Raw genomic sequence first — 72,089 nt, forward strand, 5'->3', positions numbered from 1 at the left:
TAAACGCCGATTCGGAAAGTGCAAAGCTTGAAACCCAATCGTATATACGCAGAAAGCAGTAAGCTTTTGAGGAGGTTTGCAGTAAAGATAATATGCTCAAAGTAAATGCAAACCAAGATTTAGAGTGGTTCGGTCAATCTTGACCTACATCCACTTTTGGCTTCCTCCATCGACGAGGTCACCGATGTCCACTAGAGGCCTTCCTTCAATAGGCGAAGGCCAACCACCCTTTTACAGTTTCACTCCTTTTGACGGGCTTAGGAGACAACCCTTACAGAATTTTCTCTCCTCTCTTTAAAGATCAGAACATGGAAGAAAAGAGGGAGAAGAACTTTTGGCTTTTACAACAATTTTGAGCTCTAAAAATCACATAAAAAGATCAGGATTTCGGTGTGTTTGAGTGCCCTTTCAGTGCTGAAAGGGTGGGGTATTTATAGGCCCTAACCCAGTTTGAATTCCGAGCTCAAAACTATCAATTCTCGAAATTCCGGGATCTGGCGGTTGCACCGCCTAGCAGAGCTCGAAGACTGAGCCTCTGGGCGGGGCCACCTCCTATTAGGGGTAGTTGCACCTCCTGCCAGAACTCGAAGACCGAGCTCAAGCGGTGCCACCGCCTGACAGAGGCGGTTGCACCTCCTGCCAGAGCTCGAAGACCGAGCTCAAGCGGTGCCACCTCCTGTCAGGGGCGGTTGCACCGCCCAGTCTCGCTCGGAGACTGAGCCCAGGCGGTGCCACCGCCTGGCTGGGGCGGTTCAACCGCCTGGCAGAAATCAGGTTCCGAATGGGTTGATCCATTCGGCCCAATTTGGGTTTTTTAGGGGCCCAATTGCCCCAAGATTAAGTTAATGGGATCACCTCCTATTTCCAACCTAATCATTGTGCTAACTACGATATTTCCTAAGACATTTAATGTAACTTGCTCCGGTGCGTCAATCGCTTCTTCCGGCGAGCTTCCGTCGATCATCCGATGAACCCTCGGTGATGGTCCTGCGGACTTCCGGCAAACTCCTGGACTTGCGACGATCCACTTGGCGAGTTCCGACGAGCTTCTTTGGCAAGCTCATGGACTTCTCGGATTTGTTCCCGTAGAACCTCCGACGATTGTCCGAACTTCCTTCGAACTCTAGAACTCCCAACGTGATCATTGTCTTGACTCCGGCGTAACTCCTGCTGCATATCTTACTTCCATCGTAGTTAATCCTGCACACTTATCTCAACATATAGATTAGATAACAAATGATAATTGACTTCATTATCAAAATTCGAGATTCAACAATCTCCCCCTTTTTGATGATGACAATCAATTGATAATGGAATTAACCTTAACTCCCCCTGTCTATATGCCATACTTAGGATAAGTCATTCTTGAATTCAAAACCTTTGAATTCAAGAGACATATTGATAAGTTAAAATCATTTAAACTTATCAATACTCCCATCATGATTCCCATCATGATGTATCTCTCTGAAGATGATGTCAAGGCTTGACATTCATTTTCAAATTTTATATTACAAGTTTGAATGATGGTAATAGTAGCAATTCATCATATTGTAAGATATCAACATGTAAAACTGCGAAGTAAGATTTTTTGTTTAATATCTTGACATGATACAAACAAGGCATAATGCAAATTATAGCAATCATAGCATAGCAATTCATATATCTCTTGGTGATACAAGCATGGCATTAATATATCTCTTGGTGATGCAAGCATGGCATCAATACTCATATATTTCTCCCCCTTTGTCATCAACAAAAAGCATGGTAATTGTGATACCAGGAGAACAATATAAGCGAATTTTGAGCATAAGTGTGATGCCTTTACTAGGTTCATATCATTTTCAATAGTGAGTCAATTATGCAACCATGACATGGAGATATCAATTCTGTTTTTACCCCGCATCTCCACCATATATTTGTGAGTTTACTTTAAATGAAGTTAAAATTGATGAGAGATTAAATCTTGCTTCATTTTCATAAGGATCAAGATATGTATTAGAAACGAATCCTTGTTAGTAAAAACACTATCATTCATATAATCAGGAATCATTTTATTAAATCCATTTCTTTAAAGAATATTCTTCACATAGGTGTATGAGAGATGTATTTCATATGTCAACAATGATGAGAATTAAACTCGTTATGACACATGCTTTATTAAGTCCGGAAGAGGATAATGTATCGAGAAACTCCGATTTTTAAGAGAATCCGAAAACGAAATTAAGACTTTCATGCATTCGGACGAGACTATGCTATTGATTTTCAAATATGATCATGAAGACAAAACATGCTTATCATCATGGAAATTTTTATATTCATACACAATTTCTAACATGTAATTGTGTAAAATCATCATAGCAATTAAGTGAAATTGATCAATCAATCAATAAAGTCCGAAAAATAATTTCAACAAGTTTATGTATTCGGACACATCAACATTCCTAATTCTCTTCTTATGAAATCAAATTGTTCTTCACTTAGAGGTTTTGTAAAAATATCAACTAGTTGATGTTTAGTGTTATGGCAATAATAATATCATGACAATGTCATGACTCATCAACTGCATTGGTATATCATTTTCTCAAATCATATTTATCATGAAAATCAAGGCACAAGGTTTTCAAAGTCGTTATAAAAACATTTAGTTTCAATGTAAAATCCGACAATGAATAACGAGATTAAACAATGAGAGATGTTTGTAACTCTGCATATGCTCACAAATAAATACATCAGGTAACCATATCAAGGATCAAGGCAAAGGGCATCATGGTGAGTAACATAAAGAGTTTACAATAACAATAGGTGATTGTGTTCACATACAAGCTCATTCAAGAGGTGGAAAATTAAAGTGCCTAAATAAAGAGTCAAATTATCGATGAATTTGCTGCAGCTCAGATAGGATTTGATATTGTCGATGTTCAAGCTGTTCTTGTCTTTGTTCAAATCGGTCCATCCGAATCCCAATATCTTCGATAGATGATGCAGTAGCTTGCTCAAATGAATGTGTTTCCTCAAAGGGACAGATCGGAGGAGATTGAGTACCCCTAAAGACTGGTGTTTCCGGTTCCGGTTCAGGTTGGGGGGGATCGGTTCTTCTAGGCATTCTAACCCAGTTACCATTTCTATAAACACATCTTAATCGGTGAAGTAGATTTTTATTTATTATGCTAAACCTATCTACTTTTATTACTTCTTCTTCCGGTGGTATTGGAATATCGTATGCTTTCAGTATTCTAGTGATTATACCACCATATGGAAGCATAGGTCTTTCTTAGATAGTTCTAATATGTTTTGCTGGATAAGATAACCAAGACAGATGTCATGTCCTTTCATGATCCAATACATAGTTCCTAATTCTATTTGGCTTACTTCATCATGACGGTATTGTTTAGGGAGAATGATGCTAGTTAGGATATGATGAAGTACCTTAGTGTTTAGTGGTAGTAGATGTTCACAACTTTTAGGAACAAATGCTAAGTTGGGATTGGCAAAAATTGTTCCTAAGGCTTCAACATATGTTGTCCCAATAGTTTCATCATCCCATGATCCTCTAAAATAAAGTCCTCTATTTTTTAGGGGAATGCCTATCATGTCGCAAATGAATTTATCCGTAATGGAGATGTGTTGTCCTAAGAGATAGGTAGACATTCATTCTTCTTCATCTACTTGTATATTGTTGCAAAATAGTCTAACAAGTCTTGGATAGATGGGTTCACTAATTTATAAAATAGGGAGTAGATCTAAGTTTGCAAACCATTGGATTATCTCTAGTCTCGTAGTTCATTTAAATCTACATGTTTTCCCTTATTGACACTCCTAAGTTCGAAAGAGGAAAACTTTTCAGCATGATATTTTGAATCGAAAAGGGTAAAATCAAAATCTTCCACTAATCTCCTCTTCCCTTTGTCCCTTAAGGATCTTCTAGACCCCATAACTACTGCTTAGTGAGATCTTCAATAGAAGGAGAGATTGTTGATCTTTTGCTTCAAAATGAGGAGTATTTGGGATGGTATGAGGGGTGAAATGGAGGTGGCGAAGCTTTGGAAGAGTAAAGAGGGGAAGGGAGTGAGTTGGGGTCGGTTCCACCGCCGGCCCTAGCTCGGGTTAAAAAGAGGCAGAATTGCGGGCGGTGCAACCACTTGCAACACGTGATAGCCGGAGGTGCTACCTCCAATTGGGGCGGTGCCACCACTTGCAGGCGGTGAGCACTTGTTCTGACTGTAGTGTGATCTGATTTGAATGTTTTTGACTTAAGAAGAATTTTCATTTAGAGCAATCAACTTTACTTACGTAATTACGTAAGAATTTTCATTGTAAGATAAGAAATTTTGCATGATCAAGATAGATCTTATGATGTGCATACTCTAAATGTCGTGCACATGTTTGTGATAGATTGTTCAAGTTAATAAGCCTTGCAAGTTCATGATATAGTTGGATTCGAAAGTAACGAACGGATGACATCAATGGGTTCGAAAATCCAGAGGATATGTGAAGTGAGAATCATGGGTTTCCAATTCTGAGGGATCAAATAGGATTGTATCTATATCGCATTTGTAATTTTAATTTTCTAATCCTCTTTTGTTATTTAGGCTAGAGAGCATCGCGAGTTCTTTTTGGATCTCAGGTCATGAATATCGAGAATCCAAATAGCAGGATATTATTTCTTGCTCCCAGCTTATGATGTTTTATGTCTTTACAAGAAAGGATGATCTTTAGGTACCCATTTTCTTTTGGGTGCCTCAAAAATAGATCTACATTTTTTATCATGTTGCATAGAATTTATCATGGTTCCTTTAGGAACCCAAATTAATCTGTTCGGACTAATTTTCTTGAATGGACAATAATACGTTTTGTGTCCAAGTTTGCAACAAAAGTTGCATTTGCTTTGGTGTCGAACATGTAAGATGGGGCCTTTTATGAAGGTGGTTGGATTTTGGTGATGACTTCTCACAAATCCGATTCCACTTCTTTTGGGAACGTGACCCTTGTTTGCAAGGATCATGTTCAAAGACTTGCTACCAACCTCGAATTTCTTCAAGGTGTCTTTAAGTAGCGAGTTTTCCTTTTGGAGAGTTTCTAGATCATGGCATTTTATGCATGAACCTAAACTATCATGATATTCAGTTTTTAACTTATCGAAATTACAAGTAAGACTATCATGCTCCTTTTTTAGCAATTTGTATTTTCTGCTAATAATCTTGCATTCATCAAATAAGTCATGGAAGGCATTTAATAATTCATCAAATGATAAATCTGCATCTATTAAATTCGTTACCTCCTCTCCGATGGCCATTAAGGCGTAATGAGCAACTTGCTCGGTGTTGGACTCCTCTTCTTCGAACGCGCTCGAGTCATCCCACGTTGCTTTGAGCGCCTTCTTCTTTGATGTTCTCTTTTTGACTTGGGGATAATCACTTTTGTAGTGTCCCGGCTTTTTGCACTCGTAGCAAATAACTTGGTCCTTCTTGGGTTCAAGTTTATTTTTTGTGTCATTCTTAAACTTGTTTCTTTTAATGAATTTTTTAAATTTTCTTGTTAGAAGTGCCACGTCATCGTCATAGTCCTCATCACTTGAGTTTTTGCTCAAGTGGTCTTCTAAAGTTCTGAGTGTCATATCCTTCCTGTTCTTTGGAAGGATGTCTTCTTGCTCTTCATGAGCTTTGCAAGTCATCTCGTAGGTCATTAATGACCCGATTAGTTCTTCAAGAGGGAAGTTGTTTAGATCTTTCGCCTCTTGAATAGCAGTGACTTTAGGATCCCAACTTTTAGGAAGGGATCTTAGAATCTTATTTACGAGCTCAAAATCCGAAAAACTTTTTTCGAGTCCTTTTAGACCGTTGACGACATCCGTGAAACGGGTAAACATGTCGCCAATAGTCTCACTCGGTTTCATCCGGAAAAGTTCGAAAGAATGTATCAAAAGATTGATTTTTTACTCTTTCACTCTACTTGTGCCTTCGTGAGTCACTTCGAGTGTGTGCCAAATATCAAATGCGGTTTCACAAACCGAAACACGGTTGAACTCATTTTTATCAAGTGCACAAAATAATGCATTCATAGCCTTTGCATTAAGAGCGAAAACCTTCTTCTCCAATTCATTCCAATCGATCATTGGAAGAGAAGACTTCGAAAATCCATTTTCGATAAGATTCCAAAGTTCAAAATCCATAGAAATAAGAAAGATCCTCATTCGGGTCTTCCAATAGGTGTAGTCCGTCCCATTGAACATGGGTGGACGTGTAATAGAATGGCCCTCTTGGTTTCCGGCGTATGCCATCTCTCTTGGGTTTTAATCCGTTTGAGAGTTAAACTCGCTCTAATACCAATTGTTAGGATCAAGAGCACTAAGAGGGGGGGGGGGGTGAATTAGTGCAGCGGAAAACCTTCTACGATTAAAAAAAAAACTGCGTTCGTTCAATAAAAGTGATTTTAGTAAGAAAGTCGATTCGTAAATCACTTTAACTTTTGATTAAGCGAGATGTAGCAAAGATATAAATGCGGTTTGCAGTTATGGTTCAAATCAGATAGTAGGCGCAAACTGAAATATGATATTCATACGAAAAAAACTGATTTACGTCTAAATGCTGATTCGTAAATCACTTGATTAAGCGAGATGTAGTTAAAGCAAGGATATAAAGGTAGTTTGCAATTATGATAGAAATCAAAACGTAAACGCAAACTGAAATATGATGATCGTACGATAAAACTGATTTACGTCTAAACGCCGATTCGGAAAGTGCAAAGCTTGAAACCCAATCGTATATGCGCAGAAAGCAGTAAGCTTTTGAGGAGGTTTGCAGTAAAGATAATATGCTCAAAGATGCAAACCGAGATTTAGAGTGGTTCGGTCAATCTTGACCTACATCCACTTTTGGCTTCCTCCACCGATGAGGTCACCGACGTCCACTAGAGGCCTTCCTTCAATAGGCGAAGGCCAACCACCCTTTTACAGTTTCACTCCTTTTGACGGGCTTAGGAGACAACCCTTACAGAATTTTCTCTCCTCTCTTTAAAGATCAGAACTTGGAAGAAAAGAGGGAGAATAACTTTTGGCTTTTACAATAATTTTGAGCTCTAAAAATCACAGAATAAGATCAGGATTTCGGTGTGTTTGAGTGCCCTTTTAGTGCTGAAAGGGTGGGGTATTTATAGGCCCCAACCCAGTTTGAATTCCGAGCTCAAAACTGTCAATTCCCGGAATTTCGGGATCTGGCGGTTGCACCGCCTAACTAAGGCGGTTGCACTGCCTGGCAGAGCTCGAAGACTGAGCCTCTGGGTGGTGCCACCTCCTATCAGGGGCGGTTGCACCTCCTGCCAGAACTCGAAGACCGAGCTCAGGCGGTGCCACCGCCTGACTGAGGCGGTTACACCTCCTACCAGAGCTCGAAGACCGAGCTCCGGTGGTGCCACCTCCTGTCAGGGGCGGTTGCACCGCCCAGTCTCGCTCGGAGACTGAGCCCAAGCGGTGCCACCGCCTGGCTAGGGCGGTTCAACCGCCTGGCAGAAATCAGGGTCTGAATGGGTTGATCCATTCGACCCAATTTGGGTGTTTCAGGGGCCCAATTGCCCCAAGATTAAGTTAATGGGATCACCTCCCATTTCCAACTTAATCATTGTGCTAACTACGATGTTTCCTAAGATATTTACTGCAACTTGCTCCGGTGCATCAATCGCTTCTTCCGGCGAGCTTCCGGCGAACTTCCGTCGATCATCCGATGAACCCTCGGTGATGCTCCTGCGGACTTCCTGCAAACTCCTGGACTTGCGACGATCCACTTAGCGAGTTCCGACGAGCTTCTTTGGCAAGCTCATGGACTTCTCGGATTTGTTCCCGCAGAACCTCCGACGACTGTCTGAACTTCCGTCGAACTCTCGAATTCCCAACGTGATCATTGTCTTGACTCCGGCGCAACTCCTACTGCATATCTTACTTTCATCGTAGTTAATCCTGCACACTTATCTCAACATATAGATTAGTTAACAAATGACAATTGACTTCATCATCAAAATCCGAGATTCAACAGTAGCTCCTGAAGTCCCCTGACTTCGCTGTAATTAGTGCACCATTGTCTGGATCCTGGGCCTTTGCCCCTACCAACACAATTTCTGCTGCACACCGCTTCCTTCATGGCAACTTGAATGGCAACACTGTGGCATATTCTTCAAGAGTACTCGCCTCCGCATCCTCTTGCCTCTTGCCAAGGCCTTCTAAACCCAACTTTGCCTCTGTAAATTGAGTCACCTTAGTTCCTCCATCAAATGCTTTTCCGAGATAAGGTGTATGTGCCCAGAAGCTCCCTTCGTCTTTGGCACTATGCAAGATGACTCTGCTCTGTCAGAATGAAGGACCTATAGAACAACATGATCCTGCTCTTGCCTCTGCAAGAGTTCATGTCCTTGACCTCTGTCCAAGGAAAGCACTGTGCCTCTTCTCCATGTTCCATCTTCTATGCTGGCTTCCTTCATACGGCTTGGGTACTTCGCCAAGTTACACCCAAGTTGCTCCGCTCCTCGTTTTTTGCATTGAGTTGATGGTGGCCCTCGCGCCCACCATTCCATGGGTCAACCCTCCCTTGAGTCTGATCTCCATATCAACTCTAAGTGTGCCTTTATATGTGTTGCTTTGGGTCGCTCCCCCACTTGATCTCGCGATGCATCCACCAATGTATTCTCTCGAGCGAGATCATGCGATGACTCTTCGCCGCTTGCTCAATCTATTGAACTTCGTGGAGTTGTTGTTTGTTGAGGTACTCCTCCTCAACATGTGAGGTCCGTCCCACATGATTCTCCCTTTGGAGAGCCAGGACTTATCCCTCCTGGATAATTATCCCATTGGAGCAATATCTCTCTTCGTTTTGGAGACCACCATCCCCTTAGACTACTCTGATTTGCTGAACAAACTGTGCATTGTTCTGCCTCCTGCAAACGCACTTGCTAGATTGCGACTCCACGTCAATATAGCCCCTGCTGTACCACTCAAGGCCTAGTAACATGCTGAACTCATTGCACACTTCAGCCTCCTACGGATGTATCCTTCATATGTCGAAGAGAAAGTTTTAATGCTCCATGGCACCGAGTTTTGGTTGCCTTGGGATGGCCGTGAACATTCCATTGTCCGCATACAAGCCCATGTATGAGTACCGAATTCTTTGAGTTAGCAATTCCCCTCATCTCTGTGAGCTTTGCATAACTCTTTCGGTCACTGAGCAACTCATTTCACCTTACATGGTCTCATCCTTTACCAAGCGTCTCGCTTGCCTTGAGCACCATCAAGTATAGTTGTCAACGTTGAGCCGTAGCTCAAACTCAACCATGCCAACTTTTGTGCGCTCCGCACTCTTCCAAGCTTGCCTGTTCTCATGATGCCTCTTGTGTGAAGGGTTGGCCATTCCTCTGAATGCCAATCTCAGATACTTGCTCCTCCAAGCGACTCATTTTTCCTACATCTCCATGCCCGTTTTCCCCCAAACGGCCACATGTGTGCTAATTGCCCTCAACGCAGCCCCGTTAGGTTCCCCACGTTTGCATGCTAAGTGTTTCTATGAGTGCTTATCCCACTCCGATACCATCTGTCACAGACTTAGCTGGTTTTGCCTAAGTCGTGCGGCACCCTTGCGTGTCCGTCTGCAAAGGTCAGCCTCCCCGAAGCCTCCCATGGTCCCTTAGAACCCACAAAAGAGAGAACGGGATAGAGAAAACGCCTCACTCGAGATCCACAAGCAAACATTCCAGGAAATACTTCATAGACAATGCAAATTATAAACATACTTTACAAGCTCTGAACAGTTGCACAACAAAGGGTCAAAATGATCCACTACATACCGAAAATCTCTCACAAGTGTCCACATGACACAACCTTTATTTACAAGCCTAAAGCTGCCACCAAACCCAACTAAAATGGGATTATTAAGCCATCGGTCGTCTCTCTACATGCTGTGCAAAACATGAACATACCAAAAGACATGAACATACATAAGCATTACATCAAACATCCTGTTTCAAAGTTTGTCCGTGACAAAATGCAGGAAACTTCCCGCCAAAACGTAGAAACTTCCCGCTAAATGCAAAGACTGCTCGTCAAGGTAGGAGCCATCGAAGGACGATGATTTCTCGCACAAACTGACGTGGCAAGTCACGCCACTCAGCCGCATCAGTAATATAGTTCCCGAGTCATGCAACTTAGCCGCATCAGTCATGCTATGCTCGAGTTGTGCCACTCGACCGCATCAATCATGCTACGCTCGAGTCGTGCCACTCGGCCGCATCAGTCATACAGTGCTCGAGTCACGTCGCTCGGCCGCATCAGTCATGTTGCGCCCGAGTCACACCGCTCGGTCGCATCAGTCATGTTGTGCCTGAGTCGTGCGGCCGCATTAGTCATGCTGTGCTCGAATCGTGCCACTCGGCTACATCAGTCTTATAGTGCCCAAGTCACGCCACTTGGCCGCATGTTAGGACTCTAGCTTGGAGAGTCCTAATTGAGAGGGACAATCATGTAAAAATGTTAGGACTCTAGCTAGGAGAGTCCTAATTGAGAGGGGCATTCTGTTAGGACTCTAGCTAGGAGAGTCCTAATTGTGAGGGGCATTCATGTATGAGGTTTTTTCTTGGAGAAGAATTAGGAGTTGTAAGGGAATAGGAGTCTTGAGTAGGAGTCCTATTAGGAGTTGGCTAGAAGTAAGAGTCTTAAGTAGGAGTCCTATTAGGAGTTAGGGTTTAGAAGCCCTATAAATAGCCATGTATTCCTTCTCTTTTAATAAGCAATAGATGAATCTTTTCTGCAGCCTTTGAGCAGCAACTTGGAGGGAGGAACCCCTATAGAGTTCCAAGGAGGCCGATCCCCTAAAGAGATCAACCCCAAGTTTAGAATCTGCAAGGGTTCTAACACCTGGTATCAGAGCAGCGTTCTTGGCATCTCGCTGCCCTTTCACAGCCATCCATCAACCCTCCACAACCATCCAAAGCAATTCCCACAATTGCTTAAAAGATCGTCACCGAATTCCGCCATCATCTCCACCACCACGGATCATCCTTTGATCTCCCCGTGAATTGCAACAGGTTCTGGTTTCCTACCTTACTGCTGCTGCAATTTAGTTATCCTTATTCGAAAATCCAAAAAAAAAAAAATCGTTCCTATATTGCTGCATAAACTTTTCGTCACAAAGTTTTCATCTCTACGACGAAAGATATATTGCAGAATTCCAGCCGCATAGCACTATCTGTTTGATCTTGCTACTGTGCTTTTTCTATCCAAATTTCTACGAAATTTTTATGACATCTTTGACACTTCTTAACAGTGGATTTCCCTTTGGTTTCATCAAAAAATTCTCAATATAAACTACTGATCTTTTATGTCCAATCTGCTGCACTTGAATTGCAGAATTCAAGCCGCATAGCACCATCTGTTTGATCTTGCTACTGTGCTTTTTCTATCCAATTTTCTACGAAATTTTTATGACATCTTTGACACTTCCTAACAGTAGATTTTCCTTTGGTTTCATCGAAAAATTCTCAATATAAACTACTGATCTTTTATGTCCAATCTGCTACACTTGAAAATCTATGCTGCAGAAAATTTCAACTGCATATCGTTGCCTTAACCCATCTATTTGCAATCTTTTTTGAATGAAATTTCTTATAGACTTCATATATCATCTTGGCTTCCATCTAAGATTGATCTATTAAGAAATTCATCTCTAAAAACGATTTTATGTTGCTGCAAATTTTCATCGTAACCCGCTGAAATTTTTCGACGATAATTCTGCAATTGCAACTTGCACCAATTTCTTTGCTGTTATACTGCCGAAATTTTCTTGATTAAATTAGATATCCTTGCTGTCATATAAACTGTGATTTTGCTATCAATTCCCTCCTCAATTCTCTTAAGTTTTTGGTGGAAATTACGTCGAGAAACCGTTGTTTCTTCGACGACAATTCTACTCTTACAAGACAGCACATACTTGCTGCAACTTCCACGGATTTCTGTCAAACCTTTGCTACCATCTACCACAGATCCAAAACTTTCATCCAGAGCCCTAAAACTCTACCAAACCACACCCTCAAACTGCACCCAAAACAGCCACAAAACAAGCCTAAACCGTAGCCTACATCCACCAATCCACCAACACTTTCGACCATCACTTCTCTCAACCTATACATGCCTTTAACCCAACAGCAAAAGAGAGATCTTAACATCATTGATTTGGGGCCATATACTATGGCATCTAAGGAGGCAATCAATGCTAAATTCGAAGCCTTGGAGGCGCGAATGGAGGATAAGATTCGGACGCTCTTTACCGAACTCAGATTGGGCCGACCACTAAGCCCGAAGAAATCATATCAAGGAGAGAGCTTTGCCCAATCACACCAAGCCCGAAGAGATGACTTCCAAGAGAGGGGAAGCTCTATGACCAACCCCAACTATCCATGCATGAGAGTGGACTTCCCAAGATGGGAAGAAGGAGACCCGATTGGTTGGATTTCGCATGCGGAGCGATATTTTCGGTACCACAAAACCGCGGATGTATCTATGGTAAAAATTGCAGCTATACATCTTAAAGGGGATGCTATTCAATGGTTTGACTGGTTTGAACATACTTATGGAGTCCTTTCATGGCGACAATTCAAAGAAGAACTGCTGATTCGCTTCAGACCAACCGATTACGAGAATATTGACAAACAACTAGCAAAGATCCGACAAACCTCCACCATTCAGGAGTACCAAACCAGGTTTGAAAGGTTATCTAATCAAAATCATGATTGGTCTCAAAAACAGCTATTGAGGACCTTCATTGAGGGCTTGAAGCCGGAGATCCGAGGAGAAGTTAAAGCGCGACAACCGTATACGCTTATGGCAGCCATCTCTTTCGCACGACATCAAGAGGAGCAATTGAACCATGAAGCTCGGAGGACTAGGGTCACTCCTCAACCAGTAATATTGAAGCCCTCAGCCCCCCCTACTGTCGACCAAGTCCCTGCACCAAAGAGGTTAACAGGAGAAGAGCTTCGGGAGCGATATGCGAAGGGGTTATGTTGGCATTGTGACGAGCCGTGGAGCCGTGAGCATCGCTGCAGTAAAGGTGGACTTCTTATGATTGAACCGATAGAAGAAGAGGTCATTGAACATCCAAAAGAGAGCTTTGAATATGAAGAAGAAGATGCAGAAGAAGAGCCACAACCGACCGAAGTTACGGTACATACACTAGCTAGCTACTCAAACCCGCAAACGATGAAAATTGGAGGCCTTCTCAAACAACAACCAATCACTGTTCTCATCGACACGGGCAGTACTACTAACTTCCTAAATAGTAAGCTTTCTGTTCGGATATCATTACCTATCGAGAATCGCTGCAGGTTTGATGTTAAGGTCATCGACGGACGGATTTTGAATTGTGATCATAGGCGCTTGCAGGAGAAACTATTGCTGCAGGACCAAGAGATAATTGCAGATTTCTTCCTTCTCCCTCTTAACAATCATGAGGCCATGCTCAGAATTAAATGGTTGACGACATTAGGTGATATTTCTTGGAATTTTATGAAACTAATTATGAAATTTTACAGTAAGGAGAAACATGTGACATTGCACGGGAAACGTGGGGGCGACATAACAACGATTTGCACACAACAAATGGAGAATGTTTTGCATAAAGCATGCAGCGGCTTTTTAGTACAACTTGAGCAGCAAACTAAGGGAGAGCCAACAGAATTTGAAGATCCAAATCTACTTCCTTTGCTTGCTGAATTTTCAAATATATTTGACGAACCGCGCAACCTACCTCTTACCTATCGGCATGATCATTGTATAATGATTCTTCCAAGCAAATCTTCAGCAAATGCTCAGCCATATCAGTATCCATATCTCCAGAAGGATGAAATAGAAAAGATTATAAAAGAAATGCTCGAAACAGGAGTTATTCGGCCAAGTTGCAACCTCTACTCTTCGCCGGTGCTACTTGTACGCAAGAAGGACGGAACAAGGCGAATATGTGTTGATTACCGAGCTCTCAATGGCATAATCATCAAGGACAAATACTTTATTCCAATAGTAGATGAATTACTAGATGAAAGGGAGCACAAATCTTTACAAAGCTGGACCTTTGATCCGGGTATCATCAAATACGAGCATGCGAAGAAGACATACGGAAAACCACCTTTTGAACACACAACAACCACGAATTTTTGCTTTCTTCAACAAAAGGTGGAATATCTTGGGCATATCATATCAGAGGAAGGTGTGGCAGTGGACCCCTTCAAAATTGGAGCAATGCAAATCTGGCCGACCTCGAGAAACATAAAATTGCTACATGGCTTTCTGGGTTTAACAAGCTACTACCGCAAGTTCGTGAAAAATTATGGAAAGATTAGTGCACCACTTACTTCCTCACTAGAAAAAGATGTCTTCCAATGGTTGGACAGAGCCTCCGCTGCCTTCGACAAACTTAAGGCAGCCATGACGACGACGCCGGTGCTAACACTACCAGATTTCAACCGACCCTTCATTATTGAGGCCGACACATCTGGAGTTAGAATTGGAGCCATTCTCATGCAAGATGGTCGACCGCTCGCATACACTAGCAAGGCATTATCTCCCTTCGATCAAAATATGTCAACATATGATAAGGAGATGCTCGCCATTGTGCGCGCAGCAACGAGGTGGAGATTGTACTTGATCAGGCGATACTTTCAAATCAAGACCGACCATAAAAGCCTAAAATATCTCTTGGAGCAGAAGATATCTTCCCCCGAGCAGCAAAAATGGGTAACAAAACTTCTTGAATTTGATTTTGAAATAACTTACAAAAAGGGGAAAGAGAATGTTCTTGCAGATGCGCTTTCGCAGCTACCCGAGCAAGTTGAAGTTTCGACCGTTTCACTTCCGACCAGCGACTTCCTTGAGGATATTAAGATGGAATGGCAGGAAGATTCAGATACTAGTAAGATTATAAAAAAATTGGAGGAAGCACCAAGCCCCATGGCTCATTACAATTGGGACTCAAAAGAATTACACTATAAGGGACGCATTGTGCTTGTGACAAATTCTACTTGCATCTTCAATAGCAGATTTTGGACAAAGTTATTCTATATGCAGGGTACTAAATTGAAAAGGAGTATGACATATCACCCACAAACCAACAGCCAACCGGAAGTTTTAAATAGGTACTTGGAGACAGCCCAAAGCCACCCACCAAATATGACTACCCAAAGAGAACTCCAGACCCAGCCAAGTGCCATTATTGATCGACGGATCGTGACTCGACGACGACGACCCACTAATGAAGTGCTAATACGGTGGGCGAACCTACCAAAAGAAGATACCACTTGGAAGAACTTTGACGACTTGAAGATCAAATTCCCAGAATTCATGAATCATCAGCCTCGAGGACAAGGCTGATTTGAAGAGGGCGGGTCTGTTAGGACTCTAGCTTGGAGAGTCCTAATTGAGAGGGACAATCATGTAAAAATGTTAGGACTCTAGCTAGGAGAGTCCTAATTGAGAGGGGCATTCTGTTAGGACTCTAGCTAGGAGAGTCCTAATTGTGAGGGGCATTCATGTATGAGGTTTTTTCTTGGAGAAGAATTAGGAGTTGTAAGGGAATAGGAGTCTTGAGTAGGAGTCCTATTAGGAGTTGGCTAGAAGTAAGAGTCTTAAGTAGGAGTCCTATTAGGAGTTAGGGTTTAGAAGCCCTATAAATAGCCATGTATTCCTTCTCTTTTAATAAGCAATAGATGAATCTTTTCTGCAGCCTTTGAGCAGCAACTTGGAGGGAGGAACCCCTATAGAGTTCCAAGGAGGCCGATCCCCTAAAGAGATCAACCCCAAGTTTAGAATCTGCAAGGGTTCTAACACCGCATCAGTCATGCTACGCCTGAATCATGTCACTTGGCCGCATCAGTCATATAGTGCCCGAGTCACACCGCTCGGCCGCATCAGTCATACAATCCCTGAGTCCTACCAGCCGCATTAGTCCTATAGTGCCTGAGTCATGCCACTCGGCCGCATCAGTCATGTTGCGCCCGAATCGTGCCACTCGGCCGCATCGATCATTGTAACATCCCCCATTTTTAAAAATTTAGTAAATGCTTGTTGGTAAATATGAGGATTATTTAATAATTTTTTTTATATTAAATGATATTATATTAGAAGTTTATGGCTAGGGACCTAAATGTGAATATTAAAATTTTGATATGATTTATGAAAGATTCAGATTTAAGTTAAAGAAAAGAAAATAGTGGATGTGTACTAGCTAACCTAATGGTGCCACCTATGTTTATTCTATGGATTATGGAATATATGGAAATGACTTGAACATTTTTTCAATGACACATCTTAGGAACCTACCATTATTCATGACCACATTAGCACCCTAGGACAGCACGCCTCAGTCAACACAAATCCTGCAAAGGTCGGGCAGCGCTGACTAAGCATAGCGTCGTCCCGAAGAGGTCGGGACGGCACCGAGTGAGTACCGCGCCGACCCGCAAAGGCCGAGTTGGCACAGCGCCGTCCCACAAAGGCCGGGACGACATCGACCGTGCATAGCACCATCTCGCAAAAGCCGGGACGACGCCGATCGAGTACAATGCCGCCCAACAAAAGGCCGAGATGGCACCGACTGTGCACAACGTCGTCCCGCAAAAGTCGGGACGACGTCGATTGAATACAGCGCCGCCCAACAAGAGGCCGGGATGGTGCCCGCCAAATACCACGCCGTCCCGCAAAGGCCAGGACGGCGTCGGCCACTCCCAATGCCATTCCGAAATGTTGGAACGACACCCGCAGAGTGCCCCCCGACCCGCAAAGACCGGGACGACGCTAAACCGAGTACAACATCGACGGTAATAAACAACCCAAGTATGATCGATCCCCTTAAGGGGAAGATTAAAACCCCTAGAGGGGTCAGACAACAGAGGTTCATCTCTGGTCATCATAGAGACACCTTTTAGAGCTCACATGCTCCGAAAGGGCAAAACCATATGGGTATGCCCATCGCCCAAAGCGAATAATTCCTCACGAGCCTATGAGCTACACCAATGACCGACCGACCAAATGGTCCCTTATCAAATGTCAAGATATATTAGAAAGAAATACAATGGTGAATAATATAAATTGTCTTGGTATGTGTTCCAACATCACAGCTGTTTTTTCCCGACAATTGGAGCAATTAATTTCCAAATAAATATATAAGAGCTATTTTTTCAACAATTCAAAATATCGATCTCGAGAAAATGCAGAAAATTTAGGGGGAAAAAGTTCATACAGAAGTGAAAACCTCGAATGAATACAAATTTAATTATTACTATTCAACATCTCAGAGCAACAAGCATGGCTGGAACAATTACACTTTGCCAACACAAGTCCGAAAGAAGATCGATCAATTATTTACGTGGACTAGTAGTTTTATCTTTTGCATCCAACAGTTTTAAATAACACCAAAAGAAATAATTCCAATTAAAATGATATGTTACATGAGAATTCACATGTCCCCAATTTTCCTCAGAAGAACAAAAAAAAAAACACTATTAACTTAATTCGAGCAGAATTAAGTTATGATTAGAAACGTGGCCCATCCGGTTCCCAAAATCAAGTCAACGCCTCGTAACATTATTCTACTATTGAATCCGAAAAAAAATGTGGCAATTTGATCGAGATTTGTTAGCTGTCACCACTACTGCCCGTTTCGATCGACAGGAAGAGGGAAGAGACAAAAAGAGACGCAAGGGAGGGAGGGAGAGAGAGAGAGAGAGAGTCAACAACCAAGAAAGCTGTGGAATCGACCCGAAGGCGTCGGTGGGGGCGGTGATGTCTTCATCTGCGATTCCGCAGCAAACCAAGCAGTAGATCCGGAGGCAGCTACGCCTGCAGGAGGGAGAAGGCAAGCAAGCGGCAGCGCCGTACGTCACGCCCCTCCCAGATCTCGGGATCCGCTTCGTTGTGTGGGTGCCACGACAAACTTGCTTCGGATCCAAGTTGTCGTCATCCTGCTCCAAGGCAAGCTTGCTTCGGATCCAAGTCGCCGCTGCCATGGCACCACTGCCATGACCCCTGCTCGGATCTCGCCAGCGGATCCCTGCTCCCGGTTCCCCGATGGACGCTGCTTCCCGGCCCGCGGTGGTCATCGACAACGGCACCGGGTACGCGTTTGACGTGCTGGTGTTAGATTTCTTTCCGGTGCTTTGTGATTCCACGGTTGTGATTTTGTGAACTCAAGAGTTGAAAACATTGAAAGCTATAATCAATTATGTCAAATGTAGATGCATCATTGGGTCAGAGTAAAGATAAAGAATCTGCAAAGTGATTTCTTTCGTCTCTGATAAATCGATTGCAATAGAAGCACAAAGCTACAACAAGACATACCAATGTTCTTCACGATGACAATATGAATCATGTGCTCATGGTTCTTTTTTTTCCTTCAATTATACAGAAAAGCTGCGAAATTGATTTGAAGGTTTGTTGGGAAGTTCAGCTTAGAGTTAGAAGTTTTGTGTCAAACGTAGATGCATTTTAGGGCTAGAAAGAGATGTAGAGTTCGCTATGTGATCACTTTCTTCCCTGATGAATCAATTGCAGTAGAAGAAGCTACATAAGACATTTCCTTGTTATTGTTATGCTAGAGTGGGATGTTAAATTGACTCCTAGAGTTTGGCCTGAAACCCTATCAGCAGCAATATTGAAGCCTAAAGTTGAAACTACTTAATCCAGCAACCTAAGAATTTAGTCAGAATCTCAAGCTAAATATCAGACCTGTTTGACTAGTAGACCAGTGAATATGTAGCTTTCTATTTTTTTACCTGTGACCCTGACTGTTAACTAGCTGCAAGCATGGTGAATATGTTATCATGAGATTAGCACCTTATAGGGATTGACATTATGGATGTTTAAAGGTCTGCTAACTTGATTATTCAATGTCTTGATGGATAAGGTATTCTTGCGACACAGTACTGCTCTTCTAAGTACTTTGGTATCATATTGATAAGTTGTTTGTGATTAGTAAGGGTTTGTGCATTTAACACAAGGCCAACAAAATCATATGCTTTAGATGCTCATATGTTTTGAGCAAAGTTAAGAGTACAACAAAGACTCAGAACACTGCAACAGAAACTATCTTCTTACTGCCTTCTAATGGTTCGACGAGCCGGCTAACACTGTAGAAATAGGAGACAAATTCATATTCAAGTTGATCAGACTAAATAAAATATCATCTTTCTTTAAGCCTCAATGATTTGAACATACTTGTGTCCCAGAGCGGACTTTTGGCTCTCATCATCTCTTTGAACAATGAAAAACCAACTCTAAAAGCTTTGAAATTCTAGCTTTCAAGGTGTTTCTTTCTTTCTATCCTTCTATTGTTTAGCTGGGTTGCAGGTGGCTTGACCTAATACCGAACTAAACCATATGGTAAACGGTGTTCTTGTGCGTCAGTGTAAACCCACTATGATTGATGTGTGTGATATTCTAAAATGTGAACAGACAAACTAAAATTTTGCTGATTAAAATCTCACTAGATGGATCTTCACGTGAAATATTTTTGACTCTGAGGGGATTGCCATCTTCATGCTCATCTACTCAGACTTACTGTTAGTAGTTATATTTTTATGAGGTGAGCTACCTATTATTGTTATTTTACTTTCTTCACTGGCCCAAATGTTTTATGCTTAGGTATACCAAGATGGGATATGCTGGCAATGTTGAACCTTGCTTCATCATACCTACTGTAGTTGCTGTCAACGAGTCTTTTTCAAATCAATCAAGGAGCTCTGCTAAGGGAAATTGGCTAGCACAGCATAATGCAAGTGTAATGGCCGATCTTGATTTTTTAATTGGGGAAGAAGCTTTAATGCGTTCTCGGTTTAGTACGGCATACAATCTTAGTTACCCAATTCGGAATGGTCAGGTAAACACATCATTGAGAAGTAGCAGTCATGTTTATGTACTCCCATAGTTGCCTTAGGTTTATAATGCCCTTTTACAGGTGGAGAATTGGGATGCAATGGAAAGATTTTGGCAACAATGTATCTTCAATTACTTGCGCTGTGACCCAGAAGATCATTATTTTCTTCTAACTGAGAGCCCACTTACTGCCCCTGAGAACCGTGAATATACTGGAGAAATCATGTTTGAGACATTTAATGTTCCTGGATTGTATATAGCTGTTCAACCTGTCCTTGCCCTTGCTGCTGGATACACTACTTCAAAGGTTATATCTAATCTACATGTCATGCTTGATTGTTGAAAATTATATATATTATCTTATTAATGCTCTTGAAGTGCTCATTGTACAAGGTACCATTCAAATTCAGTTTCTCATCTCCAATTTAGGAACTAATGATATCAAAATTTGCTAATATGTATATAGTTTTCTGGTTGTCAATAACTTCATGAAGCAAGTTTTCATGTTGCAGTTCTCAGTGCACATCGTATAAGTAGTTTTCTGAAATCAGGGCATGATACATAGACATGAGGAACATGCACTTGTTTATGCTTGTATGTGCTATTCAGGTTCATTGGACGTGTGTCCACAGGCACAGAGTACATCATACTCTGCAGTTCACACCCGTTTCCTTTTCTTTTATTAGCCTGCGTTTGGTCAACGAAATATAAGTGCTAGTTAGCATGGACTATTGGCACTTGTCATATAGATGTTCTAACTCCTAAGAACAGTTGCTTGCCTTTTGAGCTGATATTGTGTTAATAAGATATATGCAGAGTTGCATGGTTGCATACACTTAATTCTCTGAAAATCCTGAACATTAAGAGCCTCATGCATTGTGTTGCACTTTGTTACTGTTCATGGTATATTTGTGCATTTTGTTAGTTCAAAACATGTCTGGTTAGTGATATGGTGGTTCGTTTATTTATTTTCCAAATTTTGCAAATTCTTGCCTTAAAGATGAACTTGTCCACTGTAAAAACTATTATTCTTCCATTTTCAAGAACCTTCTCAATTGTTTAGGCATACGCAAATGCTGCTTTATTAGTTGGATGAATTAAAATTTGACTATAAATCTTCCTTTGTTGTCATGTGTTTCGTGTCCGCCTAACTTTCAAAGAAATTAGTAGTGAAGATAGAGAACATTGTAGCACCACTAATGAGTGTTGTTGTGACACGGGAATGCCTAATTTGCTACAATCTACTCATATGGACCTTGCTGATGCTATGGTATATTTTTCAGTCCACAATGTTGCCTCATAATTTTCAACTCAACCCACTCAATTATGACAGCTCATGAGTATATTCTCTACACAAAGTTAAAGTTGTTTCAAGATATTTTTCTTCATGGCTAAGGAACGCATTAAAGAAGTTAGTTACCAGTTGTAAGACACTTAAATCTCGTAATTCCCTATGCATGAAGGGTTGTTTCATGCACTAGTATTTATTTTGGTGTTCTAGGGTTAGAAAGGTTTTAGAAACAGATGATATTGGCATAAGCTCTCTTAGAGTGCTCTCTTAAACTCTGTATCTCTTGGATGCGTCATTGAGTGGTGAGTCTTTTGCTTTTAGTTCTATATTCTTGTTTATTATCCTTGGGGTGATGATTTTTTTGTATCCCTTTGTGATTTTAAACTTGGTGGTGAGCTATTTTTCGTTTTTATCGAAGTTTTTTCGTGAGTTCGCTCTTTTTCTATCCGAAAAGCTCATTCCAGCAAATATAATTGTGCTATCAACTTTTCTTCGTGAGTTCGTTAATTTTCTATCTGAAAAACTCATTCCAGCAAGTACAATTGTACTGTCGATTTTTTCTTTCGAAATCCATTCTGCATTTTACCCCCCCCCCCCATATCAATTTGGTGTTCGAGCTAAAAGCTAGAGATCATGACAAACCAGAATGGAAAAGATATAGTTGACGAAGGTAGTTGTCATGAAGATGATACTGAGTCATTAAGGCTGCAGCTATGAAGATTGTTGCGTAGTCTACAAGAAAAAAATGAAATAATTGAAGAACTTCGAAGTAGAAACAACCTGCATGAAAGTGATGTCCAAGAGTTTACTTCTGATGACGATACACCTCCTCTTCCAAGGGAGTCGAGAAGATTTCGGACAAGACATAGAGTTCAAGACGAGTGGCAGAATAAATATAACCCAAGATTGGAGATTCCAGAGTTTGAAGGTAAAATAAATGTTGATGACTTTATCGATTGGCTTAATACAGTAGAAAGAATTTTCGATTTTCACGAACTACCAAAACAAAAGAAGGTAAAATGTAACACCCCTGATTAGTCCCACATCGGAAGTGAGCAAGATTAAGATTGACTTATAAGGGTCTGATGAGTGTACTACTATAAACTTCAGCTTATGTATTTTGGTTAGTGGTTTAGACTAAACGAAGTTGATAGGCCAATTAACCCATCAGGCTCGGGTCATGACATTTGGTATCAGAGCCGACCTATTATTTGGGTATGGTGAGGGGGCTTGACATAAAACTTGTGTCACTCAAAATCAGATGGAATGCATTTTTTTGGTGGGAAAATCTGAAGAAACAAAGAGAACACGAGGGGAAGAGTAAAATTGTGACATAGGAGAAAATGAAAAGGGAGCTAAAGTTGTTCAACCGCAGCCATATTGGTCTTTAAATGATGTGAGCAAGTTGGTATTAAAAGTTGAAAAGCAACAGAAGTTTGAAAAGAGTTCTCAGTACGATTCAAAAGAAGGCTATATAAAAGGAGGAAGTTCCAAGCCTACTGTCCAAAGCAAGGTGATATCGAAGGTGCAAGGCAAGGGTGAAGGACCTGCTGGCAGCAAACAAACACATAATTCTTCTATGCTAAGTGGTCGAAAATGCTTCAAATGTCATGGTTTTCGGCATATTGCTTCAGATTGTCCAAATAGGAGGATTGTAACTTTGGTTGAAGTATTAGTGATGGAGGAGAAGATGAAGCCGACGACGAACCAAAATACGATGATGATGAGGAAGAGATTACTTATGCTGATCATGGTTTGTCTATGGTGTTGCAACGTAGCTTACAAGTGTCCTATGTGGTCGAGGATGAAAGTTGGGTTAGAAAGAACGTGTTTCACACTAAATGCACTTCTTTTGGCAAGGTGTGCTTGGTGATTATCGATAGTGGCAGCTTTGAGAATGTGGTATCTTTGGAGATAGTGCAGAAGCTAAAGTTGGATACAATCCCTCATCCACGTCCTTATCAATTATGTTGGCTGCAAAAAGGAAATGATATCAAGGTAACTGAAATATGTTTAGTTTCATTTTCTATTGGCAAGTATTATAAAGACAAAGTATAGTATGGTGTTGCTCCTATGGATGCTTGTCATTTGCTGTTGGGAAGACCATGACATTATAATAGAAGGGTGTTGTATGATGACTATAAACATATTTATTTTTTAAGGTGAACGAAAAGAAGATTATTTTGGCTCCTTTACAACATTCAGAAATCAATGCACCAAAAAAGGAGGTTAGTGCTTTTATGTCTTATGGTGAATTCAAGGGTGAATTAGACAAGGGTGGTCATGTTATGGCTCTAGTAGTAGTAGAGGCGAATGAACAACACAAGGAGACACCAGTAATCATGAAACTAATCCTGGTGTACTGGAAGAAATTCCACATGACCTTTCACCTTTGAGTGACATCCAATATCACATTGATCTTATTCCGAGGGCGATTCTACCTAATAAGGCAGCATACAGAATGAGTCCCAAGGAGCATGAAGAACTTCAAAGGCAAGTGGATGAGTTGGTGAAAAAGGGGTTAATTCGCGAGAGCATGAGTCATTGTGTGGTTCCAGCTTTGTTGGTGCCTAAGAAAGATGGTTCTTGGAGAATGTGTATGGACAGCTGCATCATCAACAAAATCACAATGGATTATTGTTTTCTCATTCCAAGGTTAGATGATTTACTTGATCAATTGTGTGATGCTTATATTTTCTCTAAAATTGATTTGAGGAATGACTATCACCAAATAAGAATGAGGCCTGGAGATGGGTGGAAAACAACATTTAAAACTAGAGAAGGCTTATATAAATGGTTGGTTATGTCATTTAGACTATCTAATGCTCCTAGCACTTTCATGAGATTAATGAATCACATACTTAAACCATGTATTGGAACTTTTGTTGTGGTTTACTTTGATGATATATTGGTGTACAACAAGACCGAAGAGGAGCATATGATTCATCTTAAAGAGATACTTTTTATTTTGAGATAGCAAAAGCTTTATGCTAATATGAAAAAGTATGATTTTTTTACTCATAGTGTAGTGTTTTTGGGATATGTTGTTTCGAAAAATTGAATCATGATGGATCAAAGCAAAATGGTTTTCTTTTTCGAGCTAATGTCTTGTGTGTTCCATCTTGTTCTTTGAGACAAGTAATTCTAGCTGAAGCTCATGGTGGTGTTTTGGGAGGACATTTCGATAGGGATAAGACTCTAGCTCTTGTTTAATCAAATTTCTATTGGCCTAAGATATTCAGAGATGTGAAGAGACGTGTAAAGCAATACTGAGTATGTCATTTGGCAAAAATAAGAAGTCAAAATTCTAGTTTGTACACTCCATTGCCAGTACCAAATGCTCCATGGGAGGAAGTGAGTCTTGATTTTGTTTTAGGACTGCCAAGAACTTAAAGGAACAAGGATTCTATCATGGTTGTTGTTGATAAATTTTCAAAAATGTCTCACTTTGTTCCTTGCAATAAATCAAATGATACATCTCTTATTGCTGATTTGTATTTTAAGGAGACTGTTAATGTATGGTATTCTAAGAATTATGGTGTCTGAACGAGACTCTAAATTTCTTAGTCATTTTTGAAGAAATCTTTAGAGGAAGCTGGATACTTCTTTGAATTTCAACAGCTCGCATCATCCACAAACCGATGGGCAAACTGAAGTAATGAACAAAAGCTTGAGAAACTTACTTAGAAGCTATGTTGTCTAGAACATTAAGCAATGAGGTTTCATTCTTCCACAAATTGAATTTGCCTATAATCGTTCCATGTATCATAGCATTGGCAAGAGTCCTTTTGAGATTGTTTATGATGCTAATCCTACTGGTCCTTTAGACTTGGTCCCTCATTCAACAACTAAGCAATTTAGTGGAGATGTTAATGAAAGAGCTAAGCAGATAAAGAAGCTACATGAGGATGTTAAAGCAACCATTAAGAAGCAAAATGAGAGGTACATATAAGCTGCCAACAAACACAGAAAACATGTGGAGTTTGATGCAGGTGATTTGGTTTGGATTCATCTAAGAAAGGAAAGGTTTCCACCAGGCAAATTTGGAAAATTGAAACCGAAGGCTGATGGTCCATTCAAGGTGCTTAAGAGAATTGGCAGAAATGCTTATGAGATTGAGCTACATGAAGATTACGGTGTGTCCCCAACATTTAATGTGGCTGATTTAAGTCCTTTTCAACCAGGGGAGATTAACATGAGAGTGTCTAATTTGCTATAATCTGCTCATATGGACCTTCCTGATGCTATGGTATATTTTTCAGCCTATAATGTTGCCTCATAGTTTTCAACTCAGCCCACTCAATTATGATAGCTCATAAGCATATTCCCTACACAAAGTTAAAACTGTTTCAATATGCTTTTCTTTATAGCTAAGGAACGCATTAAATGAGTTAGTTATCAGCTGTAAGACACTTAAATCTCGTAATTCCTTATGCATGAAGGGTTATTTTATGCACTAGTATTTATTTTAGTGTTCTAGGGTTAGAAAGGTTTTAGAAACTGATGATATTGGCAGAAGCTCTCTTGGAGTGCTCTCTTAAACTCCGTATCTCTTGGATGCATCCTTGAGTAGTGAGTCTTTTGCTTTTAGTCCTGTATCATTGTTTATTATCCTTGGGGTGGTGATTTTTCTGTATCCTTTTGTGATTTTAAACTTGGTGGTGAGCTATTTTTTGTTTTTATCAAAGTTTTTTCATGAGTGCGCTCCTTTTTTATCCGGAAAACTCATTCCAACAAATACAATTGTACTGTCGACTTTTCTTCGTGAGTTCGTTCATTTTCTATCCGAAAAACTCATTTCAACAAGTACACCTGTATTGTCGGTTTTTTCTTTCGAAATCCATTCTGCATTTTACCCCCTCCCCCGGTTTCATGTTATGAGGGATATGATTGAATGTTTACAGTTGGATAAGATTACTGCAACTATGGGTGCCATGCTGGGAGAAACACCAACAAAGATCGAAGAAGAAGACTATACATAATAAATCTAGCATATCAATTAGCCTGCTTCTTGAGCATTACAATAAAAGGATATTTTATATATTACTGGATTAGAAGCATGAAGTTTCTTCTGGAACTCAACCGTTCCATCTTTCTAAATGAACCAATTATTAACTCAACCAAGATATAGGTGATTACTCTAGCATCTTTCTTTGTAGATTCTTAATGAAGCTTATGATAAATGTAGCTGGTCATCTGTATCTGGACCATTTTTCAACATCTTATCCTTTTTCTAACTTTCGTTTTGACTAGTGATGGATCTAATAAGTTTGTTTGTGGTACGATGCCAGTTTTTCTCACAGAACTCACTTGTCTTGTAGCAAATTTTGGGTTGACCAATACAGCATTACTCTTATTTGTTTTAAGTTGACCTGCGATTTTTCAGTGTGAAATGACAGGGGTTGTTGTTGATGTTGGAGATGGTGCTACTCATGTAGTTCCAGTTGCTGATGGTTATGTGATAGGAAGTAGCATCAAATCAATTCCTATTGCAGGCAAGGATGTTACTCAATTTATTCAGCAGCTTATGAAGGTAGAAGGCTCCCAGTTAAAACTTTTCTTTCCCTTTATATTACATCGATTTTGGTTGTTCAAACAAATGAAACCTACTTCCAGTCATCACATGCAACTAATTCCATCAAAATCTTTTTATCATCCTTAAAATATCGAAGAAAATATTTGATTTGATTTATTCTCATCCTAGTCATATATTGAAATCAAGTGAAACGCTCTCATTCTCGTCAATTCATATGTTTTGAGAAAAAATGTTGAAGTTACATGCCCTAATTTGTTTACTACCTGGCTGTAATATGTCAATGCTTGGTTTACATTGCCATTCCTTTTATTTTAAGCTAGATAGAAAATATTTACGGAGTTACTTCCTTGGTTGACATTACATCCATTCTATTTTAAGCTAGATAGAAAATTTTGACAGAGTTACTTCTACACAAAATAGCCAATTATGTCAAAATGATTTTAATCTGAATGCTCACTACCTAGTCTAGGTGAAAATGGTTTACAATAGAAAGAGGAAAATAAGGTTATTGAGAAACAGTTTCGAGAAGTACCTCAATCTCAATGTTAAGAGTCAGTATCGTTTTGGTGACCACACCACAGAAGGCATAAAATATGATACAATTATGAGCATCAGGGAAGTGAACAGTATAAACTGCAATGTCTCTTAAAAAATTAGAACTCTGGTACATGAATCAATCCCATATGCTGACTTTAGAATAAGTGACTGAGGTATGTCCAGTGAAGTTAAATGATATCTGGAGGTGAAATAATAGAACAATGATAGGTAATACAAATGGAGTAACAATGATTAATTGTTCTAATCTTAACAATATCCATTCTGTTGTTCTTGATGATACTATAATCATGTTTGGTTGGTTAACTTACCTTGGAATTGGGTTTATATTTCTTTCAACATGCCACGATCTCACCAACATTTATTTATCTAATTTATTGTTGAAATAAACATCACAGAAAAGTAAAATTGTTTTGTCAGCATATTCTTGTTTCTTCCCGATGTTGCTTTGTCAAAGATGCTCTTGCTGGTCTTCAAATCTTATCACACCCTCCTCTTCTAAAGCAGGCTTCTTTTATGCAATGTTATACCCCATGACAACTTAGATGCCAATTTCTTCTGATGGTTTTTCAGGGTATTCTGTGCTTTATAGTTTTATTTTGTTCATATTTACTAATCTCTCTGCTGTGAGACTTAATCAATTTCTTTCATTGACAAGTTTCACATTCAACTGACTTTGTCGATTTTAATCCAAATTTTCTTGTTAATAGCCTTGGGAATTGCTTAGTAAGATTGTGAAGTGAAATGCATGTGTGAAGATGATGTCAAAAACAATGCCTAAGCATTATTTTCTTGAGTTATCTTCAGCCATTAATTACCGGAGAGGAGATGAGAGAATGAGGGGTGCCTACTGACCTTGTAAGCTTATGAGACATTTCACGGTTCTTATTCCCTGGTTATCTTCCTTCTCAAGGCTTGAAAATGTATCTATTATGAGCACAGGAACTAGTTTATCATTTAATGTGAATTGTTATAGGAAGGAGAGTGGATGAGAATCTTAAAGGGATGATAAAATTAAAATTTTTTTAATATGCAGCATCCTCTCAAATATAAAAAAGGAAGTAGGTTGATCATTGCTTTTTCCCTGATTCATTTTCATTTTCTCTGTAAATATTATACGAAGTTATATGCCAGTTTGTAGCTGGCCTGCACCAGTCTGGCCAACGACCAGTACAAGTTTGGTACCTGAAATTATAATCCTTGATACTAAAATTTTTGCCAAGCATTTAATCTAGTTCAAGATGCTCTGTCATTTTAGGCAGCTAAAACCCTTAATGTATCTTATTCCAGCAATTTGGTTAGTTTATAGTCTAGAGCTTTTTCTCCTTTATACATAAAAAATGTTAGCATTCACGCTCTGGTTCTGTTGATTCGGCATCTGAATTTATATTCTTTTTTACATATCAATGCATGATATGTCAATGTTTCCTTTTTAGCAAGCTATTTTTAGAATGAACTATCTTGGTTGTAATTAATTTTTTAGGATCTGATAATCATGTCGTTTCTTGTTTCAGTGAATTGCATTGGTATTTAATCTTCTATTATATATTTGTTATAAATATTTCTACCATTCACACAGGAAAGAGGAGAACATGTACCACCTGAAGACTCTTTGGAAGTAGCAAGAAAGGTCAAAGAAATGTATTGCTACACATGCTCAGACATTGTAAAGGTAATTAATGTTGTGACATGTTTCTGTGGAAACATAGATAACATATTTCGATCGTCTCATTTCTCTTCCTGGATGGTGCATGATTTTAACTTTTCTGTATATGGTTTTAGTTACTGCACCAGCATTGGTTCAAGGTATTACATTAAATTTCACCAAATACTTTTTGTGTCTTAATGTTATTACCGAAATTTAACTTGTGACATATGTATATAGCTCTTGGAGATCAGTATGTCAGTGTCATTATAATGATGTCTGGAAACATGTATATTGGTGGCAGAGCTTAAAGCATGACAGGTGTTAAGCCTTTAAATTGACATCAAACGAAACCGTGAAACCTATCGTCACAACTGCCAGCGAACCACTGATCATTCTTATACTTGGAAGTTTTTAGTTTTGTACTTTTCCACTTAAAATTAAACATTGCAAGCAGTTACATCTTAAGCTTGTTTCCAACTAATAATTGCAAATCCTGTTCCATCTATGTTATATATGATAACAGAGCTGAAATTCATTTATTGGTCTTGTATAATAACTAGATTACCCCCAGTGGCAAATGGCTGATACTGTCTTACATTCATATGTGTAGGATTCTTTGGTTATATGCAACTGATAAAGATGTTCTATACTTCTTATATTAACATTATATATGGTGCTGCAGCAGGCCGTTTGAGGATTGTAACAGAAAGATAAGGAAATGGAAAGAAAAAAATTGAGATGAAGGTTTTTCATGTGGCAACCCTAGATGAACCCATTGGGTATTAGTTCTTGCGAATAGGTCAATTCACCTAATATCTTGGATAGAAGGGCTCAAAATGTTTGATCCCAAATTACTAATAGCGAAGCCTGTCAAGCATTATCAAACAATCCAACCATGTGAGACTATTTGGGTCATTACAAACACAAGTGACTAACAACAGCTAGGGTTATTATGTCTTCATTTTAATATAAGATAGGATACTGCAGTCAAAATTCTGTAGTGTGTACTTTGCATAAAATGACGATGAAAGTTCTTTGATAAATATTTGGTCCCATAACATGGCACCTATTCTGTAAGCTATCTTGTTGCATACATCTGAAAACCATAATGCATTTGTTGGGAAATAACGAAAATTTGCTGACATGTGCTAAATTTTCGTGATATATATATTAGTCGTATTTTTTCATGAAACTGTTGCATACCTTATTTGTTAGCCTTTGTATATCTGTGTCTCAGTCTCATAGTTTTTGAGTTGCTGTCTCCTTAACTTTTGACTAAATGATCTATAAACTAAGTCCAAACATCTTGTTTAACTTTATGGTTTTACTAATAATTGGATTATAAAATATTTATATCAGGTAGATATTTGTCATCTATGTCCAGGTATTCTGTCAATTTTATATAATTTTAATATTAGAAAAAATTTGTGAGTTTTTTAATCATTTAAGATGAAATATACTCATGAAGCATGACAAAATAATTGTTGCTGTGTGAAAAATCTCAACTGGTATGGTAGAGCCTGAAACGATTGCTTTGAGTAGTAAGGATTTTGTATAAAGAAAAACATCATCAAAACAGTTTCTACATGGAGATTCCTATTCAATAGTAACACATATGTTGCGAAAAAACTACATAATAATCTTTAGTGATAAGAATTATTATTATTATTAGCTTTTTTCTTGTTATTAGCTGATAATTATGTTGTATTTTCTCAGGAGTTCAATAAACATGACAGGTTGCCTGGCAAGTACACTAAGCAATGGACTGGAGTTAAACCAAAGACTGGGGCATCATATACCTGTGACATTGGATATGAGCGCTTTCTTGGTCCTGAGGTACGCATTTCAATTTAACTATTTTAATTAGTCCAAGATTGTACTTCTTTTATGAAGTAATTTCTGTCACATACAAGTGTCAATCTTTTCAAGAATGCAAGGTACCATTTTATTTTTTTGAAAATAAATAAATCAGTATGGTTCATCTTGCAAACACATTTGTTTTTAGGCTGGTGTAGGTTAGTCTTCTGTGTGTGTGTGTGTGTACTTTAGAAAGGAAACATGATGAAATTCAAGGAGAAAAGATCACTAATGGCTATTGTTCAATATATATCTTTGTAAGACTAGTTGTGTCAGATTGTTGCATGCAATTTATAGTTTACAAAATGATTGTGGTCCTGCATGTGTCTGCACTGTTTGTGTATTAATGAATAGCTATCTTACTTGTATGATAGCCTTTTACATCCTATAATTCTTCCTCTTTTGTTGGAATCAGAAAGAGTTTTGAGCAAGTACTCTTGACCAAAAATAGAATATGAGAATAGGGGGATGCATTTTAGCAGCTTCTCAAACACCAGTATCAGGGACAAATGATAGTGGACATTTACACTTAAGTATGATGAATAAGAAAATAATTAGGAACTTTGAAATTTGATCAGCATCAGTTTGGCAATCATGACAAAGCACCTTCTCAAACACCAGAATCAATTTTGCAACAAATGATAGTGGAGTACCATTTACCATGTTTTCTTGACAGCTTAGCTACCGTATGATTGTAATATAGCATCTGTTTTGGCTTCCGTTGGAAGTTATTATGTCCAAGAATTGGAGGCTATGCCATTGATATTGATCAAATCTCTCTTCATCAAATTATTCTCTATTTCCATAAATTATACCCTATTACCGTTTCTACCATGATTGCCTGCTACTTGTTTTCGTCAGCCTTTCCATTGTTAAAGTGCAGGTATGAGATTGTTGATGTGCAAATTCCAAATTGATGACATTCTTTCAAATGATGATTTAATGAGAAAATCTTCACCACTACAAATTGACCATAAAAAATTATGCTTATTAGCTATTTTCCTTTTATTACCCTGTTCTGAATATTTATGACACGCTGTTTAGCAGAAACATGGATCTTCCATGATATCTATATAAGAGTTAGGAGAAAACTGTTAAAGCATTATGGTTTTCAGATCTGCTCTCAGTTTGAAGAAATTGGCAGCATAGAAAATCATTCAAATTTCAGTCGAGGAATTCCAAATGGACAAAGAAATTGTGTTTTCAGCATAGCTTATGCTTTTAAGCTAATTAGCGATGACATTATGTCATAATGCTTGACACTTAGTTCTTGCAGTATAACCGGATGTCGGGTCCTTAGCACAAGCTCATAACAGAGTCCTAGTAATTGGACCTACCTTAAATTTTCTCTCGTGAAGTCAGATTGCTTTGTGTTATAGTGTTTATTCTGGTAATTATTGCTTCGTAGGGTATTCTTTGACTTCTGTTATGATGAGGCTTTCCAAAGTTAGGACAGTTTCAGATTTATCACACTTTTGTAGAACAATATACGACTAGAAAAAAAATCTGAAGCTTTGATAAAACGTTACAACATACTGTACATCAGTTATATTACTCTCCCTTCCATTCTGCAGTGGGAAATCAGTAACTATGGGTATAAATATCTATAAGAAGTCAGTATCTTTTTGGGGGGTTGATGTATGCTGCCATAAAATGTTTGGTTGCTCTGATTTGTTCCTGGTTAGTTATGATACAGGAGCACCTTAAATACTTGCAATCACTGTATCCAATAACATTATTTAGCTTGGATAGATGTACAATTCTTCGTTTAGCTTCTACTTTAAAAATATAAAAATGATTCTGATTATTGTTATTTCTCCAGCACTGCTAGTTTTCTTTTGTTAATCGATAAGCCAGCTCATGGATAACCATGTGCACAATGAATGTTTTACAGTTAGATGCTGACGCTAATTTATGGTCATTTAGATCATGATTGATTATTGAGTAATTATGTCTTTTTTTCCATTTTTAATGGATTTCCACTTGTTTTCACATTTTTTATATTAATTTGTGGAAAAATTAGTAAATTTCTTGATGAGAATGTTAAGAACGCAATTTTGCCAGTTCGTTACAAGCTTATCATTCTTGTTTAACAGATAGATACTTTTTCAAGTTATTATTTTTGTTTATTCTTTTTATCGTTTTAGTACTGTTTATCCTACAGCATTGTTGTCCAATGTTTTCCTTTATTTTGCAGATCTTTTTCCATCCTGAGATTTATGGTAGTGATTTTATTACTCCTTTACCTGTTGTCATTGACAAATGCATTCAGTCATCACCAATTGACACCAGGAGAGCTTTGTATAAGGTTGGATTGATCTTATTGCTGCTAAAAGCTTAAAATTTCACTTCCCATAATTCAAAGTTTATTATTTGCCTCAGAATATAGTACTATCTGGAGGATCAACTATGTTTAAGGACTTCCACAGGAGATTGCGACGAGATTTAAAGAAGATTGTGGATGCAAGGATTGTGGCATCTGCTGCTCGACTTGATGGAGATGTAAAAGTAAGTTCTCTTTAGATTCTCATTCAAATACATATGCTCGGCACTTACTGCTTTATCTTTCTGGCTTCAGTCACAACCTATTCAAGTTAATGTCGTCAGTCATCCTATCCAGAGATTTGCAGTTTGGTTTGGAGGTTCTATACTGGCCTCTACTCCTGAATTTTATAGGGTACTACTCTATCCATTTTATAAATATATATATTTTTTAAAATTCCAGCTAGCTAAAATAAGTTAAAAGTATTTTTCTCTTATTTAATATGACATACTCTTTTTTGTTACACTTGTCAAATATATCAAAAGATCGCTGTTCAAATGTTGCTTATGTGTCATTTGTTGGTATACGTGGGACAAATCAATCAATTCTAGCATAAGTCATGAAAAATTTTGAAGTTTGTAATGTTCCTGCATGGTAACTATTTTTAATAGATGCCTAGTATGTCATTTGTTATAACTATTTTTAACTATTAGTGACTTAATAGGCACTAATCATCAACAGAACCTTACGAGCCACTCGACTAGAAGTTTTATTACTCAATGATAGAACTTTAAAAAATCAGACAATTACCATGCCTGGTATTTTTCTTATTTATCTTATTTGCTTATATATATATATATATATTATTTTCGTAAGATTTTATATGAAATCTTGTTTGGTTGTGCAGGCTTGCCACACAAAAGCAGAGTATGATGAGTATGGAGCAAGCATATGCAGAACCAATCCTGTCTTCAAAGGCATGCATTGAAATGCAAAGACAAAGTGCCTACACAATCAAAGCTGATTCTCCTCATGCAAAGTTCTACAACAGCATTGTTACAACGATCAAGGGAACCCTTTGTTTGCTACATACATGGTATGTTGTATGAATAGTCAACCTAATTCCGATGTTGTCAATTCATTACATAGTCATTTGTACGAGTTTCCCCAGACTAGATGCAACAAAAAGTGACAAGAAATCTGTTTGTTCTACATATATGAACTAGTCTGAGCTGAATGACCTTGTAGCTAAAGCTAAATTAAGTCAGCATGCCATTTTTTGTGTATAAATTTGCGAGGAACTGTAAGCAACAATGTTGACTGTCTATATTGTTGTAAACCGGTGTTTGTCTCGGCATGTACTGCTGTTACTTTAACTGCAATTTAGTCTTTTATATTGTCATAAAAGCATGTATTCCACAAGACAAAACTAGTCTTTGAGATGTTCTTAGAGATAAAAATCTGAGACATTCTCATACGAGAGCAAAATCTTGGGTGGATATATCAGTGAAAGTGTAGCGTAGTGGTCTTTTTGCCATTGTGCTTTCTTCAATAGAATTAAGCCACAAACCAAGAATTGGTTGCACGAGCATGCTTAAGGTGTGTACAGGCTTATTATTGGCAATTCTCCACTAGTCCACCTTGGAATAAGTGTTTTTTTCTTTCGTCAATCTTCTCTCTACATCCATTCAACTTGGTGAGATTTGACATAATTTGTCAACCAATTAGTAATTTGATTATCTTTCTGAAGTGCATAAATTCCACAAAATTGTGAATTTTCCTATTAAGAACATCAAGGACTTTGAATCCGACTTCATATGAATTATCGACAACCCCTTTCTTTAAAGCAAATTCACATCTTGTATGTATATCAAGGGTGAGCTTGCTGATTAGGTTTTGTGTAAATGTGCATTTAAGGATTCCATGTGAATCAACTAAATCAGTAACATCCATTTGATAAGAACAAAAAAACGGTGTACTCCGTGACTCCCAGGTCGATGTCCACAGCCTTGAGACTGTTTTCTCGACTCGATTAAAGATTAAAGATGATATGAAATATCATATGTATGTTGGTTCTTCTTTCAGACACCACCTGTAAACTGGGCAGGAACAAATAGACAAGAAACAAAATCAATTTTTCTGCCATAAAATGACCATTTATAAAGGAACATGTCTAACTCCACCTTCAGCTATGTATTTACACCTAAGATTCAGGGTACCTAAAGAGATTAGATTATTTTTTAAATTAGGAACATGTCTAATATTAGTGAGCGTCCTCACAATACCATCATGCATTTTAATTCGGATTGTGCCTCTACCAACAACATCACATGCGGCATTATTGCCCATTAAAATAATTCCACTATTATAAGATTCATACGTGGAAAACAAATCTCTATTGGGACATATGTGATAAGAACAACTCGAATCTAGAATCCATTCATTTTTAGACCTCGTCTTGTTATCAGTAGCAAAGAAAATATTTCCAATATTCTCATCAGTTGCTACACTAATTTCAGCGGACTCAGTAGTTTTCTCAATAATTTTTCCTTTCGCTTTAATTTATTTTTTAATTTAAAGCAATCAGCCTTAATGTGCCCCATTTTATGATAATATCTACACTCCAAATTTCTATGTCTGGATTTAGATCTAGATTTAGATCTACTATTGTCAAATTCCCTTTTATTCGTTCTACCCCTAACAACCAGACCCTCAGTCTGATTCCCTCTACTTTCCCTAGTGATATCCTTGTCTATCTACTCCTTAGATTTTAGTGTAGATTTAATTTCCTGATACAAAATTATTTCTTTTCCATAAATCATAGTATCACAGAAATACTTAAAAGATTGGAGAAGAGAATACAAAAGTAACAGGATCTTATCATCGTCATAAATTTTCACATTTATATTCTCCAAATCTATAACTAAGGAATCAAACTTATCAAGATGTGAGAGTATAGATGTACCTTCAGTCATTCGAAGCATATACAAACTCTGCTTCAAGTAGAGACGATTCTCTACTGTCCTCTTCATATACAAGGCTTTAAGCTTGTCTCACATGCTCTTAGCCGTAGTCTCCATAGCTACCTCCCGTAAAACCTCGTTAGAGAGATTTAGAATAATACTTGATCGGGCCTTCTTATCCATATCCGCAAGATCTTCCTTCCTTCTTATCCATACCCGCAAGATCTTCCTTTGACATGGAATGTTCTCAGCTCCCTATAGTGCCAAATCAGCTGGCCCCAAGAAATTTACCAAAGGGTAATTTGACAACCCAATAAAAATAATAAAGTAAAAAAAAATAAAAGAGACAAGAACACCAGATTTATGTGGTTCGATCAATTGACCTACATCCACGAACGAAGCAAGAGCAAAACTCTACTATAAAAGGGACAATTATAAATGCCTTAAGAAAATGTTCATATGTCATAAAACACCTGAAACTACTAAACAAGAAAAGCCCAAAGCAAATAATTAGGTTTTTCTTGTGGTGCATTAAACTTCAAAGCCCAGGCCCTTATTTATAGCTGCAATAGGAGATAACAAGCTTGATTTTCCTAATGTGGGACTATGTGGGACTTGCCAAACTAACAACTACTTTACGAAGTGGGTTGAAGCCGAACCCTTGGCCTCCATCATCGAGAAACAAATCCAAAGCTTCACATGGAAGAACATTATCACCCGGTTCGGGATCCTGAGGGCTATCATCACCGACAATGGAGCTTAATTCAACAACGCTAAGTTCAAGGCCTATTGCTAGTCATATGAGATACAATTGAGGTTCAGCTCGGTTGCGCACCCCCAAACTAACGACCAGACTGAAGTAATGAATCGGGCAATTCTGGAGGGCCTCAAAAGGAGGATCTCGGGCGCGCATGGAGCCTGGGTGGATGAGCTCCCTAGCGTCTTGTGGGCAATGCAAACAACTCCCAAAACTGCCTCAGGGGAGCCTCCGTTTAGCCTGGCGTTTAGGACTCAAGCAGTCCTCCCACCCGAGATGGTGTTCCTGACCCTACGCACCTCCAATTACGAACAAGAAGGCTCCGAGGAAGGCCTACAAGCAAACTTATACCTCCTCGAAGAAAGAAGAGCCAAGGCACACCTGCGTACCCTGGCGTATAAGAAGGCAATGGCTCGAATATACAATCATAAAGTTCGTCCACGACCGATCAAGGTCAGGGACCTCATCCTCCGAAAGGCAGAGGTGAGAGACTCGACCTGAGCGAGAGGAAAACTCATGCCTAATTGGGAAGGCCCCTATCGAGTCTATGACATGGTCTGAGAAGGGACCTACCGACTCGAGACTATGGAGGGAAACCCCCTGCCAAGAACGTGGAGCGCGGCAAATCTAAAAAAGTTCTACCCATAAAAGAAGTGAGTCGGGGTGCAGGGAAGACATATGTTGTACGAAGCATGCACATCCACAACCGGAAAAGACAAGTCAGAATTCCCAAAATAAGAGTTTTTTTTTCGGATGAAAAAGAAAACATATTGTGGTCGGGCGATATAGTTCCAAAACTCGACCCGACCAAAGCAAAAGAAAAAAAGGGAAAGCCCTTAGTTCGGAGGAGGGGTCTCGGGCCTGTCATCAAAGGGGACGCTTGCCGACATATCAACGCCCTGATCCTCCAGGTGCTCGGCAAATGGGTTCGACTCTAGTTTCAGGTCTAGGTACCTCGCTCGAAAGCGAGCATAGGCCACCCAGTACTCGAACTCATATATGGCCCGCCCCGACCTCACCAGTGTTAGGATCGAGAGCACTAAGAGGGGGGGGGGGGTGAATTAGTGCAGCGGAAAACTTTCTGCGATTAAAACTGAAAGCTGCGTTCGAACGATAAAAATAATTTCTGTGTGAAAGTCGATTCTAAGCAAGATTAAAGTCAATCTATGCAGGCAGTTTGCAGATATGATGAAAACTAGAATATAGGCGCAAACTGAAATCCGACGTTCGTACGAAGAAACTGATTTACGTCTAAATGCTGATTCGTAAATCATTTGATTAGGCAAAACGCAGTTTAAGCAAGAGTATAAAGGCAGTTTGCAGTTATGGTAAAGCTCAAAACGTAAACGCAATCTGCAATATGATGATCGTACGAAAAAGCAGATTTACGTCTAATCGCTGATTCGGAAAGTAAAAGGCTTGAAACCCGATCGTAAAAGCGCAGAAGGCAGTAAGCTTCAGAGGAGGTTTGCAGTAAAGATAAAATGCTCAAAGTAAATGCAAACCGAGATTTAGAGTGGTTCGGTCAATCTTGACCTACTCCACTTTTGGCTTCCTCCACCGACGAGGTCACCGACGTCAACTAGAGGCCTTCCTTCAATAGGCGAAGGCCAACCACCCTTTTACAGTTTCACTCCTTTTGACGGGCTTAGAAGACAACCCTTACAGAATTTTCTCTCATCTCTTTACAACTCAAAACTTGGAAGAAAAGAGGGGGAAGAACTTTTGGCCTTTACAACAATTTTGAGCTCTAAGAATCACAGAAAGAGATCAAGATTTCGGTGTATGTCTGTGTGCTTTCTGTGCTGAATGGGTGGGGTATTTATAGGCCCAAACCCAGTTCAAATTTGGAGCTCAAAACTGTCAATTCCCGAAATTTCGGGATCAGGCGGTTGCACCTCCTGATTGGGGCGGTTGCACCGCTTGGCAGAGCTCGAAGACTGAGCCTCTGGGCGGTGCCACCTCTGTCAGGGGCGATTGCACCTCTCTACCAGAGCTCGAAGACCGAGCTCAGGCGGTTGCACCTCCTGACTGGGGCGGTTGCACCGCCTAGCAGAGCTCGAAACTTGAGCTCAGGCGGTGCCACCTCTTGTCAGGAGAGGTTGCACCGCCCAGTCTCGCTCGGAGACTGAGCCCAGGCGGTTGCACCTCCTGGCTGGGGCGGTTGCACCGCCCAGTCTCCCTAGGAGACTTAGCCCAAGCGGTGCTACCTCCTGGCTTGGGCGGTTGCACCTCCCACAACAACCAGGGTCCGAATGGGTTGATCCATTCGGCCCAATTTGGGTTTTTCAGGGGCCCAATTGCCCCAAGATTAAGCTAATTGGATCACCTCCCATTTTCAACTTAATCATCAGTGCTAACTACGATAAATCCTAAGACAATTTCTGCATCTTGCTCCGGTGCGTCAATCGCTTCTTCCGGCGAGTTTCCGGTGAACTTCCGTCGATCATCCGATGAACCCTCGGTGATACTCCTGCGGACTTCCGGCAAACTCCTGGACTTGCGACGATCCACTTGGCAAGTTCCGACGAGCTTCTTTGGCAAGCTTATGGACTTCTCGGATTTGTTCCCGTAGAACCTCCGACGACTGTCCGAACTTCCGTCGAGCTCTCGAACTCCCAACATGATCATTGTCATGACTCCGGCGTAACTCCTGCTGCATGTCTTTCTTCCATCGTAGTTAATCCTGCACACTCAAAACAAAAACTTCGATCGAGACAATTAATCCTAAGCAATTAACCAAGTTGTCCGGCATGTCATTGGTCCCTCGACGCTTCGTCCGATTCTTCGGCGCATCGTCCTTTTCTGCAGCCTATTGCCCAATTGGCCAGTTGACTCCGCAACTCCGATATCCTTGGCACAATACCCGCTCTTCTTGGCCCGATGCCTGAGTCCACGGCCCGAAGCCTTCTGTCGATACGTCGACCGATCCACCGGCCCGACGTCCAATCTTCTGACATGTTCCTCCGGCACAACATGATTTTCCTGCTTTAATTGTCTCATCCTGATCGAAGCATCCTGCGTCACTCAAAACGCAGATTAAATCATAAACATATATCAAGTAGTTTCATCATCAAAATACGAGATTCAACAATCTCCCCCTTTTTTATAATGACAACTACTTGATGATGGAGTTAACCTTAACTCTCGGAGTTTAAACAAACTCCCCCTATCAATATGCCATATTGATAGAATCTTGAATTCAAACTGAATTCAAGTCATTGCAATATTCATCATGAATACTTGCAACACGTCATTATGAACTTATGCATAAACTTATGCATAACATGTCATGTCATCAACATACTTCTCCCCCTTTGTCATCAACAAAAAGGAGAAGTACCACAATCAAGTGTTTGTGATATTGGTTCAACTCATTGCATGAAAAACATAATATCAAGTTTTATCATCATGCAGTTTTGAAGCCAGAAAATTTAGCAAATGTTACATCATGCTTAGAACATTCAAGCTATCAAGTTTTAGATATGCAAGTTTTACAGCATACAAGATAACACTTTTATAACATGCAAGCTAGCAATGTTGCAACATTTTAGAACTTGCAAGCTAGCAATTTAGAGATGTTCAAGAAGGCAACTCTTGCTTCTTAAAATATGCAAGTTGCAAGCTAGCAAATTTTTACGATATGCAAGTTTTGCTTCTTGAGATAGGCAAGATAGCACTTTTGCAATTTTTGTTTGGCAAGCTTGTGATGTTCAAGATAACAAGCTCTTTCTTCTCTTTTGAGAAGTGTCATTTTTGCTTTCTTTGCAAAGTGCAAGCTAGCAAAATGCCAAACTAGCAAGAGATAATGTTTTACATGAGGCAAGCAAACAATTTGGCAAGTGTTACATTTGCATCTTCTCTTTAGATGTGCAAGAAAATAAACAAGTTTTTGCATTTTCTTGACATTTCAAGCTAGCAATTATCGGTGATGTTCAAGATAGTAATTTATTCTCTTTTATAATTTTTGCCTTTTTCTTGAATTGTGCTAGCAATCTATCTCCCCCTTTGTCATTGTCAAAAAGAAGGAAAAAACCCTTTACATCAATTTCTAAATCATGACAAAGGTAAGTAATCATTCTTATTTGTGCATCATTATAGTTTCAATGCACAAATTCATTACATTTCTTTTTTTTTTTTTATGCATGATACCGAAAAATCAATCATCATCATGAGCATATCAAACATGATATTCAAGCATTCATGATATATCATTTTGGCAACATGATCATAGATATTCAAACGATGGTATCTAAATGTCAGAATTCATTACATCCTATTATGCATGATCATTAACTCCTCATTTGTATTTCATGCATTATTTCATTTCATCTCATAAGGAATATCAAGAAGAGTTATTGGATGATGAGATAAATATTTTATGAATACACGGAATATCATAAGTGTTTCATGTATTCATATTATCACATGAAGCATATTATCATTTTTAAGATTCATAACATGAATAACGTTATTACGATTTCATCAAAGTCAATTTCGAGATTCACACAATATCATGAAATCATTAATCTCGATAAGATGGGAAAAGCATTTTCTTTTTACGTGATTCTTTTAACACATCATAAAAAACTCATTCATAATTCAAGTGATTTACAAGATATCATAAATGAATTTATCACTTGTATTTCATCAAAATCGAGAACTCTAGAGATAGAAAATGATTGAAGCATTTAATCTAATTGAAGCATGATTCATATTTAAAGTGTATCTTATGTCGTAAATACGAATCAAGCATTTGTCAAATCTGAAATCATCTTTAAAATTACATTCAATAAATTCATATATGACAAGCATAAATTTATTGAAAAATCAATAAGATAGAGGATTACATTTCAAGTGTTCATCAATTGTAGCATTTCATCACATGGTAAGATATCAATGCGTAAAATTACGATACAAGTTCTTGATATCTTAACGCATGATTCTAACATGGCATAATGCAAATTTGGCAATCATAGCATCAATTCATATAAACATTGCAAATATGGCAATCATATCAATTCATATATCTCTTGATGATACAAGCATGAGATAATCATAGCATAGTGTTTATAGCATCAATTCATATATTTCTCCCCTTTTTCAAGTGTTTCATCTTAAGTGATCGATTTCATGTTAGCATGCCTTTTCATTTATGTCAAATGAAAACATGCATCAACGTTTAGGATCGTAAAATGAATTTCATCATAAAACCATCAATCACAAAAATCATCATGTATAACTTTAAAATCTCATGCATAAAATCGTCAAATCATAGTATCAAAACTTTAATATTTTCATTGCAACATTAAGCAAGGTTTCATTGAACATCATTTTGAATGATTCTTATAAATGCCTAAAACTTCTTTAGTTTTAATTTATATGATTGACTTTATAATAGCATGCTCAAATCTTTATTCTTATGTCAAAATCATACATCATATTTAACAAACAAAGACAATGAAAAATATCAAGCCTTCTAGACAAAAGCCATGTATCGTCATTGAAAAGCAATATGAAAATCATCAAAATATACATTCTTGCTTCTCAAGCACATAAATAAGATTAATCTCACTAGGTGTACAATCATTAGATTTCTATCTTGCATTAACATAAGACATGCAATTTTCATTATCATTTTTAAAATTACAAGCATGATCATATTTTTGTATTTTCATTATTAAATTATTAAAAATGTAATTTTCAAGAAAATTTAAAGAAAAAGAAAAATGCATCATGAAAAGCATCATGTAATTTCGAAGTAAATTAAAGGCATTTTGATTACCTCAGTGTCGAAAGGCGTAAAGGCGTAGTTTGTCACCTCGCCTTTGTTTATTTTCTCCTCATCTTTAGAGGAGCTCGATTCATCCCAATTTTTGTTCTTCTTCTTGCGTTTAAAGCAAGTAGTTCCGTTCTTCTTACTTTTTAATTTTTGTTTCATTTGTAGTTTGAGTTCACCATTACTTGAGCTTATGCTCGAGTGGTCTTCAAATGTTCTATGTCCCAAATCCTTCCTGTTTTTTGGAAGGTGGTTCTCAAGTTCTTCACGTGCATTGCACGTCATTTCATATGTGATCAAGAAACCAATTAGTTCTTCCAGTGGAAATTGGTTCAAGTTTTTCGATTCTTGAATAGCAGTTACTTTTGAATCCCAAAGTTTAGAAAGTGAGCGCAAAATCTTGTTTACGAGTTCAAAATCCGAAAAACATTTTCCAAGAGCTCTTAAACTATTGACGACATCCGTGAAACGGGTGTACATGTCGCCTATAGTCTCGCTTGGTTGCATTCGAAAAAGCTCAAAATCATGCAATAAAATGTTAACTTTCGAGTCTTTGACTCTACTAGTTCCCTCGTGCGTGATTTCAAGTGTTCGCCAAATGTCAAAAGCCGTTTCGCACGTAGAAATCCGATTGAACTCATTTTTGTCCAAAGCGCAAAATAAGACATTCATAGCCTTTGCGTTTAAAGAAAAATACTTCTTCTCCAAATCCGACCATTCGTTCATCGGTTTAGAGGGAAGTTGAAAATCGTTTTCAACGATATTCCATAAATCCAAATTCATAGAAATCAAGAAAACTCTCATTTGAGTTTTCCAATAAGTGTAGTCCAATCCGTTAAACAACGGTGGACGAACAACCGATAAGCCCTCTTGAAGAGTCATTTCTCTCGGGTGTAAATCCGAAATGAGAAATACCGGGCTCTAATACCAATTGTTAGGATCGAGAGCACTAAGAGGGGGGGGGTGAATTAGTGCAGCGAAAAACTTTCTGCGATTAAAACCGAAAGCTGCGTTCGAACGATAAAAACAATTTCTGTGTAAAAGTCGATTCTAAGTAAGATTAAAGTCAATCTATGCAGGCAGTTTGCAGATATGATGAAAACCAGAATATAGGCGCAAACTGAAATCCGACATTCGTACGAAGAAACTGATTTACGTCTAAATCCTGATTCGTAAATCACTTGATTAGGCAAGACGCAGTTTAAGCAAGAGTATAAAGGCAGTTTGCAGTTATGGTAAAGCTCAAAACGTAAACGCAATCTGCAATATGATGATCGTACGAAAAAGCAGATTTACATCAAATCGCTGATTCAGAAAGTAAAAGGCTTGAAACCCGATCGTAAAAGCGCAGAAGGCAGTAAGCTTCAGAGGAGGTTTGCAGTAAAGATAAAATGCTCAAAGTAAATGCAAACCGAGATTTAGAGTGGTTCGGTCAATCTTGACCTACTCCACTTTTGGCTTCCTCCACCGACGAGGTCACCGACGTCAACTAGAGGCCTTCCTTCAATAGGCGAAGGCCAACCACCCTTTTACAGTTTCACTCCTTTTGACGGGCTTAGGAGACAACCCTTACAGAATTTTCTCTCCTATCTTTACAACTCAAAACTTGGAAGAAAAGAGGGAGAAGAACTTTTGGCCTTTACAACAATTTTGAGCTCTAAGAATCACAGAAAAAGATCAAGATTTCGGTGTATGTCTGTGTGCTTTCTGTGCTGAATGGGTGGGGTATTTATAGGCCCCAACCCAGTTCAAATTTGGAGCTCAAAACTGTCAATTCCCGGAATTCCGGGATCAGGCGGTTGCACCGCCTGGCAAAGCTCGAAGACTGAGCCTCTAGGCGGTGCCACCTCTGTCAGGGGCGGTTGCACCTCTCTACCAGAGCTTGAAGACCGAGCTCAGGCGGTTGCACCTCCTGACTGGGGCGGTTGCACCGCCTAGCAGAGCTCGAAACTTGAGCTCAGGCGGTGCCACCTCTTGTCAGGAGAGGTTGCACCGCCCAGTCTCGCTCGGAGACTGAGCCCAGGCGGTTGCACCTCCTGGCTGGGGCGGTTGCACTGCCCAGTCTCCCTGGGAGACTTAGCCCAGGCGGTGCTACCTCCTGGCTTGGGCGGTTGCACCTCCCACAACAACCAGGGTCCGAATGGGTTAATCCATTCGGCCCAATTTGAGTTTTTCAATGGCCCAATTGCCCCAAGATTAAGCTAATGGGATCACCTCCCATTTTCAACTTAATCATTAGTGCTAACTACGATAAATCCTAAGACAATTTCTACAGCTTGCTCCGGTGCGTCAATCGCTTCTTCCGACGAGTTTCCGGCGAACTTCCGTCGATCATCCGATGAACCCTCGGTGATACTCCTGCGGACTTCCGGCAAACTCCTGGACTTGCGACAATCCACTTGGCAAGTTCCGACGAGCTTCTTTGGCAAGCTTCTGGACTTCTCGGATTTGTTCCCGCAGAACCTCCGACGACTGTCCGAACTTCCGTCGAGCTCTCGAACTCCCAACGTGATCATTGTCATGACTCCAGCGCAACTCCTGCTGCATGTCTTTCTTCCATCGTAGTTAATCCTGCACACTCAAAACAAAAACTTCGATCGAGACAATTAATCCTAAGCAATTAACCAAGTTGTCTGGCATGTCATTGGTCCCTCAACGCTTCGTCCGATTCTTCGGTGCATCGTCGTTTCCTACAGCCTATTGCCCAATCGGCCAGTTGACTCCGCAACTCCGATATCCTTGGCACAATACCCGTTCTTCTTGGCCCGATGCCCGAGTCCACGGCCCGAAGCCTTCTGTCGATACGTTGACCGATCCACCAGCCCGACGTCCAATCTTCTGACATGTTCCTCCGGCACAACATGATTTTCCTGCTTTAATTGTCTCATCCTGATCGAAGCATCCTATGTCACTCAAAACGCAGATTAAATCATAAACATATATCAAGTAGTTTCATCATCAAAATACGAGATTCAACAACTAGGCCGCGTTTGAACCCTGCAGATGCCTTGTACTCAGTGATCACCCCCCTGATCTTCTGGGATAGTGCCGGCCGCTCCTCCTTTAGGACCTCATCAGCAGCCCAAGCCGAAGACCTAGCGGTCTCGACATCGTGGGAGAGGGTCAACAGCTCATCATCCAACATTCAGATGCGTGATCGGCTTTCCTCCAGCACGGTCTTCAAACGGCTCACCTCCTCATCTAGAGTCAGCGCGCTCTTCGACCGTGGCAACGGCCTCTGGCCCCCCCCCCCGGCCTTCAGCTCCAGGTTCTCCAGGCCAAGGGCAGCGTAGATGTCCGATTGATGCTCGATCACCCGCCCGGCATGGAGGACCCGATCGATCAGTGCCATGGTGTAGTGTTGGCCCTACACAAAGATCGGCATTAGGACCCACACAAGGAAGGATCAAGCAATGAAAGAAAATTGCCACCTACCCAAGCAAGCGACTTGGCCGCCCGTTTCGCCAGCACTTCTGAGGGGGAGCAGTAAAGATCCTTCGCCATGGCCGGGTGAAGTGCCCCTCAGATGAACTCTTCGGCAGTTGGCCCATCACCCCAGATGCGATTGTCGGCCTTGAGAGTCACCCATCGAGAGGCGTAGCGGGTTCCCGACTCCCCAACCGGAAGGTTGGCCATGTTCAGGGCCTGTTACTGCTCACCTTCGGCCTGCAAACGGACATGGAATAAACCCCGCATCGATGCCGGGCGCGTCGGCGCCCTCCTGGAAGGGTCACCATCGGACGACTCGACCGCCCCCTTCCCCCTCGCGCTCCCCGAACCCTCGCCTTGGGGAGCAGCCCCATGTGATTCTGGGATGGTGCTCGCGTAAGCAGCCGAGTCTGCAGGCGTCCTCCGGACCAAGGTCTTCATCTTCTTTGGAGGGTGACTCACTGCTGGAGACCTCGGCGTCCTCTTTGGTGTGCCCTCCTATGGGGCATCCCCAGCTCTGGAACCCTCCCCGTCCCGAGGTGGTGGCACAGGGGCCTTGGCGCTAGGAGTCTTCTTCACCGATCGAAGATCCACCATCTCTGCAAAAAATATCGGTCGGTCAGATAGTTCGGGACAAGCGGACGATCCATCATATGCGAATGGCCATACCCCCAGTGGCGAGGCTCAGTTCTACTTCGACCATCCACTCCTCGATCATCTCCTTGATTGCCCGAGAAGAGGACAAGATACCCCTCAACTGATCCACATCCGCTTTTTCTCTGGCAAAGAGCAATGGGGAGGTATTATCAATGGTCCGGAAGGCCCACCCAGTGCTAAAATCCCACTCCCGACTACAACTGATGAAGCGGCTCTTCCAACCTTTATTGTTGGAAGGTGCACCGCTGATCTTAAAACTGCTGTAGGCGGTTAGGTAATACCCGCCTTGCCCCTTACACAGGCGGAAGTAGGCCAAGAAGAGGGTCCTAAATGGCTTGATCCCAACCCCCCAACACTCCCAAATAAAGGCCACCAGATAGCACCAAGAGTTTGGTGACACTTGGGACAACGATATTTCCCAATGACGGAGGCAATCCCCGATGACAGGGTGCAGCGGGAGCCGCAGCCCCGCCTCAAGGGCCCCCATGGTCAGCTCGAACCCATCGGGAAATTGATCATACAACCGCTGCCCAAGCTGAGGGACGTGAAGGCCATAACACTCTGGGATGCGATAACGATCCTGGAGTACCCTCAAAAGATCCTCGTCACCACCAAGTCCATATCATGCCACGACTTGAGAGCCTCATGCGCAACAGAGCTCCCTGAGGCCTCTGAGGGAGCGCAACCGGAGGACACACTAACGACTTTAGCTCACGGGCCCCTAGAGGAAGAAAATGAAGAAGATGGAGAAGATGAAGACGAAGATGAAGATGGAGACATCTCGACCTCAAGGTTGCAAGAAAGAAGCCAGGACGATGATTGGGCAAAGGTGATGGCAACCATTCTGGAAGGGATTTATAAAGGGCAGGCTACTCCGCTGTGAGACGATGATTGGGCTTCTCAAGGAGAGAGATAGTCGCAATATTTAAAACCCATCATAACCCCTTGGATCCGCCCGATTCGCCGGCCTCAGAGCTCCCGCCAGAGGTGTCTCGTCAACCAAAAGCTCCCGCCGGAGGCCATTCGAAATAAAAAGTTTCCCACCAGGTCCCGTGTCGCTCCACTTGGCTCACCACATGGCATGATGGCGTCCGGGCAAAACTCGGTGTGCCACCCAAAGATGACACCCGGCCTTCAGTTTCGGCTCCTGCCTAGGTCCCTCCAGATCGGTTCTCGACTTGTAACCCGCTGGCACCAAAACCTAAGCCCGAGTTTAGCCACTCAGCCCACAGGTCTAGCTCCTGCCAGGGTCGCTCCAGATCAGTTCCTGACTTGTGACTCACCGGCAACAAAACCTGAGCCCGAGTTCAGCCACTCGACCCATAGGTCCAGCTCCTACCCGGGTCACTCCAGATTGGTTCACGACTTGTAACCCGCCGGCACCAAAACCTGAGCCCGAGTTCAGCCACTCGGCCCACAGGTCCAGCTCCTGCCCGGGTCACTCCAGCTTGATCCTCGACTTGTGACCCGTCGGCATAAAAACCTAAGCCCGAGTTCAGCCACTCGGCCCACAGGTCCAACTCCTACCCGAGTCGCTCCAAATCGGTTCCCAACTTGCGACCTGCCAGCACCAAAACTTGAGCCTGAGTTCAGCCACTAGTCCCACAAGTCCATCTCCTGCCCTGGTCGCTCCAGATTGGTTCCCGACTTACGACCCGTTGGTACCAAAACCTGAGCCCGAGTTCAGCCACTCGGCCTACAGGTCTAGCTCTTGCCCGAGTCGCTCTAGCTCGATTCTCGACTTATGACCCGTCGGCACTAAAACCTGAGCCCGAGTTCAGCCACTTGGCCCATAGGTCCAGCTCCTACCCGGGTCGCTCCAAATCGGTTCCCGACTTACAACCCGTCGACACCAAAACCTGAGCCCGAGTTTAGCCACTTGTCCCACAGGTCCAGCTCTTGCTCGGGTCGCTCCAGATCGATTCCTGACTTGCGACCCGCCGGCACCAAAACCTGAGCTCGAGTTCAGCCACTCGGCCCACAAGTCCAACTCCTGCCCGAGTCACTCTAGATCGGTTCTCGACTTGCGACCCACTGGCACCAAAACCTGAGCTCGAGTTCAGCCACTCGACCCATAGGTCCAGCTCCTGCCTGGGTCGCTCCAGATCGATTCCCGACTTACGACTAGCCGGCACCAAAACATGAGACCGAGTTCAGCCACTTGGCCCACAGGTCCAGCTCCTGCCCGGGTCGCTCTAGATCGGTTCCCGACTTGCGACCCACCGACACCAAAACCCGAGCCTGAGCTCAATCACTCGGCCCACAGGCCCAGTCTTCAACCGAGTCGCTCCAGCTCGATCCTCGACTCACAACTCACCAATCCTCTACCAGGTCGCTTCAACTCGATCTCCGACTTGCGACTCGTCAGATCTCTTATCGAGTCGCTCCAGCTCGGTCTCCGACTCGCGACTCGCCGACCCCAACTCCGAGCCATACCGAACTAGTTATCTGACTTGCAACACATTGGTCTCATCTCATCTAGTCCCAGTCGCCCGAACAATAGAGCCAACCTCTCTCGAGGCACGGGACGCTGCCCCTCCAAACTATCTCGCGACAGGCCAATCCAACTTTCCCTCATAAGCAACCAATGCCTCCGCAGCGTTCCGACCCAAGTGTTGGGAAATCATGGGGGCGACATCACATGCGCAGCGGAAGAACAAGAAAACAAAATCCCCGATTCCGAAAAAGATGTTCGTCGTCGTGCGAAGATTGGTGCGCAAAAATCCGCGAAACATGAAACTGCATATAAAGTAGATTGTGTTACCTAGGGAGATCGTATATCCCTGTTTCCTTGCAGATCCTTAGGAGAGGGTAAAGGAGGTCAAGCGTCCTCCTCTCTAGCGGTGATCCACACAGCAGGGTTATGACGACACTCCTCAAGACTCCAGGCCTGCTCTGAGGTGGAGAGGAAGAGGAGAATAGGAAAGGCAAGCAAAGGCTCTAGCCTATGAGGCTCTGAATCCCTCCTATTTATAGAGGTCCCCTGTCAAACCCTAATGGGTCCTCCCCTAGTGGGTATTAGATCTGCATCCAATAAGACAAGGGCTCCGTCGGATATCTCATATCCGAACCTCTACTCATCGCAATGCCTACCATATGTGTGTGACCCTCTAGGCCCAATATCGAGTAGGCCGTGAGTCATACCTGTCAGAACTCCTTCTAACTCAGTGAATTATTATCTCTGTAATAATTCACTTGACTCATCGACTACGGAAGTACTAGGCCACTACGCCGTAGTCCCCAGACGATACAGGGGAATCCAATCCATTGGACCTGTCTGTCCTCAGTTACCGTGTACCTATAATCCCTCATCCATCTAATATCCCAGAGACCGTATATCGAGCATGGTGCTATCAGACCCATACGGTTTCTACTCGAGTCTCGCTCTAATCGGATTCTCCCGGAGAACTCTTTCTCTCTCAACCCGAATGACCCTGGCCAGGGATTTGTCTGAGCAAGAATACATGGGATATTCCTCTCATGACGCCGAGAGTGGATGATCCTCTATCGACACTCAATAGCCCTCGTAAGGTCGACTACCACTCCCAATGACCAGCTGTACTAGATCTGGGATAGCCAAACCTATAAGTCTGGTATCAAAGAGTGGAGCACTCATACAGGACATCCTTGGTGTCTCAAGTCTAAGGACCAGATACACCACTAGGACTACGGAATCGCTGTCTGACAATAAGGCATCATCAACCATCCAGCATTCCGTAAGCGGATCAATTAGTGAACTCATTCTCCAATGAGCACCTATACTGTATCCCTAGTGTTCCTACACGAGCAGCTATGAGACCAGCTACATCCATCATATGGACGGGTATACAGCACACCAGTCTATCCGGTTATCACGATGTCCCTCTCGAGTAACCTATGACTAGGATTATTTAGGATATATGTTTAAAGGTGAATCGATCTCATTATCGTGATCTCATCACGATCTGATTCCTATTGCGTAAATCCAAGGACATCACAATATATGTATGCATTTATGCAATAGTTATAAAGTGATATACGCCAAAATATAATAAGCAAAAAGATTCTGTATCAAGTCACACGTGCCATCACTCACGTGATTGGCTTGCTGGGCACCTATGACTAGCAATCTCCCACTTGACCTAAAGCCAATCACCTATGTGTCTGATCCCCATCAGACCCCTGTGACGCTCAAAGACAATCTGAGACAACGGCTTTGTCAGTGAATCTGCAATGTTATCTTCGGATGGAACTCTTTCCACTGCTACATCTCCTCGGGCTACGATCTCTCTTATAAGGTGGAACCTCCTCAGAACACTTCTGATGAGACCCGGGTTCCCTTATTTGAGTAATCGCCCCGTTATTATCGTAATATAAGGAGATCGGCTCCTCGCTACCCGGCACGACTCCCAAATCTGTGATGAACTTCTTCACCAAGACTCCCTCCTTTGCTACATCTAATGCAGCAATGTACTCCGCCTCTGTGGTTGAGTCAGCAGTGGTATCTTTCTTGGAACTCTTCCAACATACTGCTCCACCATTCAAAGTGTACACATACCTTGAATTCGACTTGCTATCATCGACATCAGACTGAAAACTTGAGTCAGTGTAGCCTTCAACCTTAAGGCTATTACCTCCATATATTAGTAAAAGATCCTTAGTCCTTCTCAAGTACTTAAGGATACACTTTACTGCTTTCCAGTGCTCCAAGCCTGGATCCGCCTGATACCTGCTCGTGACACTCAGAGCATGCGCTATATCAGGCCTAGTACATAGCATGGCATACATGATAGACCCTATTGCTGAGGCATAAGGTATCATATTCATGTTTGCCCTTTCTTCTGGAGTCTTTGGGGACATACTCGTAGAAAGTGATATCCCATGTCTCATCGGTATGAGACCTCTCTTGGAATTTTCCATGCCAAACCTTTTGACAATGTTTTCTATGTACCTAGACTGGGACAAGCCAAGCATCCTTTTGGATCTATCTCTATAGATTCTAATCCCCAAGATATAGGATGCTTCCCCTAAGTCCTTTATGGAGAAGTGTCTAGATAACCAAGCCTTTACTATGGATAGCATTCCTACGTCATTCCCAATGATGAGGATGTCATCCACATATAACACCAAAAAGATGATAGCGCTCCCACTTACCTTCCTATACACACAAGGCTCATCTTCGTTCTTAACGAAGTCATAAGATCTGATTGCCTCATCAAATCTTATGTTCCAACTTCGGGAAGCTTGCTTTAGGTCATAAATGGATCTAAGCAACCTACACACCTTATCTGGGCAGTTCTTGGACACGAATCCCTCAGGTTGCATCATATACACCTCCTCCTCGAGGTTCCCATTGAGGAATGCGGTTTTCACATCAATCTGCCAGATCTCATAATCATAGTGTGCTGCAATAGCCAATAGAATTCTGATGGATTTTAGCATTCTTACGGGTGAGAAGGTTTCGTCGTAGTCAACACCTTGCCTTTGACGATACCCCTTAGCCACTAGCCTTGCTTTATAGGTCTCTACCTTTCCATCTACTCCGATCTTTTTCTTAAAGATTCACTTGCAACCGATGGGTACAATACCTTCGGGCGCATCAACTAGGTTCCAAACCTTATTGGAGTACATAGAATCCATCTCAGAATTCATGGCTTCTTACCACTTCCCGGAGTTTATACTCATAATAGCCTCCTCGTAGGTCTGAGGATCAATATCCTCTACATCCTCTCCTCTAATATGTCCCACATATCTCTCAGGAGGATGGGATACTCTATCAGACCTGCGTAAAGTTGATACTTGTGTATTAGGTACCTGAACAGACTCAGGTTGTAGAGTGGTGCTTGAGCTTGGTTCTCCAACCTCGCTCAACTCTATCATTCTCCCACTGTCTCCGCCAAGAATGTGTTCCTTCTCAAGGAACACTTCTCTCTTAGCTACAAAGACCTTTTGATCCTCGAGATGATAGAAATAATACCCACAAGTTTCCTTGGGGTGTCCCACAAATTTGCATCGCTCTGTCCTTGATTATAACTTATCGGGGTTGTGTCTTTTAACGTGGGCAGGGCAGCCCCAAATCTTAACAACCTTAAGATCAGGCTTCTTCCCTTTCCATATCTCATATGGTGTAGACACTACCGACTTAGTTGGAACTCTGTTCAGAAGGTAAGTTGTGGTTTCTAGGGCATATCCCTAGAATAAGATGGGTAGGTCAGCGAAACTCATCATGGACCGTACCATATCTAATAGCGTACGATTCCTCCTTTCAGAGACACCATTGAGCTGAGGTGTATAAGGAGGTGTCCATTGGGATAATATCCCATGGTCCTTGAGGAACTGAGTAAACTCTGTACTTAAGTACTCACCTCCTCGATATGATCGAAGAGTTTTGATACTCTTTCCAATCTAGTTCTCCACCTCATTCTTATACTCTCTGAATTTCTCAAAGGCCTCAGACTTGTACTTCATTAAGTACACATATCCATACCTTGAGAAATCATCAGTAAATGTAATGAAAGGAGTAACCTCCAATGGCATGAGTTGACATGGGTCCACATACATCACTATGTATGAGTTCCAACAACTCAGTGGCTCTCTCTCCAGTTCCACTAAATGTAGAGTTGGTCAGTTTTCCACGAAGGTAAGACTCGCAAGTTGCATATGACACATAGTCGAATGGATCTAAATATCCATCATTTAGCAACTTTTGAATCATTCCCTCATGGATATGACCTGGCCTACAATGCCATAGGTATACACTGTTCACCTCCTCTCGTTTCCTCTTAGACACTTACATTCATGATATGTGGAGTAGTGTCTTGCATAAACAAACCTTTATGCAATATTCCTCTCGTCAATCTCCCCTTAGCATTGCTAGAATTTACAATAAATTGTAGATGTGATAAGCAATACTGGTATCCAATACCAATGCACTATCACAAAAATCTAACAATTTGAGATTGATTATGAATGTACCTGAAGCTTCACCAAGCTTCTTGTTTCGCCCTTTCTGCAAGGTACTCTTTGCAGTTCCTCTTCCAGTGCCCATCTTTACCACAGTAGAATCACTGGCCTTTGTCCTTTGCTGGGTCTTTCTTAGCAACCTTTGCTTTACCTGGTATGCCCTTGCCCTTTCCCTTCTTAAGGGACCTTTCTGCTTTCCTTTTCTTTCTGGTCTCACTAGTGTAGAGAACTGGCTTCTCTTTCTTAATAGTACTCTCTGGCTCCCTCAACATATTGAGGAGCTTTGGGAGAGTCACCTCAAGCTTGTTCATATTAAAATTCATTATGAACTGTGAAAAGGAATCTGGTAGGGACTGAAGCACAATATCCACACACAAGTTATCCTCTATGACCATTCTTAGACCTGTGAGTTTCTCTATCCACTCAATCATCTTTAGGACATGGTTCTGAACCGGTGTCCCCTCAGTCATCCTAGCGCAGAAAAGGCTCTTGGATATCTCATATCGTTGAGTCCTTCCCTGTTCCTCAAACAATTTGCGAACATGTAGGAGAATGGATCTGGCATCCATCTTTTCATGTTGTCTCTGTAACTCTGGAGTCATAGAGCCCAACATATAGCACTGAGCAAGAGTGGAGTCATCAATGTACTTCATGTAGCGAGTGATCTCATCCTCGTTTGCCCCTTCTTCGGGCGTAGGTATCACTGTATCAAGGACGTACACGATTTTCTCCGCTGTGAGAACAATTCTCAAGTTACGGAGCCAATCCGTATAATTTGGACTAGTGAGGCGGTTGACATCAAGTATGCCACATAAGGGATTTGAAAGCGACATTTTCTGAAAATAAAGATGCAGCAAAAACGAATAACATGCAGATTTTACAAGAAATAAACTATCAAGATATGGACTTCTATCTTAATATGCTCCCATTATTTTACTAACGAGTCACGCGACACCCTCAGCACATGAAACGGAAGTCTCCGGCAGACTTCTAGTGGGGATCAGGATCCAATCAGCGTCTTAGTGTAACCTCGAGGGACTCGACCAATCACACTAAGCCTAAAAGGTAGGCAACTCTTGCCGATCACAACTCCTTGTAATTCCCGTCCTATTCGGCCTCCGAATCACCATGGCCTCGAGGGACTCGACCAACCATGATGCTCGGTTAAGTCAACACCTTCGTTACAAAATGAGTCTGATTTGATGATATACCCTCGAGGGACTCGACCAAGTATACCATGCCCTCAGGTCACCGGTGACATCTCTATGTCGTAAGCAAGATAGCGAATCGCGATATAGGTGAGTCTCGAGGGACTCGACCAACTCAACCTACACCGGAAATCGGTTCCTACTCATAACGATGGAAGGCCACGTGGGTCAATCTAATTGCCTCACGTTTACCGACTTAATATTATCGAGAGATGTTTCTAAGATTTGGTCTCCTAATATGACATGTCACACATATACATATTTAATATATATCTACATCGCATGCAAATATATATACATATCTAGTATGTGTATAATCAATTATACTAGATGATCATGGACCACAACCTAATGTGATTAGGCCCGAGCTAGTAGGCCTAATCACTCACATCAAGATCTATGTGTGTAACGGTGCATCTCCATGCCCTGTGATCGTCCATCTCGTCCTCGTCGGTTCCGTCTACATCTTGATGCATCTCCATGCATCACGATCGTCCGTCTCGTGGGTCCCGCTATAGCATCCACGCTCCCGCTGCGCCTCTTCATGTGATTACAACTTAATCATAGGCACGCAGACCCGACAATAAACGAGAAATATAATGGAGGCTCGTAGACCTCAATAATAATAATCACAAGTACACACATCACACGGTCCATGATCATCCGTCCACACATCATACATCACATGTATAAATAATCATCATCATGTAGGACTACTAGATAATAATAAAAATAATAATCAACTAAACCTTTTAATTAATTAATATTTTCTGAAATCAGGGACATGTAGGGAATTTCTGAATTTATAGGGGTATTTTCGTAATTTGCACAAAAGACAGAAACTGGAATTTCTCAAATTCCGAGGGGCAAAACTGTCTTTTGCCCAGAAAACCCTAATGCCCTTCTATCCTTTGCTGCTGCCGCCGCCGCCGCCACCCTGCTGGCGGCGGCCTGTGCGGCGGGGCGAGGGCGCTGCCCTCGCCTGCAGGCGGCACGCCTGCTGGCGGCGATGCCGCTGCGGGTGGGCGCCCCCTTCGGGCGCCGCTGCCTCCGCAGGCGGTGCTGTCGCGCCGGGCGGCAGCCCCTGTGGGGGGGGTTTCGCCCGCGGGAGCAGCTGCGGCAGGCGTCGCTGCCCTGCGGCGCCTCTGCCCGTGGGCTGCCAGCCCCGCCGGCAGCAAGCCTGCTGCAAGCAGGCCGCCGCCCGGCTGCTGCAAACGCAGCCCCTGTGATGCCCGCCTTCGGCTGCGCTTCACGCACGCAGATCGATTGCTGCCCTTTCTCGCTTTTGCGTCAAAGATTTTGACGTCAATATTCTTCCTAAACACAATACACGCAGTTCAAAACCAATCATTCGCACGAAGGCTCTGATACCACTGTTGGGAAATAATGGGGGCGACATCACATGCGCAGCGGAAGAACAAGAAAACAAAATCTCCGATTCTCAAAAAGATGTTCGTCGTCGTGCGAAGATTGGTGCGCAAAAATCCGCGAAACATGAAACTGCGTATAGAGTAGATTGTGTTACCTAGGGAGATCGTATATCCCTGTTTCTTTACAGATCCTTAGGAAAGGGTAAAGGAGGTCAAGCGTCCTCCTCTCTAGTAGTGATCCACACAATAGGGTTGCCGTATAGAGTAGATTGTGTTACCTAGGGAGATCGTATATCCCTATTTCCTTGCAGATCCTTAGGAAAGGGTAAAGGAGGTCAAGCGTCCTCCTCTCTAGTAGTGATCCACACAATAGGGTTGCGACGACGCTCCTCAAGACTCCAGGCCTGCTCTGAGATGGAGAGGAAGAGGCGAATAGGAAAGGCAAGCAAAGGCCCTATGAGGCTCTGAATCCCTCCTATTTATAGAGGTCCCCTGTCAAACCCTAATGGGTCCTCCCCTAGTGGGTATTGGATCTACATCCAATAAGACAAGGGCTCCGTCGGATATCTCATATCCGAACCTCTACTCATCGCAATGCCTACCATATGTGTGTGACCCTCTAGGCCCAATATCGAGCTGGCCGTGAGTCATACCTGTCAGAACTCCTTCTAACTCAGTGAATTATTATCTCTGTAATAATTCACTTGACTCATCGACTACGGAAGTACTAGGCCACTACGCCGTAGTCCCCAGACGATACAGGGGAATCCAATCCATTGGACCTGTCTGTCCTCAGTTACAGTGTACCTATAATCCCTCATCCATCTAATATCTCAGAGACCGTATATCGAGCATGGTGCTGTCAGACCCATACGGTTTCTACTCGAGTCTCGCTCTAATCGGATTCTCCCGGAGAACTCTTTCTCTCTCAACCCGAATGACCCTGGCCAGGGATTTGTCTGAGCAAGAACACATGGGATATTCCTCGCATGACGCCAAGAGTGGATGATCCTCTATCGACACTCAATAGCCCTCCTAAGGTCGACTACCACTCCCAATGACCAGCTGTATTAGATCTGGGACAGCCAAACCTATAAGTCTGGTATCAAAGAGTGGAGCACTCATACAGGACATCCTTGGTGTCTCAAGTCTAAGGACCAGATACACCACTAGGACTACGGAATCATTATCTGACAATAAGGCATCATCAACCATCCAGCATTCCGTAAGCGGATCAATCAGTGAACTCATTCTCCAATGAGCACATGTACTGTATCCCTAGTGTCCCTACACGAGCAGCTATGAGACCAGCTGCATCCATCATATGGACGGGTATACAATACACCAGTCTATCCGATTATCACGTTGTCCCTCTCGAGTAACCTATGACCGGGATTATTTAGGATATGTGTTTAAAGGTGAATCGATCTCATTATCGTGATCTCATCACGATCCGATTCCCATTGCACAAATCCAAGGACATCACAATATATGTATGCATTTATGCAATAGTTATAAAGTGATATACGCCAAAATATAATAAGCAAAAAGATTCTGTATCAAGTCACACGTGCCATCACTCACGTGATTGGCTTGCTGGGCACCTATGACTAGCACCAAGCATGCCTCCCATCCCCTTAGGGACCCCATGGCATGCAGGGGGGTGGTGAGGGGGTGAGGGGGGGAGGGGGAGAGGAGACGTGATAAGGTATACTTTGGATCAAGGACACGTCACAACCGATGCCACGTCACGCTATAGCCGAGTCATCAAGGGGAGCACCCCCACACGCTAAGTCAGAATCCGTACCGATGTCAGGTCAGCAAGGGGAGCACCCCCACACGCTAAGTCAAAATCTGTACCAAGGCACTATTTGGCATGTCCCGTCTCGGAAGCTTGGGGCGACGTCGTCTGACGCTGTCCCGCGCATCCCGGGATAGCGGTTGCACAGTACCGTCTCATCCCCCGAGGATTAGCCGCCACACCGAACCCACGTGCGACTGACCCTTGTACAATAATATAAAAGCCCCTGGCCGGCATCCGGCCAGAGGGAGAGGACAAAAAAAAGAGAAGAGAAACACAACTACTGACTTGCTCGTCTAAGGGGCCAAAGTCGGGAATCACCCGATGAAGGCCATTTTTGCAAGCAAACGGCCACCCCCGAGCCACAAGAGTCTTGACCTGGGAATCGCCATCCACTGAACGAAGGCGAGCTGCCAACCAGCCCGAGAACAGAGAGACGCTGCTCAATGCAGACGACGCTTGGACCGAGAAACATTGATCAACACCTCGTCGCGAGGGCCTAGCCTACCTCGGCATCCAACTCAGCTGGCAAAAGACTTCCAACATTGACCCATGGACCGAGCCGTGCCGACTCACCAGCCACGGCACATTTGTTCACTAACACCGACCACTCAAAGGATGCGGGCGTTGTAACCCAGACACTGAATCGCTACCGGGCTCTCCCCCCTGGAGATACTATGGGACCCTCGATCGTCTCGCCCGAGGCATTCGTCAGTCTCGCAAAGCAAGTACAAACCTTGGCCGGAATGATGCAGACAATCGCCCCACTTATCTTGTAGCTCCTGTAGTTAGCGGCTCCTCCCTCGTCCCTACCCGTTTTCACCTCGCAACCACCCAATATCCCTCTAACCAACCCGATGGCACAAAACCCAACCCATAATGAAATCGAGGAGTGGGTCGGGGCGAGAGGTTTGAGAATGCCGCCTGACCAAAGCACGCCTACATCCCACCATGTATCTCCGCCATATCTCAAGCCCGATACCCTGTCATTGGACTCGGTAGATGACTCGTTTAGGGTCCAACTGTCTACAATGAACTGTCGCCTGGACGAGTTCCAACAAGAATTCCTTAAGTCCCGAGGTGAAACCAGAGAAAGCAGCACAGAAAGATCCCCTTTCGCTCAAGAAATCCAGGATAAGCCCGTGCCGCTCAACTTACAACTCCCGGCACTGGAGACCTACGACAGTGGTTCCGACCCAACGGAACACGTCACCGCGTTCCGAGCCCAGATGTCTCTCTATGGCACCTTTGATGCCCTGATGTGCTGGACATTCCCCACTATCGTAAAGGGGCTAGTGTAGACATGGTTCAGCCAACTACAACCTGTTAGGATCAAGAGCACTAAGAGGGGGGGGGGGGGTGAATTAGTGCAACGGAAAACCTTCTAAGATTAAAATCGAAATCTGCGTTTGTTCGATAGAAGTGATTTTGGTAAGAAAGCCGATTCGTAAATCACTTCAACTTTTGACTAGGAGAGATGCAGCAAAGATATGAACGCAGTTTGTAGTTATGATAGAAATCAGAATATAAGCGCAAACTGAAATACGACGTTCGTACGATAAAAGCGATTTCGGTATAAAAGCTGATTCGTAAATTACTTTAACTTGAGATAAGGCGAGATGCAGTTAAAGCAAAGATATAAAGGCAGCTTGTAGTTATAATGGAAATCAGAACGTAAGCGCAAACTAAAATACGACGTTCGTACGATAAAACCGATTTGCGTCTTAAACCCCGATTCGAAAAGCACTGAACTTTGAAACACGTTCGTAAAAACACAGAAGGCAGTAAGCTATTGAGGAGGTTTGCAGTAAAGATAAGATGCACAAAGTAAATGCAAACCGAGATTTAGAGTGGTTCGGTCAATCTTGACCTACTCCACTTTTGGCTTCCTCCACCAACGAGGTCACCGACGTCAACTAGAGGCCTTCCTTCAATAGGCGAAGGCCAACCACCCTTTTATAGTTTCACTCCTTTTGACGGGCTTATGAGACAACCTTTACAGAATTTTCTCTCCTCTCTTTACAACTTAGAACTTAGAAGAAAAGAGGGAGAAGAACTTTTGGCCTTTATAACAATTTTGAGCTCTAAGAATCACAGAAAAAGATCAAGATTTCGGTGTAAGTTCATGCCATTTCAGTGCTGAATGGGTGGGGTATTTATAGGCCCCAACCCAGTTCAAATTTGGAGCTCAAAACTGTCAATTCCCGGAATTTCGGGATCAGGAGGTTGCACCTCCTGACTGGAGCGGTTGCACCGCCTGGCAGAGCTCGAAGACTGAGCCTCTGGGCGGTGCTACCTCCTGTCAGGGGCGGTTGCACCTCCTGCCAAAGCTTGAAGACCGAGCTCAGGCAGTTGCACCTCCTAACTGAGGTGGTTGCACCGCCTGGCAAAGCTCGAAGATCGAGCTCAGGCGGTGCCACCTCCTGTCAGGGGAGGTTGCACCGCCCAGTCTCGCTCGGAGACTGAGCCCAGGCGGTGCCACCGCCTGGCTGGAGCGGTTGCACCTCCCAGTCTCGCTCGGAGACTGAGCCTAGGCGGTTCAACCTCCTGCCTTGGGCGGTTCAACCGCCTGGCAGAAATCAGGGTCCGAATGGGTTTATCCATTCGGCCCAATTTGGGTTTTTCAGGGGCCCAATTGCCCCAAGATTAAGTTAATGGGATCACCTCCAATTTCCAACTTAATCATTGTGCTAACTATGATATTCCCTAAGACATTTACTGCAACTTGCTCCGGTGCGTCAATCGCTTCTTCCGGCGAACTTCCGTCGATCATCCGATGAACCCTCGGTGATGCTCCTACGGACTTCCGGTAAACTCCTGGACTTGCGACGATTCACTTGGCAAGTTCCGACAAGCTTCTTTGGCAAGCTTATGGACTTCTCAGATTTGTTCCCGCAGAACCTCCGACGACTGTCCGAACTTCCGTCGAACTCTCGAACTCCCAATGTGATCATTGTCTTGACTCCGATGCAACTCCTGCTGCATGTCTTACTTTCATCGTAGTTAATCCTGCACACTTATCTCAACATATAGATTAGATAACAAATGACAATTGACTTTATCATCAAAATCTGAAATTCAACAATCTCCCCATTTTTTATGATGATAATCAATTGATAATGGAGTTAACATTAACTCCTCCTGTCTATATGCCATACTTGAGATAAGTCATTCTTGAATTCAAAACCTAAGAATTCAAGAGACATATTGATAAGTTAAAATCATTTGAACTTATCAATACTCCCATCATGATTCTCATCATGATGTATCTCTCTGAAGATGATGTCAAGGCTTGACATTCATTTTCAAATTTTACATTACAAGTTTGAATGATGGTAATAGTAGCAATTCATCATATTGTAAGATATCAACATGTAAAGCTGCGAAGTAAGATTTTGATATCATTACATGATGTACACATTTCAAATATTTTAGCAAGTATTGCATTTCATCACATGGTAAGATATCAACTTGTAAAATTACGATGCAAGTTTTTTGTTTGATTTCTTGACCCGATACAAACAAGGCATAATGCAAATCATAGCATCTGTTCATATATCTCTTGGTGATGCTAGCATGGCATAATTATAGCATCAGTGTGTATAGCATCAATTCATATATTTCTCCCCCTTTGTCATCAACAAAAAGCATGGTAGTTGTGATACCAGGAGAACAATATAAGCAAATTTTGAGCATAAGTGCGATAATTGTTCATGCCTTTACTGGGTTCATGTTATTTTCCAATAGTAAGTGATAGGAAATCAAGCATATAAAGGAAAGCATGATACGTAGATTGCTTTGAATACTTCTTCCTTTTTATTTGTTATAATATTTTTGCATGAAGGAGGAAAGCCATTTGTGATACCAGCTATTTGTGAGTTTACTTTGAGTCAAGATATGTGTGTGAAACAGCTCTTTGCAAGTAAAAGTACTATCATCCATATTTCAAGATGGAATTGAATCATTTCATCAAATCCATTTCAGAAAAATATTTTTCATAAGAGTGTATGAGAAAATCCAATTTTTAGCATTCCAATTGTTAAGCGAATCCGAAAATGAAATAAACACTTTCATGCATTCGGAGAAGACTATGCTACAGATTTTCAAATACAATCATGAAGACAAAACATTTTTGTGTTCAACACATAATTTCCAACATGTTATTTAGGCATGTAATGGCAATCAAGTGATTTGATCATTCAATAAAGTCCGAAAAATAATTTTAACTAGTTTATGTATTCGGACACATCAACATTCATAATTCTCTTCTTATGAAATCAAATTTCTCTTCACTTAGAGGTTTTGTAAAAATATCAGTTAGTTGATGTTTAGTATCAATGAACTCTATGATTACGTCATGATTAGTAACATGATCTCGTATAAAGTGATGTCTAATATCAATATGTTTTGTTCTTGAGTGTTGTATAGGATTCTTTGTTAAGCATATTGCACTTGTATTATCACATTTAATGGGAATATTTTTAAGATGAACTTTATAATCTTCTAAGGTGTTTTTCATCCATACAACTTGTACACAGCATGCACTTGCTGCAATATATTCAGCTTCGGTTATTGATAGTGCAACTGAGTTTTGTTTCTTAGATGACCAGGAAACAAGGGCATGTCCTAAAAATTGACATGTTCCTGATGTACTTTTTCTATCTAGTCTACATCCAGTAAAGTCCGCATCAGCATAAGCAATTAACTCAAGATTCTCTGATTTTGGGTACCATAATCCTAGATTTGTGGTACCATTAAGATATCTAAGTATTCTTTTAACTGCTTTGAGATGAGATATCTTAGGGTTTGATTGAAATCTAGCACAAAGTCCTACACTGAACATAATGTCTGGTCTAGTTGCAGTGAGGTAAAGTAAACTTCCTATCATACCCCTATAAGTTTTTTGATCAAAGCTTTCTCTATTTTCATCAATTTCTAACTTAGTGGAGGTGCTCATAGGAGTGTTAATAGCCTTTGAGTTATTCATATTAAACTTTTTTAGTAAATTCATAGCATATTTAGTTTGACTAATAAAGATGTCATTGCTTAGTTGTTTGATTTGTAAGCCTAAGAAGAATGTTAATTCTCCCGTTAAACTCATTTCGAATTCAAGACTCATAGTTTTAGCAAACGATTCACAAAGAGATTCATTCGTGGAACCAAAGATAATATCATCAACATAAATGAGAAAATTATTTTCAAAATTCTTGATGAATAATGTAGTATCAACCTTGCCTTTTGTGAAATTATTTTCAATAAGAAAAGAACTAAGTCTCTCATACCAAGCCCTCGGGGCTTGTTTTAAACCATAGAGAGCTTTAGTTAATCTAAACACATGATTAGGGAGGCTATTATTTTCAAATCCAGGACGTTGTTCAACATAGACTTCTTCGGAAATAAAGCCATTAAGAAAAGTGCTTTTAACATCCATTTGAAACAACTTAAAATTATTACTACTAGCGTAGGCAAGGAGCATCCTTATGGCTTCTAATCGAGCCACAGGAGCGAAGGTTTCTTCGTAATCGATACCTTCTTCTTGGTTGAAACCTTTGGCCACTAATCTAGCCTTGTTTCTAACCACGATACCATTTTCATCTTGCTTATTTCTAAAGACCCATTTAGTACCAATAACTAAATGGTCATTTGGCCTAGGAACAAGCTTCCACACCTCATTTCTCTCAAATTGATTCAATTCATCTTGCATTGCGATAATCCATGAATCATCTTTCATGGCTTCGTCAACACATTTGGGTTCAATTTATGAGAGAAAAGTGGCGTTCGCACAAAAATTTTTAAGAGAAGATCGTGTTTGAACCCCCTTTGATGTGTCTCCTAAGATTAGCTCCTTAGGATGAGCATCTACATACTTCCAATCCTTGGGTAAGGATGTTTCGGAAGTGGATGCATCCAAGTTGCTAGTTGGAGACGGGGTTTCATTTAAATTCAAGGAATCAAAATTAACATCATCATCAAAATCGTTTTTCCTAATTTCGGAAATCTCATTGAAAACAACATGAATGGATTCTTCAATAATTAAGGTTCTTTTATTAAAGATACGAAAAGCTTTAGAAACCGAAGAATAACCAAGAAAGATTCCTTCATCGGATTTAGCATCAAATTTTCCTAAGTTATCCTTTTCATTCAAGATAAAACACTTACACCCAAAGACTTTAAAATATGAAACATTGGGTTTTTTGTTGTTCCATAACTCATAAGGAGTTTTGGTGAGTAAGGGTCTTACCAGAACTCTATTCAAAATATAGCATGAAGTGTTTACGGCTTCGGCCCAAAAATATTTGGGTAGGCTATGTTCATTCAACATGGTTCTTGCCATTTCTTGTAAATTTCGATTTTTTCTTTCTACTACTCCATTTTGTTGAGGATTTCTTGGAGTAGAGAAATTATGGTTGTATTCATTGAGTTCACAAAATTCTTGGAAATCATGGTTTTGAAATTCTCCACCGTGATCACTTCTAATTGACGAAATCATAGACCCCTTCTCATTTTGAACAAGTTTACAAAACTTGGTAAAATATCTAAAGCATTCATTTTTCTGTTTTAAGAAGTAAGTCCATGTATATCTGCTATAGTCATCCACAATGACGAAGACGTATTTGCTACCTCCTAGACTTGATATAGAGATTGGTCCGAACAAGTCCATATGTATCAATTGTAGGGGCCTAGAAGTGCTTATTTGATTCTTAGATTTGAAACTACCCTTAATTTGTTTACCTAATTGGCAAGCATCACATACATTATCTTTGATGAACTTGATATGAGGAATTCCTCTTACAAGTTCTTTAGATGATATTTGAGTGATTAGTTTCATGCTAGCATGACCTAATCTTCTATGCCATAGCCAAGCATCCTCATTCAAAACCGAAAAACACATTTCATTACACAAATCATTGATGTCAATAGTGTATATGTTATTTTATTTTAATGCAATCATAGACATGTTTTTGTGTGGTTTTTCAATGATGCAAGCATTAGATTCGAATCTGACAATGTATCCTTTATCACATAATTGACTAATGCTCAAGAGGTTATGTTTTAAACCATTAACTAACAAAACATCTTCAATAAAGAAGTTGGATTTGTTACCTATGGTTCCTTTGCCAATGATTTTACCCTTGTTGTTGTCTCCGAAGGTGACATAGCCTTCGTCTATGCTAGTGAGCTTAGAGAATTGAGATGGATCTCTGGTCATATGCCTTGAGCATCCACTATCAAGGTACCATCTCTTGCTCCTAGCTTGCGATGGTATAGGTTTCTACAAGAAAGGATGATTTTTAGGAACTCATTTGCTTTTGGGTGCCTCAAAAATAGATCTATATTGTTTATCATGTTGCATAGAATTTGTCATGGTTCCTTTAGGAACCCAAATTAATTTACTCGGACTAATTTTCTTGAATGGACAATAATACGTTTTGTGTCCAAGTTTGCAACAAAAGTTGCATTTGCTTTGGTGTCGAACATGTAAGATGGGGCCTTTTATGAAGGTGGTTGGATTTTAGTGAGGACTTCTCACAAATCCGATTCCACTTCTTTTGGGAACGTGACCCTTGTTTGCAAGGATCATGTTCAGTGACTTGCTACCAACCTCGAATTTCTTCAAGGTGTCCTTAAGTAGCAAGTTTTCCTTTTGGAGAGTTTCTAGATCATGGCATTTTGTGCATGAACTTAAACTATCATGATATTCAGTTTTTAACTTATCAAAATTACAAGTAAGACTATCATGCTCCTTTTTTAGCAATTTATATTTTCTACTAATAATCTTGCATTCATCAAATAAGTCATGGAAGGAATTTAATAATTCATCAAATGATAAATCTGCATCTATTAAATTCGTTACCTCCTCTCCGATGGCCATTAAGGCGTAATGAGCAACTTGCTCGGTGTTGGACTCCTCTTCTTCGGATGCGCTCGAGTCATCCCATGTTGCTTTGAGCGCCTTCTTCTTTGATGTTTTCTTCTTAACTTGGGGACAATCACTCTTGTAGTGTCTCGGCTTTTTGCACTCATAGCAAATAACTTGGTCCTTTTTGGGTTCAAGTTTATTTTTAAACTTGTTTCTTTTAATGAATTTTTTAAATTTTCTTGTTAGAAGTGCCAAGTCATCGTCACAGTCCTCATCACTTGAGTTTTCTCTCAAGTGATCTTCTGAAGTTCTAAGTGTCATATCCTTCTTGTTCTTTGGAAGGATGTCTTCTTGCTCTTCATGAGCTTTGCAGGTCATCTCGTAGGTCATTAATGACCCGATTAGTTCTTCAAGAGGGAAGTTGCTTAGATCTTTCACCTCTTGAATAGCAGTGACTTTAGGATCTCAACTCTTAGGAAGGGATCTTAGAATCTTATTTATGAGCTCAAAATCTGAAAAACTTTTTCCGAGTCCTTTTAGACCGTTGACGACATCCGTGAAACGGGTAAACATGTCGCCAATGGTCTCATTCGGTTTCATTCGGAAAAGTTCGAAAGAATGTAACAGAAGATTGATTTTTGACTCTTTCACTCTACTTGTGCCTTCGTGAGTCACTTCGAGTGTGTGCCAAATATCAAATGCGGTTTCACAAGTCGAAACACGGTTAAACTCGTTTTTATCAAGTGCACAAAATAAGGCATTCATAGCCTTTGCATTAAGAGCGAAAGCCTTCTTCTCCAATTCATTCCAATCGATCATTGGAAGAGAAGACTTTAAAAATCCGTTTTCGACAAGATTCCAAAGTTCAAAATCCATAGAAATAAGAAAGATCCTCATTCGGGTCTTCCAATAGGTGTAGTCCGTCCCATTGAACATGGGTGGACGTGTAATAGAATGATCCTCTTGGTTTCCGGCGTATGCCATCTCTCTTGGGTTTTAATCCGTTAGAGAGTTAACCTCGCTCTGATACCAATTGTTAGGATCAAGAGCACTAAGAGGGGGGGGGGGGGGGGTGAATTAGTGCAGCGGAAAACCTTCTAAGATTAAAATCGAAAACTGCGTTTGTTCGATAGAAGTGATTTTGGTAAGAAAGCCGATTCGTAAATCACTTCAACTTTTGACTAGGAGAGATGCAGCAAAGATATGAACGCAGTTTGCAGTTATAATGGAAATCAGAATATAAGCGTAAACTGAAATACGTCGTTCGTACGATAAAAGCGATTTCGGTATAAAAGCTGATTCATAAACTACTTTAACTTGAGATAAGGTGAGATGCAGTTAAAGCAAAGATATAAAGGCAGTTTACAGTTATAATGGAAATCAGAACGTAAGCGCAAACTGAAATAAGACGTTCGTACGATAAAACTGATTTGCGTCTTAAACCCCGATTCGAAAAGCACTGAACTTTGAAACACGTTCATAAAAACACAGAAGGCAGTAAGCTATTGAGGAGGTTTGCAATAAAGATAAGATGCTCAAAGTAAATGCAAACCGAGATTTAGAGTGGTTCGGTCAATCTTGACCTACTCCACTTTTGGCTTCCTCCACCGACGAGGTCACCGATGTCAACTAGAGGCCTTCCTTCAATAGGTGAAGGCCAACCACCCTTTTACAGTTTCACTCATTTTGATGGGCTTAAGAGACAACCCTTACAGAATTTTCTCTCCTCTCTTTACAACTCAGAACTTAGAAGAAAAGAGGGAGAAGAACTTTTGGCCTTTACAACAATTTTGAGCTCTAAGAATCATAGAAAAAGATCAAGATTTCGGTGTAAGTTCATACCATTTCAGTGCCGAATGGGTGGGGTATTTATAGGCCCCAACCCAGTTCAAATTTGGAGCTCAAAACTGTCAATTCCCGAAATTCCGGGATCAGGAGGTTGCACCTCCTGACTGGAGCGGTTGCACCGCCTGGTAGAGCTCGAAGATTGAGCCTCTAGGCGGTGCTACCTCCTGTCAGGGGCGGTTGCACCTCCTGCCAGAGCTCGAAGACTGAGCTCAGGCGGTTGCACCTCCTGATTGAGGCGGTTGCACCGCTTGGCAGAGCTCGAAGACCGAGCTCAAGCGGTGCCACCTCCTGTCAGGGGAGGTTGCACCGCCTAGTCTCGCTCGGAGACTGAGCCCAGGCGGTGCCTGGCTGGAGCGGTTGCACCTCCCAGTCTCGCTCGGAGACTGAGCCCAGGCGGTGCAACCTCTTGCCTTGGGCGGTTCAACCGCCTGGCAGAAATCAGGGTCCGAATGGGTTGATCCATTCGGCCCAATTTGGGTTTTTCAAGGGCCCAATTGCCCCAAGATTAAGTTAATGGGATCACCTCCCATTTCCAACTTAATCATTATGCTAACTACGATATTCCCTAAGACATTTACTATAACTTGCTCCGGTGCGTCAATCGCTTCTTCCGGTGAGCTTCTGGCGAACTTTCGTCGATCATCCGATGAACCCTCGATGATGCTCCTGCAGACTTCCGGTAAACTCCTGGACTTTCGACGATTCACTTGGCGAGTTCTGACGAGCTTCTTTGGCAAGCTTATGGACTTCTCAGATTTGTTCCCGCAGAACCTCCGACGACTGTCCGAACTTCCGTCGAACTCTCGAACTCCCAACGTGATCATTGTCTTGACTCCGGTGCAACTCCTACTGCATGTCTTACTTTCATTGTAGTTAATCCTGCACACTTATCTCAACATATAGATTAGATAACAAATGACAATTGACTTCATCATCAAAATCCGAGATTCAACACAGCCATCCTCGGTCTCGACCTTCGGCCAGTTAGCAAGAGAATTCGAACAAAACTTCTTGGCCAGCATCTGACCCAAATCCTCCATGACCATGCACCTCGCGTTGTCCTAGGGTGATGGTGAATCACTCTCTCAATTTGTCCCCCGCTTTGCTAACGAGATCCGAAGAGTCCCAGACGCACACCCCTCCTTGGTCATACATGCGTTTCTAATAGGCCTATGACCCGCAAGATTCTTCTAGTCTCTAATCGAGAGGCCCCCCACGATAGACCCCGAGATGCTCCAATGCGCCAACCATTATATTGCGACCGAGACTTTGCTGGCCAGAAAGTAGGAAGACAATAAAAGGCCATGAATGGAGCAAGCCCAAGGAACCATCTCGGGCCTACCTATGGTGCAACTCCGAAGGAGAACTGATCGCCCTGAGATGCCACACCCGAGGCCCCCTCTTCCACCCTTAAATGTTTCCTGCATTGAAATCTTTCTCTAGATAATGGTGAAGGGACTCCTGCAATAACCCAACCTAATGAAAACTGCTCACAAAGATCAGTTTAAATATTACAGGTTTCACCGAGACTATGGTCACGATACGGAAGAGTGTCGTGACCTCCAAAACCAGATTGAGGAGCTGATCTTGAGAGGACATCTCGGGCGCTACCTTAGAAAACTGAGAGAAGTGTCTCCATGCCCCAAGGCCCGATCGAGAAGCAGATCAACGTCATTATCGACAGACCGGCCTCTGGAGGCAGCAGTGCCACAGCGCAGAAGGTATATGCATGCAGCATGGTGGAAAAGCGATTGAGATCAGAGCCCGGGCCCCAAATCGCCTTCGGAGCAAAAGAAGCTGAGTTCCCGAACCACGATGATGCCCTAATGGTCTCGATTTGTATCACCAACGCATGGGTAAAGAGAGTAATGGTCGACACTGGAAGCTCCGCCGACATGTTATACTTCGATGTTTTCAAAAGGCTCAACCTCACGGAAGGAGGCCTCTCCCCACTGGCATCATCGCTCACGGGATTCATGGGGGATTTCGTCTCCCCACTCGTGACTACCTTGCTCCCTGTTACTATTGGAGAGGAACCAAGGACCAAGACGGGAATGACCACCTTCATAGTGGTCGATTTGCCTTCTGCCTACAATGTCATCCTTGGCCGACCTACCCTCAATAGGCTGAAGGCAGTCATCTCCACCTACTAGCGTGCCTTGAAGTTCCTGTCCTCCTCGGGGGTCGGGGTGGTCCTAAGCAACCCGAAAGAATCTCGACAATATTATCTGATGGCAGTTACTATGCCGAAAAGGATATGACCTACCCAACCTCCCTCGGACCCCTGCAACAACTTTAAAGTGCCAACACACTCGAAGCCAATGAAGCAACTAATCGAAGTACCCCTGAGAGGAGGCCGGCCCAATAAAGTAGTTCAAGTTGGGATGACATTGCCAAGGCGAACCAGATACAACTTGTCAATTTCTTAAACGAAAACACTGACGTATTCGCATGGTGGCCGAAAGACATGCCCAGAGTCGACCCAAAAGTCATGCACCACCACCTTAACATCCGCCCCGAGGCCCGTCCTATGAAGCAAAGGCTGATAAAATTTGCTCCGGATTGACAAAAGGCGATCGGCGACGAGGTGGACCGCCTCTTGAGTGCAAGGTTCATATCTGAGGTGAGGTATCCAAGGTGGTTGTCAAATGTAGTTCTCGTTAAGAAGTCAAATGAAAGCTAGAGGATGTGTGTTGACTATACCAATCTCAACTGAGCATGCCCCAAAGATAGCTACTCGCTCCCGAGGATAGACTAGCTGGTTGATGCCATCACGGGACATGAACTCCTTATATTCATGGACATATTCTCAGGCTACAATCAAATTCAAATGACACCACAAGACCAAGAGCACACCGCCTTCGTTACTGATACAGGGGTATATTGCTACAAAGTAATGCCCTTCGGCCTAAAGAATGCTGGAGTGACATACCAGAGAATGGTCAATAAGATGTTCAAGCAGCAACTCGGGAGAAATATAGAGGTCTATGTCGATGACATGATTGTCAAAAGCAGGTCAGCAAACATGCATCTAACTAACCTGGCCGAAACCTTCCAAACCCTTAGGGAATTTAATATGCGCCTGAACCCTTCAAAGTGCACCTTTGGGGTTGGGTCCAACAAGTTCCTCAGATTCATCATACACCAAAGGGGAATATATGCCAACCAAGAAAAAATCCGGGCCATAATGGAAATGCAGCCCCCGCAATCAACCAAGTACAGCGGCTCACCGGAAAGCTAGCAGCACTCAGCCGATTCTTGTCATGCTCGGGAGACAAATGCCTCCCCTTCTTCCGAGCCCTGTGCCAAGTGAACAAGTTCTCATGGACCCCAGAGTGCATGCTGGCCTTCGTGAATCTGAAGGCGCACCTCGGACGGTTACCACGCCTTGCCTCTGTTAGAACCCTTGCAGATTCTAAACTTGGGGTTGATCTCTTTAGGGGATCGGCCTCCTTGGAACTCTATAGGGGTTCCTCCCTCCAAGTTGCTGCTCAAAAGATTCATCTCTTTAATAGGGGTCGGCTTAGGTAGGTTTTACATGAATGTCCCTCTCAATTAGGACTCTCTTAGCTAGAGTCCTAATAGCCTCTATTGCTTATCAAAAGAGGAGGAATACATAGATATTTATAGGGTTTCTAAACCCTAACTCCTAATAGGACTCCTACTCAAGACTCCTACTTCTAACCAACTCCTAATAGGACTTCTACTCAAGACTCATATTCCTTTATAACTCCTAATTCTTCTCTAAGAAACAACCTCCTAACCCTAGCCGGCCTCTTCACCTCTTTAATAGGGGTCGGCTTAGGTAGGTTTTACATGAATGTCCCTCTCAATTAGGACTCTCCTAGCTAGAGTCCTAATAACCTCGCCCCAACTGGGCGAGACCCTTGGCCTGTACTTGGCAGCCTCAGAGCAAGCCGTCAGCTCGGTACTAGTATGGGAAGGTCCAGAAGCACAACAAGCCATCTACTATGTCAGCCACATCCTAGTCAGGCTTGAGGAGCGATATTTCCCGATTGAGAAGTTGGCGTTGGCGCTAATAAAAACAGCCTGAAAGCTACAACCATATTTCCAAGGTGATGTCCGACTAGTCGCTCCCGCAAATCCTCTCCAAATTCGACGCATTGGGTCAAATACTCAGATGGTCAATCGAGCTTGGAGAATTTGACATCTAATACACACCCAGAGCCACCGTAAAGGCACGTGTATTGGCCGAATTCATTTCCAAACTAACCCTCGATGAGTGCCTTGTACAACAGGAACCCGACGAGCACACTTGGTCCCTGTACATAGACGGGTCTGCAACCTCGGGAGGAGCAGGGGCGGGGCTCATCCTAAAAAGCCTGCAGGGTGAAACATATGAACAGGCACTCTAACTAGAGTTCAAAGCCACCAACAACAAAGCCGATTACTAGGCGCTGCTCTCGGGACTATGA

At 41.8% G+C, this 72,089-nt stretch overlaps 1 protein-coding gene across 2 annotated transcripts; it reads left to right on the forward strand.

Moving 5' to 3' along the window:
- Positions 1-17,670: 17,670 nt before the first annotated feature.
- LOC135641301 (actin-related protein 3-like) lies at positions 17,671-34,395 on the forward strand. Of its 2 annotated transcripts, XM_065156606.1 has the most exons (10): positions 17,671-18,132; positions 19,658-19,892; positions 19,971-20,195; positions 26,566-26,712; positions 28,850-28,942; positions 30,635-30,754; positions 32,973-33,083; positions 33,158-33,283; positions 33,354-33,452; positions 33,946-34,395. In XM_065156606.1, the coding sequence occupies exons 1-10, from the start codon at positions 18,086-18,088 to the stop codon at positions 34,024-34,026; spliced, it is 1,284 nt and encodes a 427-aa protein (XP_065012678.1). In that variant the 5' UTR covers positions 17,671-18,085; the 3' UTR covers positions 34,027-34,395. The 2 variants fall into 2 exon arrangements, with proteins under 2 accessions (XP_065012678.1, XP_065012679.1); XM_065156607.1 differs by lacking the exon at positions 33,354-33,452.
- The last annotated feature ends 37,694 nt before the right edge of the window (positions 34,396-72,089 follow it).

Source organism: Musa acuminata, chromosome BXJ3-6 (assembly GCF_036884655.1).
Source record: "Musa acuminata AAA Group cultivar baxijiao chromosome BXJ3-6, Cavendish_Baxijiao_AAA, whole genome shotgun sequence".
In the NCBI taxonomy this organism is placed as follows: Eukaryota; Viridiplantae; Streptophyta; class Magnoliopsida; order Zingiberales; family Musaceae; genus Musa; species Musa acuminata.

Excerpts from the sequence above, each read along its gene's own strand:
- LOC135641301 (XM_065156606.1), top strand. The coding sequence starts at position 18,086 with ATGGACGCTGCTTCCCGGCCCGCGGTGGTCATCGACAACGGCACCGG. Across the intron at positions 33,284-33,353 it reads GACTTGATGGAGATGTAAAA|TCACAACCTATTCAAGTTAA; the intron begins GTAAGTTCTCTT and ends TTCTGGCTTCAG. Across the intron at positions 33,453-33,945 it reads CTACTCCTGAATTTTATAGG|GCTTGCCACACAAAAGCAGA; the intron begins GTACTACTCTAT and ends TTGGTTGTGCAG.